Raw genomic sequence first — 60948 nt, 5'->3', positions numbered from 1 at the left:
AGCACTTAAAATCTCCAAATACCCCTACGTCTGCACACTAAGGATACTATGCAGTAGCTAATGTAAATTTTAACATTTTAGCACCTGTCATTTCCTTCCCATCACAGTATCATCCTATAAGGAAATAAGCAGTATAAACATGCTTTTAAAAACATGATCTTGAAAAAAAAAAAAAAAAGAGCTGCATCTAGGGACGATACTAAACTGCTGTAGTCATTATTGTGTGGGCTAGTAGATGCCCAGACAGAGAGATAAGGTCGATTTCGTATCTTTATTGTGCAGTCCAACAACCTAATAAATATAGATTTCTAAATGTAATTTCCCTTAACTCTAGAATCCAAGGTAACGTAGTGTCATGTATTTTACTTGAAATTGTTGAGATACACTGTTATTTTTAACTTTACTTAAACATAAATTTGGTGTGAACACCATGACCATCCAAAAAAGTGGTGCATTTAGTTACAGATAACTCCAGGAAACTTTAAGAGCACAGTGAACTAGCATTAGTGAGAACAAGATAAAAACAAGGGTACTGTTTTCCAACCTGAGGACATTCAATTCAATTCTTGACTCACACAAAATTTTCGTAATAGTAACTTGTGCTAGCCAGAAATGGCTTATTTTCAACATAATCTGTGGGAATTTAAACCAGCTTCAGATAATAATGATTTTGTTGCTGGGTTATGCCAGTCTAAAGTTCTGAGTAACAGAAATGTTGCCATCTCCTCATTTAAGAGGACATGCAATTTGATACAAACACACTAAAAATCTGGAATATTTTATTATTAAAAAAGGCTGTCTCAAGCTGTGTTGAAGTCAACAGTAGGTCTATTTAAGGTTTCTGAATTCACCCTTTCTTTGTTAGCATTCAGATAAAAGATTGAATTTACTGGCTATTATGGAGTTCTGGCTGCAGCTGGTTGGGGGGAGAAGGGGGAGAGAGAGATATTCAGCCACCCAGATCATCAAGGGGTGTAGGCTGGAATTTTTGAGCATTCAGATAAACACTGGTCAATTCTCTGGGAGTTAACATTAAGTTGAAACGAACTTCTCAAGAAATTTAACACTTGGCAAGTCATTTGACTTTCCTTTTAAATGTTCAATTCGTTCAGATCTCACTGAGTTCCTACTTCTAGTTTGAGGTGAGGGGTAAACCACGAGACTCCCCTTGAGAGGGGGGGTTCATGTTTTGTTTTGTTTTGTTTTGTTACTTCGTTGCTGGTTAAATCTTAAGCTCACAGTTGTTGTACCGTAGGCAGCGGTTTGTGCTTGACGGGAAGAAAAAACAGAAACCGTCGTTCAAGAAAACCGCTCGGAGTTCATTCAGATGAGCTCGGTTGTTGCCTGGAGATCTCTTCTGCACCCAGGAGCAGGATGACAGCGGTGCAGCCGCGGAGGCAGCCCCGGTGCAGGGCTGCGGGCGGTGCGGGCTCCCGTCCCTCGCTGTCCCGCGCCCCGCTCTGCTCGGCTGCGCTCCGAGCCAGCCCCTCCGCTCCGCTCGGGGATCCGGCCGGGCCCGTCCTGCGCTGCTCGGGGAGATCGCCCTGGCGGAACAGCCCGGCGCCCGCGCGGGTGTCCGCTCTGTGCGGCGGGCAGCGCGCCTGCGGGTGCGCGCAGGGCTGGGCACGCGTCGCGGGCAGGGACACAGCCCTGAGAAACAGCCGCGGTTCGCCGGCAGCCGTCGGAGCGGGGGTTCCGCCCGTGCCAAGCTCCCGGGGACTTTACCAAGCACCTGGACCCCCCTTCCCTTTCCCTGTCCCGCCGCGATCCCCCTCCCGGGCTGGCTGCGGGGAGTCGGGGAGGCTGCAGAGGGATGGTGCCGGGTGCGGTGTCCCGGTCCCCCTGTCCCCTTCTCCTGGGAGACTTGATCTCCCGTGCAGAGGCGGCTGTGGCAGAGGGGAGGACAGACGAGGCGCAGGGGGACCGAGGCATCCTCCTGCCTTGTTGCTGGTGCGCTCAGCTATCCCGAGGTGCGGAGGGAGCCCTTTCATCTGCGTGCTGGGACTCTTCGACTCAGCTCTGAAAGTCTGCCCAGACGTTTCCTAGGACCCAACTAGTTTTCACCTTCAGTTACAACACGCCTGCATGTCTCGGGATGCCGAGGGGGAGACTGCTGCAAAGATTTGGCTCTGATTTCATTCCACATTTATCCAGTCTCTTTGATTAGATCCTTGAGATGTTTCTCTCTGGGGCAATAGCAAGAGCAAAGACACGCTATTGCTTTAAGTATTATTACTCTAAGTAATTGCGACTCTAAGTGTGGTGTGGACATAACAGTGTCTCAGCTAAGTGCAGTGCGGGTGTCCTCGTGTGCCAGTGGGAACACTGGTGGGACAGCAGCACTCCTAGCAGTGTTTGCAATTACGATAAGGTTCTTCCATCTCTGCAGAGTGTCACAGCTGTGACAGCAGCAGTAGCCAGGCTCACAGCACTGGTTACAGTTATTGGTACTTTCAGTGCATCAGGTTTGTACACTACTGTGCTACCTCACCTAAAATAAAGGAGGGGATCTGGGAGCAAGATCAGCCTAAACAGATTCAGTGCTGTTTGGTAAGAAGGGACTAAGAAATAAAAATAACTAGATTTAGGGAGTTGGATGTGTGTCTGTATCAGGTAGGGATCCTGTTCATCACTGAGCATCACTGCAAGCATTTTCCCTGGCCTTTAGAAACCATCTTCTCTCAGTGAAACAGCCACAGTTTAGCACAGATGCAGTGTTTGAACTCCTGTGTCCAACTTCGTGGGCTGTAGCTGAGAGAATTAGCAGTTACTCAGGGTACAAAACAACCATCCTGGTGCTCTTGGTGTCATCGTGAACCTGTCCTTTATACAGCTCCACACCAGGATTAGCTGTACCCACTCGACCCCACACTGGCCCAGCCAAAAGTGCCTGTTTTAAATGCAGGCAAGGAGTCCAAATTCCATCAAAGCTTAGATGTTTATTTAAAGTTTTTAATGGCAACAAACAGGGCCCGGTGGGCTTGGTCTGCAGACAGTGAGGACATGCTCGAGTCAGTTACACTTGACAATTCTGTAATAGCTGAGGGCAGGTGACACTCCTGAGCCTCCGGGCTCTGCAGGGCTACCAGGGCTTTCAGCCGAGGTGCCAGGGAGCCCAGTGGCATCTGCAATACAAAGGAGGTGGAATGTTGGCAGCAAATGTGCTACTGGGTTCGTTTAATACAGGGAAGAGGTGGCGTTTAGGGCCAAACACGCAGAGGCGAAAACTGAAAGCCTCTCTCTCTTCTCTCTCTCTCTGCCTTTTCTCCCCTTAAACGCCCACATAAACTTCTGGGAAGATGCTTCGTACGAGGCGCTGTACCCGATGACCAGGGTGCCAGTGTGAATCTAGATTCGCACCCACGAGAGTGAGGCGGAAGTTTTCTTCTCTCCCGGGTGTGAGCACTTAAGGGATGCGTCCCCCACCGCTATTCCGGTTCCAGCAGCTCTGGTTCAGGAGCAGCGGGGCCAGGGTGCCCAGAAGGGCCCGGGGCTGGCACAGTTTGGTGAGGAAACAACTTTCTTGCCCCAGCTGGGGCCTGATGGGGTGATGGTGATGCCGGTCCCTGCCGCAGCCCCGAGCCGCCGGTCCCCCAGGGGCCTCAGAGCGCGGAGCTGTGGGGGCAGGCGCTGTGCCTGGGGGGAAGCTGCCGGGCTGACGGAGCGGAGCGAGGAGCCCTCGCTTTTTTGGTTCCTTTCCAACCATTTTTAGCAGAGGAAGGATGTAATAACATGCCACGGGCAATAAATCACAGTCTAGCTACTCCCCCTGGCTCTCCTCCCCCCGCCCCTGGCCCCTCTATAGCGGGAGGGGCGGAGGGGCCGCCAGCAGAGCGCCGCGGCCGCCGGGACGAGCAGAGCAGCGCAGCGCCTGCCCGCGTCCTCCAGCCGCCCCAGCATGGACCTCCGCGCCCTGGCGCTGCTCGCCTTCGCCCTGGCGGTCATCTCCCTCTCGGAGGGTAAGTGAGCTGCGGGGCCGCGCCGCTCGCACCGCTCCTGCCGGGAGCCCGGCCGGCAGCGATGGTCCCGCGGAAATCCCCGCTCTTTCCCCCTCGCCTCGCAGCTACACCGCTCTCCCGGCTCGGGCTCCGGCCGCCGCTCAGATGCGTCAGGCGAGCCCGAGCGATGGCTGTGCTGAGCTGGAAGTAGGCAGGCTCCCATTCCTCCCTCTCCTCCATCCCTGCCTGGCTTTTTTCAAAAAGCTGGCCAAAGCGATCCTCGCTGCCAAACTCGCCCCAGATTGAAGTCGTCTGGGGGAAGACTTTCAACAGCGCTCGGTCTGCAGAGAGGTGGTTTGGCTGCAAAATATGCATATCGACTTTCCCTCTAACAAAAAAACCCCAACTCTAAAAGTTAGAAGAAATTAGAAACAGGCGGTTGTTCGGTTCCTCTTCTGTCCTCTGTCGTGATTTATCTTTCCTCAATCAGGGCAGAGCTGAGCCAAAGCGGTCACTAGGCAGGAATTTACCGCACCCCCGGCGCGGTGCACGGGGAGGTTTCGGGGGCGCAGGGGGCTGCCGTGCCGGGAGGTCTGGGGGATGCGGGCTGGCGGCGTTGGCCGCGCAGTCACTGCAGCATCGTCTCACAGCCCGCCCGCCCCACGCCGGTCCCCGCCGTCCCGCGTGTCGCCCCCGGAGCTCGCTAGCAGCGACAGCTGCCAGGCTTGCTTTGCCAGCTGCGCTCTGTGAAAGCCTCCGCGTTTGGACAGCCCCGGCGACCGCGGCAACCCGCGCTTCTTGCCCCGCATCCCGCGGGGAGCCCGAGGCTCCGGGGAGTGCGCACAGCGCGGGGCAGCCACCCTCCCCACAGCCTCTGGGCATCCTCCGGACGCTCCTCTTGCAGCTGTCTTCTCACCTGGCAGAGACTTGCCACCTCCCGTCCCCTCATCGAAACCACTCTGGCTGGGTAAAGGGCGCCTTTTCAAACCTCCGCTCCCGTCCTATTCTCCCATTCAGGCGAACGAAACTTGGGTGTTCTCCACCAGGGAGAAAGAGGATGCCTTCCAGTGCCCTCCTTGTTTAGCCTGAGAGAGTTAATTTTTCCCGAAAATTTCCCGATGCCTTTCCGCGTAACAACCCTGTCCCGTTGGAACACGGAGCCGGCACTGCCCTGGAGAGACTCCAACGCCCCGGGCAGGTGGCTCCGGCCCCCGCCGCGTTCTCCGTATCCACCACCTCGGGGGCTGCGAGCTGGGAAGCGAGAGCGGCAGGTAGCGAAGACAAACCCGGGGCACCACGGGTGGCAGTGCCAGCTCCGGTCCCTGGCCGCCACCATCACCAGCTTCCGAGCGGCTGGGGCTGCCGGTGCCTGGGTAGCTGAGCGGGCTTCCCTCGTCTCTGCAGGCGAGTGCAGGTCTGGAGGCGCGGGAGGAAGGGACCGGGGCTCAGGGGTTCTCCTCCCCCTTACCTCCCTCTGGCAGCACTTTGCTCAGGGCTGGGAGGCTGGCAGGACTGCCCGGCTGCAGCTCGGTTCACCCCTAGCGCGGCTGCTCTCCTTTGCTGGCAGCAAAGGTGTCTTACGCCTGGATAAGCCTGTGGGGACCTGGCTACCTGAGGAAGGAAACGGCTCACAAGGGCTGGAGAGAAACTAGTATAAAGAAAGTGACTCCACCGTCTCGCGGTGTAAAGATGGAGTTTTTTGCCTTCTTTTCATGTCATGTAGTGCTCTCAGCCCTGATCCAGATGAGGGCTCGCAGGGCTACCTTGTACTGGGGGGCAGGTGAGCTCTGAATTCTTCTTAGTCACCTGGTAAAGCTGTGTCTGTCTATCCCAGCCTTGCTTCCCAGGGAAATGGAGCTGTTCTACAGTTAAAAAAGTTATCAACCATCTCCTGATAATGACAAATGCACCCTAGGCTGAGCAGAAGTAAAATGATGCTTCTATCAAGTGTTTTGTCCGTCCATGTCCAGTCTGGTTGCCTGGATATCGCTTCCCTCTCCGTTCAAGCATCCAGAGCTTCCTAGTCCTCGCAGTAAGTTACTGCTGATAACTTTGCAGCAGAACTGGCAACTCACTTCTTCCCTTAGTGTCCAGTGTGGGTGAAGAGAAGCAGATCCCTGTGGGATGAAATAGGTATTGTCCAACACTGACAAGTGGCCACTCTGTGACAGCATTTTGTGTTTGCTTTGTCTCTAGAGAGAATTCGTCAGCAAAAGTGGGTGTTCAGAGCCAACAAAACTCAGTTTGAGTTAGAAAACGATAAAACTATTTATTGTTAAAAACACCTCAAAACACAAAACCCCCAAACCTTCAAACTCTTCTAGACAAGTCCAAAAGAGATGTTCTCTTTTTGTCTAAGTAAAATTAGGTTGAAGGAATGATATAGAGATGTCATTATCATCAAATTAGCATCTGGCTCTTCTGTAACTTTTGTCTCTATTCATCACCAAATGTGCCAGACAGATAAAAGTCTCAAAAGCTTCATGTTCCATCAGTTATATTTTCATGTGATAAGGTAATTAACAGACAATACTAATTTGCCACACTGAGAGAATGGCTTCAGGTTGTGCTCAGTGTTTTTTAGATGTCTGAGAACTCGCAGTACAAATTGGTAGATTAGTTAACCAGCTAAATCAGCTCTAATGTACATGCAGCAGTATGGTTCAAATTTTGAAATGAGATAAGGAATGAGCAAGACCAGAAATGTTCTCTTCCTAAATTATGGCCTTCAAACGACCCCTTCCCTCTCCTACTTCTGGAAGATAGGGGCTCATGTGTTGGAAGATGCCACATGTACTAGTTTTCCCTGGTTTTCAGCCTTGTTGAGAGCACGGTGAAACAAGGGGCAGCGGCAGGAGTTACTGATTCCTTGTTGGTGATACAGAGAGCTGACCCAGTCGGTGCCTGTGCTGCTGCTCGCTGGTGCTCAGTGCCTGCTCCTGATCACCAAGCAATGATCACCAGGCACACAGAAATACCGAAGGGATTCTTGTGCTGGGAGGGGATTTGTCATTCCACCTTACCTTGATGTGACAGAACACTGAGTACTGGAGCTTCCCCTCTTCCTTGCTGTGCCAGATGCCTTTTCTTGGGCAAGAAACAACTTTGGGACTTACATACAGGTTTAGTCATGGTTAAACTTTCTCTGTTCCTGATTTCAAGTGGTATCGGATTGAAAATCCCACCTCGAATCTGAGAGAGGACAGGGTTGCATTATCAAATCATGGATCTGAACAGTTCATCTCTTGCATGTTGTTTAAGTTAAAGCTGGCTTAAACTTGGTTGAGACAAGCTTGCAGAGACACTATCACTGCAGCTGTGCTGAGTGGTGTTGTATGACTGCATTCAGTTTCAGCCTCCCTTTCCAATACAAACTCACAGATGTGTAGCTATCAGACACAGATTTGCGGTGGGAGATCATAGCGCCTTCCTCACTCCTTTCCACATTAGCACTATCCAGGCTACTCCATGTTCTTGAGGCTCACCCTGTAGCTCTCCTTCCTCCTCCCCCAGCAGATTATTTGTTACCTCATAGGTGGAATCACTGTTTGGACTGCTACAAAGCTGATAGAAATGTCCTTCAATTTTGTTAACTTATAGTCCAGATTCTGGTGTGAATCAGGAGAAGGTCTACTCCCACTGATTAATTCCTCTCCTGTGGGGTCTGATTCTGGCTGATCTCTTGGTAGAGACACCGGAAAAAAGGGGGCTTCCCTCCTCAGGACAGGACAATTTCACCCTGTTGTCTGTGATTATATGTGCTAGAGACAGGCATCAGTAAATGTGCAATATATGTAGATCAGCTGTACTTGAAAACCTGTCTTTCTCACCTTCCTAGACAGCTGTTTAGGAATTCCAAGCCCTTCCCTGCTCTTTAGCTCCCCATATGCCTTTAAAGGGAACTGGTTTTGGATGCCGCAAGTATTCCTGTGTGGCTAAACAAGCAGGATGGAAGATTGCCATGTGGGATCTCAAGCCCTGTCAGATATAGATCTGACCAGCTACAGCATGAGCCAGATTTTAGGGGTTAGGTGTATGAATTTAATTCCTCCCAGAGGCTGAAAACTGTTCCACTGGGAAATTCTTTAAAATTTTAGGCATCTGTTGGACTTCCAGGCAAAGCTTCTGTGTTTGTTCTTTATTGTGCATGGAACTTTCAAACTTACAGTCCTTACTTACAAACTACAGACCTTAGTTACGTGCACTTGATTGCCAGTAATTAAGCAGTCCCATAGAGAAATCGGGTAGCAGAGGCTGTGGTGGGCGCCAGGCTTTTCTCAGCCCTGCATGCATATGCATGGCAGATTTTTAGCCTAGGGGGTTAAACTTAATTCTGTCCCTTGTGATGCCAGTGACAGAACTCTCATCCAGTCTGATGGTCCCTGAATAGTGTATTGAGGACGCTCTGGATGATGACTGTCTCCTCGATTGCCTTACTTACCCTCAGGCTGGAAATTCAAAAAACTCCAAGTGTCTTATGTGAAACCGCCGGGATCTCGCATCTCTGAGTCGCACCTTCTTGTGCGGGTACCGCTGCTGGGAGTCAGGGCTGGCTGCGGTGGGGAAAGGTCAGCTGGGCCCTGGGAACGCCTGCAAAACCAGAGCTTTTCTGTAGCCACTAAGTCCCCTGTGAAAAGCATGCACCTGAGCTGAGCCGTTTTGATCTGAACTCTCTGGAATTCATCGCTTTCTTCTGGCTACCTTCTAATTTGGCCTCGGGTCAAAATCGTTTGACTAGAACAACACCGAGGACAAGTGCCCCCTCTTTTGGCCTTTATCTTGTCTAATTACCAGGAGCATCCCTGCACAATGGAACGGCTCCTTATTCTAATCTCTTCGATTTTACTTATCTCCATTTTCTCTCCCTCTTCTTTTGTCTTCCAAAATCCCACGCACCCTGGTTGAAAGGCTGGGCACTGAGCTGAAGGGATTGTGCTCTGAGCTGTGGGCAAATGCTCTCCCAAAGCTACAGCTTTTCTGCTGCATTTTTATTTTTTCACCTGCATATTCGGAGGGAGTTTCTTTCTGTGAGCCCTGATGCTGTGAGCCCTGATCGGTGGATCTGTGCTGCTGACCGGGAGCAAGAGGTAACATGTCCTTTCCCTCCCTTTGTCCCGCAGAAAAACCCGTCAGCCTGACTTACCGATGTCCCTGTCGATTCTACGAGAGCAACGTGGCAAGAGCCAATATTAAGCACCTCAAAATCCTCTCCACACCCAACTGCTCACTTCAGATTGTGTAAGTCTCTTGCTCTTTTCAGTTGGGTGCAAATCTCGGGTGTCAAAAAGAAGGGTCACAGAGCTGATGCTTGCTCTAGTGGTTGAATTTCAGCCTGTCTCATGCCATGACCCTCAATTCATCTCTTCACCCCATTTGTCAGGTACAGCTGGACCCTGCTTTACCCCGCCTAAAGGAGCCCAGCTGGTTGTTTCCCGGCTGTGTTCTCTGTGGTCTCCCTGTTACTGTGTGATCCCATGTCCTGTTCCCCCGTGTGTATGTGAGCAGGAATGTCAGACAGGCTGTCCATTGCCTTGGATGTGGAGCTTCACACCTTGGGATAAAACTTTACAGCGGTTTGAGTCTCCTAATGGGTCACTTCTCCACAGAGTGAAGCTAAACAAGCAGAAGGAAATCCTGTATTTCATGTATCCTCCACAGGAGGTACAAACCCTAAACACATGATGGCCTAATCTAGGGACGCTTACCAGGCAGGGACTGACTCAATAAATCACAGCAGAACAGAAAGATGGGCTCCCAATGGAAAATAACTTCTTTATTTTTGCTGGAAAAGCAACCCTGATTTTCAGGAAACATTGGGATTTTGTTTGTCTTTGTAGATTCACATGTCTATGTTTTAGGCAGGCCTTTTTTGTTCACTTCTTCATGGGTGACCCACTCCCTCCTCTCCCAAAGTTCAAAACCTTCTGAAGAAAAAGAAAATAGCATTAATCTTTTCATTGCAAGGGAGCCTTACTGCTCTCAGCTTCCCTTAGCCTCTTTAAGAGGGTGTCAGGGACTAGATTTGGTTTCTGTGCAGCGATCCCATTGGTAGTTTTTTCTTTGACCCATATATTGAGCCCTTCCTCTTGCAACTCAAATGCTGTAAAAATCACTTTTTTGTCATCCAAAACATTTTTGTACTCAGAAAACCGATGTGGCTTCGTGAGATCGCTCAGGAATGTACGCGAGTGTGTATCCATTCATGAACCAGTTTTTATTCATACTTTTTTTTTCTCTTTTAAACCACTCTGTGTGGATCATACGCTTTTTATCATGTGCTTCTTCCTTAGGATTTGGAGGAGGACAGTGAGAAAAATGTAAGCTGCAGCTGAGAAATTATTTCCTTTCAAAAAAATGGCAAAACCAGCTGTGACTAACTCCAGTCTCTCCCTATAAACAATTTTGGCAGCAAGCATCCAAAATGCAATAGTGCATGGATTTGTGCTCTGGGACTGTCGGTGGATGTCATAAGGGTCCCAGCGCTAAGGCTTTTTAGAGGATTTGGAATTTTCTGGAGTAGTTTCAAGTAAATGACAGCATTTAAGATAGGATGGAGTATATATTTATCTCTTAATTAACATAGGATTATAGTAATTAGAGATAAATTAGAGCATGAAATGCAGGAACAGAAACAACTCATGTTCTTTCCCATTCCTGACCCAAATGTGTTTGTCTGTGGTACACAGAACATACGAACCTACAGTTCACCCTCTTTTTGTTACTTTGAAAAGCAGGGTACTTAAAAACATCCCTCCAAATACCCTTGAAACAGCACAAGTTCAGACTAGGTCTTTATTGGAACAGAAGGTGAAATCAATCAAAACTAACACATGAATTTCTCATCTTGAATCATTTTAAGCATTAAACAGTGAAGGTGTAAATAAATTAAAAGCTGCCATTTTCAGGAATAGAGAATGTAAGTGAAACATATAATTGCTAGAAGATATTTTGTGGATTTTGTTTCTTGGGGTTTTTTTGTGCAAGTACATTTTCCTTTTTGGTTAAGGGAAGTTGTACCTGGAAAAAAGCATAAGAGCAGGCTTTTGTCTTTCATTCTATTGGAAATCATCTCTCCAAATCCAGTGAGCTCCTCTGTCAACATCTACTTCTACAAAGCCCACACGAAATTCCTTGCTTTTCAGTACAGGGAAATGAGCATTTTTAGCAAGTAGACACATTAACCAGTCCAGGTTAAACACTCCATACAACTGCCTGTGTCTCTTCCATGACTGCACGAGGAGCAGGGGCTGACAGGCTCAGAAATAAATGTCTGAAAAAATCAGTGTCTCAGTATTAGGTGAGAGGTAATATTAGGTGAGAGGAATTGTATTGAATGTGGCTGGAGACTGGTTACGTGTGCTTTTGCTTCTGTACCCTGTGAGGTCAGCTCAAGAACTCCCAGACACTGCTAACATCAGCAAATCCATTCTTACACTCTGTTGGTATCACTTAGCTGGAAATGCTCCAGCTTGGCACTGCTGTAAGGGAAATATGAATTAGGCCCATTCATCTCTTTACTGGCGCAGGGGTTGCAAGACGGATCCTTGATGTGTTTATGTTACAACTGTGTTGTTGCATAACTTCAGAGCAAGGAGCCTTTTTGACCTGTTATTTCTTACGCCATCGTTTTATGTTCTGCAGATTTCATTTTATAAAGTGAGGAACATTATGGCTTCCATCCAGCAAATGTTTAAACAAGTACTGAACTTATTTGTATGGGCACTTCCATGAAATTGCTGTTCTCTGCACTTTCCCAAGGCAGGCAGGCTGTTTAGAGGGAAATTTTGGAGCAACTGGGGCAGAGGCAGGGTGCTGCAGGGAATGTGGGAGATAACAGCTCTCAAGAGGTCCTGAGATCCCTGGAGGGTGAGACCTGATGATGAAAAGCTATTTGTCTTGCTTCTGAATGAAAGATTCGGATAGCCCAAGTGTCAAATTCATGGGGAATTCAAATTAGCTCAACAGTTTGGTGTGGGAAGTGCAGCTTGGACATCCAGGAGAAACCCCTCAGGAGGTTTCGGCCTTTGTTTTCAATGCTGAGTGAATAAAGGAGGGGAAACTTGCCTCAGGCACTATGGCGCTTTCAGTTGTCTTCCTCCCTGCAACCTGTTAATGCAGTCTTGTATAAAACAAAAAGCTAACAAGTGACCACAGCCTTGCTTTCGGAACATCCGGACATCTGAGGGGTGTTGTCCTCAAAACATGTGAAACTTCTCTTTTGGGTTGAATATAAAAGCTGTTCTTAATCAATTCCTTGCAAAAATTACTTATATTTACCATATCAGTATTTCCAAATGAAGTTTTTCTGTTGTTGGCATCAACAACATTAACTCCTTAACAGTCCAGGTGTGAATTGGAAGTCTTAGATTCAAATTCTGTGTCTGTTCCACTCTCACACAATTCCCAGCACAGACCACAAGAGCCTGTCAAAGGAGACAGATGGCTTCCAAACCAGGGATATTTCTAATAGGTGACTCAAGGATGGGAAAAATAATCCATCCTGATCATGGGTTAACCGAGAGCAGCACTGGCACCCAAGGAGAATAAGGCACAGGGGCGGGGGGTGGGTGTGGGATGAGGAGTATTGCACACCAGACTCACTCTGACTTTTCTCCTTTGGCAGTGCAAGGCTCAAGAGCAACAGCAAGCAAGTGTGCATTGATCCCAAGTTAAAGTGGATCCAGGAGTATCTGGAGAAAGCTTTAAACAAGTAAGGCAAGAGACAAATGGACTTAACAGCTAACATCCTGGCTTATTAAAGGGTAGAACATTAAGGGCTGGCTTTTACCATGTGGACAAAGTACTTGTGGAATCAGATATTGTTTCAAAGAAGGGTTTGGAGTTGACCTAATTTGTATTGAAACAACAGTTTCTAATATATCCTAGATGTTAAACTAAGAATTTTGCCAGGGTTTGAGACAAAATTTATGCTAATGAGTATGGTCTGGGGTCCCGAACTCATCCTCTTTTGGAAAAACAGCTGTTCTCCCAAGGAAAATACTTCCTTTGTGCCCCCCCTTTCCCAAACAAAACTACAATTACTTCAGAATCTATACCATTCCGGTGTCCTTGGAGCCCCTTCTCCATGTTACACTGGGTGTCTGCTTGCACAGGCAGCTGAGGCCTAGGGATTCTTGGTGCTAAAAATTGTTTCTCTGCTGCCCAGTGTGGAATGCTGTTAAATGTCGGCCAAGGCGCAATGTGTTACCATGAATAAGCCTTTCCCACAAGACCAGGGGAAAACCAGCCCACCTTGGCAAATTCGGACTTTCTTAATCTATTTTTATTCCCCATGTCTACTTTGAGGTGGACTCAGCCCATCTTTGTCCAATTTTATGCTAAAAAGAGCAGCACAGAGCACAATTTTGTGCTGAACTGCAGGGGAGGGCTCCAGCCTTCCAGCACAGAAGATGGTACATACCAAATGATGTACAAAGCATTCCCTTGCTTGCCCAGAGCCCTGGGCTGCGGTTGATCCAGCAGCAGCATTTTGGCCAGCAAGCCTACCTGTGCACTCAGTATCCCTGCCACCCTTGCCATCACATTCCCACCCCACAGTAACTGCACTGTAACCCTGCTGAACCTTGTCCCTCCTGCATCTGTAGGGTGAAGGCAGGGCTGGAATCCAATCATTTGCAGAAACAGTGTGTTATTGGGGAAGGTATGGCCTCAGGGCAGATGGGAGGCACAGGTACCTGAATGCTCTCCACTGTGTGCTTTGTAAATGCGTCTGCCAAACGAGGTAGAGTTAAAAACAAAAAAAAATTTCTTTACTCCCCTGTGTTTTTACAATAAACAAGGGGAAAAATGCCACCAGAAGTAGAGAGATTCCTCCACATGTCCCTTTTGGGGACTGCACTGGGGCCAGGAGTGAGAAGGAAGAGGGAAGGAAGCCAGTTAACAAAGTCAATGTGATTCCAGCCCTGACAGCTCTTCCCATCTCATCTGATGCTCAGTGCCTTCTTTGCTGCCAGCACTCAGCCCTTTTGTCCTTTGGACAAATTCTCTGCAGAGGTAATCCAGGTTAATGCTGCCAGAATGGCTTTGGGTTTAGGCACCACTGAACCTAAGAGCAGGATGTGGCCCATGCTGGCTATCCTAGGGTTCTGAGCTGCTTTATTTTACAATTTGGAAAAATCCTCAAGGTCCTGCTTAAGTTTCTGTTTGTTATCATCCCCAAACTGAAACTCAGGAAGCATTTTACAAATCTGCAAGGTTGGGCAAACATGATTATGTGCCTATCTGACTTAGGGGAGCAACTCAGCTGGAACATGTTCTGCTCTCACTTCCACTAGTGAAGATCTGAGACCAGCTCTACTGAAACCAGTGAGTCTGCCTGATCTCCAGCCAGATTCTAGGTTTTGTTACCAAATGCTACTACAGAAGCAATTCTGCCAATTTGGTGGATTCATCCTGGTTTACATTGGGTAACAAGAGAGAATTTGGTCCCAGCTCTATGAAATAAGATGACAGCATCTATCTCCATCCCCTAATCCTGTAATCATGGCATTGTGTTCATTTTCCAACTAGTAATGCTAACACCAGTGGCATTTTCATGCTCCACAGACAGTCAGGGCTCTGTCTGTAGCATTTTCACCAGGCATGTTTTTGATATATTTTAGTGCACAGCTTTGACTTCTTCAATGAAATGTACTTTGGAATATATTTATAGCGCATCAAACAATTCATATATTTGAATTGGAGCCATATGAATGTTGGTAGTGTAAAACACCAATATCCCTCTAAACTACTAACAGCTTGTAAAATGAATCTATATAGATCTATAAATGTTAATGTAGCTATCAGTTTCAATCAGCCATATATTATATTTTTTCACTTGTACCGAAATTGTATGAAATGTGACATTACCCTATATGCACTAGCAATAAAATGGCTAATTGTTTCATGTTATGAAAACCCAATTGTACATGGAAATTTATTTTTCTGGAATAAAATCAATACGTTTTGTAGAAAGGGCTCTTGTAATTGCTTAAGTAGAATCCAAACTGTGAAGACATCTTAATCTATACCAGTACTTCAATATGAGAATATCTTTAGTGTCATAATCTGCAGATAAGGGCAAGGAAAACTTCCTAGAATAGTAGTCCAATACAGTTAATTATGAAACCAGAAATGCTTTCTCTAGGGAATTATTTTGCTCACTAATTCTGCTTAGCATTTATTATTGCTTTGTATTCATCACATCTCCATGTAATACACACATGAGACATCAGTAAAACACATTCAGGCTGACAGGAATCCAAATTCCTTAACTGGCTTTAAAAATCATTGTGCAGCTGCTGTGGCCAACATCATTCAATATTCATCCATTTTATAGACATGGGGCAAATCAGTCCTTTCTTGAAATAGCTAACAAATCCTTTACCACTTCCACGCAATCCCAGTCATCATTTACGGTACATTGACTCCCTCTTCCTCCTGCCTTTGTACAAGGATATGCAAAATCAGGCCTCTACAGAGTTAACACAGCCCATTTTCCCTGCTGTCATGTTAATATAGTCCCACTTCAGAACTTCCCTTGCTTCAAGATCCCGGAGTCCATTAAGCTCAGTGGCTACTGCAGACACACAGGAGAGAGCCGATGGATCTGGAGAAGATAACAAAGTCACATGGGAAAAATCTTCCTTAAGCCAGCTGGGAGAAAGGAAAAGAAACTCTGAATGTGTAGGGGCTGGCTGTGTTGGTAGCCAAGCCCTGCTGCGGCCTTCCAAGCCCTGGTGTGGCAGCTCTTCCTAATTTCTCACCTAATTTGTAAATGAGGGTTGAAGTACAAGATACCAGAACAGCAACCTCCCAGTACTCCACCAAGCACGTGCTGGGTGAAGGCCCCACACGAAGGGGGACAATGTGGGTGATTATCTTTACAGCCTTGTTTTAAGGCACCAAATGCCCACAAATCCCTTCGGAGTAGCCACTGGTTCTTGCTGATGTCAGCAGGAATGCTGAGTGGGAAGCCAGAAATGCAGCCCTCCTCTCCTTCCGCTATACCTCAGAGGGAATTCTTTGGATGGTGAGGCTCCTGGCTGAGAAGTTATGGAAGGCATTTGGGGAGGCTTTGGTATTTTGGATAAAAGGGTTGTTCTGGCCTCAGAGTTTGCCAATATTCTTCCACCAGGACACCTTGACTTGTCTAGCATTCCTCTCAGGCAGAGGTTATATGAAAGGGGGTGCTACATTTGCACCCTGCCAGCAAGATATGAAGGGACCATAGGATAAATGTGAATAAGGCCTTTGTATACGGATAATTTATGGCAGTCTTTTTTGTATTTTTCTTTTAATTTAGACCACGTCATCGCACTCATAAAAAAAAGCAACAGAAGAAACGGGGCCCACTCTGCCCTTCCCGTGCAACACCACTAAAGTCTCCAGGGAGAAAGAATGGTAGGAGGCATTAGTTTCTGAGCTGGGATATCTCAGGTTCAAGTCCCTGCTCTTCCACTGACCACCTTATGGGACCTTGGGCAAATATATTAGCCTATCCAGATCTCCATTTCCCTCCATATTTGTTGAGGATATCTCTACCCTTCCTTCAAAGGTGTATTATATAGATGTAACTCTTAAAATGGGGGGAAAATTTAGCTACAACAGATGCGGGAAAATGGACACAGAAAGAGGCCAAAAGAAGCAAAGACAAAGTCGAAAACAGGGTGAAGGTTTGGGAGCCCTATATATTTTAGCTCCAATATCAAACTGACAGAGTTAAACTATAACAGCTGTGAATTTGCCACTGGTGTTTTTTAATGAGAAATGCAGCACCGCATGGTGACAACGTGATGTGGTGCATGGGTGACTGGTTGATGCTTTTCCTATGGGAGGTGCTAGGCAACTCCCAGGGAATGGTGTTATATATGCCAATGCCCTGCATGTCCCATGTTTTTTCCTCACCAGGGTGGTTTGTCTTGCCTTTCTGCACCAAAAGAAATAGGGTTACTGCTGTGGGATATTGGAAAATATATCTTCAGAGGAAAAACTTTCCTCGTGGTTTAGTCATCCTCTTTGTGCCTAGATGAGTTTTCTGAGTTTTCTGAGACTGCCTCTACTGGGAGTCACAGTCTCTGGCTGTGGTCACAGAGCCTTAGCTGTCCAGTAGGCATTGAAAGGGGTGTTTGACAAGATGTGCTGAGACATCAATTTTTGAATACCTGGTGTTTACCCTCTGACGTTTGTAACTCAGCCTTAGTGACCTCTGGGCTGCAAAAGGTGATCAGCCTGGAGCCAGGAGTAAGGGTCGCTTCAGACAAAACCTGGAGGCCACCAGCACAAACTGGTTCCTTGTTCTGAGTGAACCAGACACACGAGACACTTGCACTTTGCTGTGATGCCTAACCCACACTCTCCTGGGTACCATGCTCACACTGAGCATGGGAGACTCCATTTGTCTGCACTCCACCTGAGCTCCTACCTCGGCCCTTCAGGCCTCACACGCTCACTGTGCAGCACCTGCCTGCCCTGCCTGTCACCCCACCTTCTCTGGGCAGCTGGTCACCACTACTCTGATGTGCTCCCCAGCTGCTCACAGCAGGTCAGGTCCCAGGGCAGGGGGGCTCGTGGGTGGCTCCTGGCTGGCAGCACACTGGCTGTCTCTGCTTTGCAGCCACCCCACAGTGGAAGCCGAACAAGAGCAGAGCATGGGCTGCCCTCTACATTCCTCCATCCTCACGGAGACCTTGCAGTCCATGATCTCCATCAGAGCTGTGGGGTAGGGGCAGGTAGAGGAGGCATTCCCAGTGCCACTTGCTCCGCTACTGGGGCTGCTCACAAATGATTAATCTCACCTCTCCCTGCTGTATTTTTTGCCGAGTTTCTTTGCCCACCAATAATTCTCTGCTCTGGCTTTCAAGTCCAGAATAAGCTTTCTAGCCAACCTTCCTCCTATATTAGTTCTGAACACCTTACTAACTGTGATAAGCACAACCTGCCCAAAATAACACCCATTGCTGGGTTTGCCCTGCTGGGTCCCAGTAGCTCCTTGTGGAGAACTTCTCCCAGAATGTTCAGCAGTTACTGGTTGGAGGGGCTGCCTTTGGGTTAGTCCAGACACAGATTTGCTGTTTGACTAGGCCTGATATCAAAGCTTTTGCAACTGAAATAAACTTTAATAGTGTTTCACTTTCTTCTTCATCAACAGGAGGTTCAAGATGTAAGAGGCAAGCATTGTAAGCCGTCTACAGGATTTCTTACTGTAGGACCCAGAGAGCAGATAACCAGTATTAGGGAATGAATACATTTCACTGCTAACATGCAGCACAAAAGCAACGCTTCACGCATTTCCAAAGGTTTTTTTCTTGGTTATTTTTGGTGGGGTTTTATTTTTGTTTGTTTTTTTTTTTCCCCTTGCACAAATTGGCTTGCTTTCACAGTGCTATTTTTATATAGTAAGATGTAACTATTTGAGAAAAATACGAATTTATACAGGTTGGTTTATTACCTAGCACTGGGGGCAGATACCAATTTAAACTAACCCTGTTATTATATAATATTTTATTTCCTTTGTTGTGTAGAGGTCCTGTTTATTTAACTTTCTTTTGGTTCATGCAAGTCTCCTGGAGTTTTAAACCTAGAAGGACATGAACTGTACAGTGCAATGATGTTGTGTAAGTAGTGGTGGAGCTCCTTGTCTCCAGAAGTCATAGAGGCCAAGAACATAGGAAAGCTAAAAAGCATCAGACTGATGAAAGTGGACAACATTAGCCTGAGTGGCATTTACAGATATTTTGGATGAGCGACTAAACTCAGGGCTACAGGGCTAAAGCCCTTTTCTGAAGATCAGAAACCTTGCTGACATCTGTGAGCAGCTGGATCAATGCACATCTGGTGTTGTGAGGTGCTAATACTCAGTTTGTAGTAGTTGTGTGTGTTAGGAGCCACAGCACTGTTCTGATGTCATCTGGCATTTCCTATGTTCCTGTGTTTCTGATGACAAATCTAGCAAAAAAAGGAATGGGCTATTAAAGCCCTAACCACACAGTCGTGTTGCAAGTTGCTGGAGGAGTCAGATACGCTGCCATGCACCAGGGATCTCTTCCCACCCCTCCACAGGAGGTGACTTCAGCTTGCCTGGCTGGCTTTGCACTGAAGTAGGCTGAGATTCATTCACCCTTCACCAACGATGCTGTAGCTCGGCTACTGAACAGTCACACCTGCCTGTGGGCAGTCACATCCCTGATTGCTCTGGAGATACCTGAAGAAGATGTCTGGCCATATCTTGGTGAAAAGAGATGCCTGGGGCAAGAGAGGGTCTGTGCAGTTTGTGGAAGGAGAGGTGTTTCTCGAGTATGGAAATGAAGGCCGACATTCACAGTTCACCAGTGGTCATGGCCCTGTTAGCTGTGAGCAGGATAGCCTCTGGAATTCCCTTTGCAAACCACAGCCTGGGACAGGCACCACTCCTTGCACCAATCCCCTCTCTAAGCCAGAAGTTTCTTTCTCCCGATTCCTTGCTGTATACACAATATCTGCTGTATGGTATGGAAAGACACCTGCAGCACTGCAAGAATCATGTCATGCTGTGCACTGAGATCTGGGGGGAAGCACATTTGTGCCGCACAATGCTTGTGTTTGTGTGTATCTGTGTTTGTATTGTAAACAAAATAATGTTGTAAGATTGTCTTTTTTGAGCTGGTTGCTTCAAAGGAATCTTTCCTCTTCCCTGCAGCCTGTGTCAGGAACACTGAGAGGGGTGTTTCACACTACTTTTTGTGGTAGGCTTCTTTAGTGCCAAAGAGGCACTTTGGCTATCCAGGGACTACATTATTTCCATGTGGATTCAGGTAAAAATTTTCTAAGTATTTTCCTCTCTGCCAAACAGGGCTATTGCAGAGAGTCCTTCAGCTGGGACCACATCACCTCATTTGCTTTAAAGCAGAAACAAACTGCTGTGCCTAAAATATTTGTGTTTGTGATTTTGACATTCCTTGTCTTGTTATCATTACCTGCCTGGTGCTTTAAGTATACTGTGTCTCTGCTTTAAAAGGTCTGGTACCACTGTACTTCATGAGAATTGGAGTTTTGATTTAAAATTAGTAGGATCAGATCCTCTCCTGAAAGGGTAAAGAAAGAAAGAAAGAAATTTTATGAGGAAAACAGTATCTCCTATCTTCCCTGGATTGTATTTTATATCCTAGGGTCCATCCCCTGTGCCACACATGCACCTGCATTTGCCAGTGGTTTGCCAGAGGTGGGCATGTGGGTGTCCAAGCCAAGAATTACTGCAGAAAAAGTCACCCAGGAAAGTGCATTCTTCACACATAATTGGTATCAAAGGACAGCCTGAGCTCTGATTGATTCCCATTGCAGTAAATGCAGAAATAAATAATCCTCTGATTTTGATTCAGCAGCATACCTGGCTCGTGATGCTAGGGGCCATGGCCATTTTGTTTCCAGGGGAAACATTGGCATTCTGGTGAGAAGGTGGGGTGAGTAAATGTGACTGCACAGCCTTGCCAGTGCTCTGGGGCAGTCCTCCTTAACAGGGAGTGCATCTGGGGTCAGCACCAGCAGGGACAGGTCCCTGGGAACATGCCAACCCCACATTACAGCCTGAGCAAACACTGCTGTGACAGGCACTGAGATGGGCAGTGCTGGAGCACCCCGGCCAAACCACTCAGGGCATGGGGCTCCTCTCAGGGGCCAGCACTGTGATCCTCCCTCACCTGGGTAAGGTTGAGCACAGCATGAATGCAGAGGTGGCACAGATGTGGCCAGAGACTTAAGTGAGAACCTGATAAAAGCTTTCTCTTGCTTTGGACCAAAATTCAACCTTGAGTGGGAAGCTTTGCTGTTTGCCTGACATTATTTGCATGATGCACTGGGGAGTGCAGCCACGGCCTTTGCACCAGAGAAATTGGTCACTGGGCTGCCCCAGTGCACCACATGTTGTTTGTCCCGTTCATAGCACGACCAGAGCAGGCTGGGAAGCAGCACTGGCAGCATCTCACTTGGGGACAGCACTTGGTTTTCCCTGCTGCCTTTAACTGTTGACCAAAGACAGAGTGAGGGAAAGGAAGTTTGAGAAGATGGGAGTGAAGTAGGGACCACATGTGAAGAGGAGGGAAAAGAGAACACTGAACCATGCTGAAAAAGCAGCTTCCATAAATGTGAAATCATCATGTGGGTATTTTCAAAGTGCAGCTGTCAAATCCCAAGGTTGGATTATTTTTTAAGAGTAGATGGTATTTATTGCTGTGTCAATTTCTATTTATACTAGCTTTATACTTTTATGTATGAATATCTTATATGAATTCTGCCTGAGGAAGAATGAAGGGTGATTTGATGTGGTTTTGATTAAGGTGTTTGAACAAAGGTGACTGTTTATTTTGCAATGAAAGCTTTTTTCAAAGTTAAGTATACACATTTTATTGAAAATGCAGTTCCTATAGAAGTTTTTGTTGTTTTTCTTTTATTAGCCTCTAGAAGGTCCTTCTTTTCTCTGGAAAATTCTTTTGAGTGATGTGATTTATAGAAGTCAAGGTTTTTTGTGAACTCATCACCTAAAATCTGATTATTTTTTCTTTATCAACATCCCACCAAGATAATCCTTGTCTGAAAACATGAAACTTTGGTGGCCACAGAGAAGAAAACATGTATCATGATGAAAGGACTGCATGAACCTCCCATCTTCCATTCCTTAAGAACTCTGTGTTGTCAAAATGTGGTAAATACTGTACTTTATATTTTTATTAAGTAAAAAGAAGTATCTTCCCAAATAATGTGAAAAGGGTTTTGTAATTGTTTTCCTGTAAGGCAGCTTTTATGGAGGAGTTATATTATGCTTTTGAAATTACTCCTTTCATAGAAAATTTTGAAAATAAACACTTTTATATTGTTGTAATTTCTCACATAAATGTGTATGCACTTAAAATTTTCTTAATAAAAATGTCTGTCTGAATAAAGTTTTTTGCTTGCTTCTGTTATTTTTTTTCTCCTCACAAATGAACAGCTACAATCTCCACTCAGAAACAACATTCAGATGTAGTTTGTGTCCAGTTTCAAGGATGCCTCCATATAGCCCCAATGCTCAGACTGTCTGCAGGGAACCCGAGGTAAAGGGCCCTTTGGTCTGGCAGGGAGCAGCAGCAGCCTAACAGATTGAAATGTGCCATCTTAAAAAGGAGACCCTTAGCCATTTCCTCCAAAAACAGAAACCCAAACTCTATTTTTTTTTTACTTTTTTTCCCCAAACTTGTCTCTTGCAGCAGTTTGGCTTCAGTGGAACTGAGAGCTGTGAGCTGGTTTTGTTCCAGCAGCACGGAACATCTGTGCTGAGGAGGGGAAGAAGGTTTCTCTGAAAAGCATGGGGGGTAACAGGGCATGGATTTGACAAAAGAGCAGATGTGACCAACACTGTCCTTGGGGCTGCTTTTCTCAGGGCACAGCAGGGTCAATCTTCAGGTCGGCAGTTTTGAGATGAAAAAAAATTTAGGGGCTTGTAGAACTGACCTGAGAACCTGCAAGTATAACCCTATTCAAGATTCTTGCTAGTAAATATTTCTTGGCCAAACTGATGCAAGGCAAAAGGCATGCAAAAAAAAAGGGAAAAAGGAAACTCAGATGACTGACAACTCCTTTTCAAATCCATCAATTATTTACTAAGAGATTTATGAAAAACTAGCAGGTAACTGTGAGTGCAGATGGTCAGTGAGAGATTGCCAGGCCACTGCTAAATGCATTGGAAGTAATTAGCTACAAAACTACACATTAATATTAAGCATAGGCCCCATGTTCTGTGGAGCACTTTGCTGTGCCTTTCATCAGGTCTTTTCTCTCAAATGTGAAAGTTTTGGTTCTTACTTGCTCAGCAAAGCATCACGGCAATGTATCTGTGAACTGCCTCGGAACTGGAGGTGAGCCCACCTTATTAGCACATCTGGCTCTCTTCACTGGCAGCTTTCCAATATTAGCAAGCTGAAGGAAATCAGCTGCATTTGTGGCCTCAGCCACCCTGACACTGATTATGGACTGGATTGATTAGGTCCTGGCATGGAGTAGGTCAGAGGACAGCATGGTAAATGCCTCTGTTTCCTAGGACCAGCTGGGGATGTTACCACTGAGGATGTTACTTTGGATGCTACATGAGAAGGGTCACTCCTAGCTTCTAGTGAGCCCTGTTTTATAAAGCTACTTACTCTCAAATTGTCCTAAGAGTCTTTCAGACAAAACAAATATGTAGCTTTGAGACTAGCAAAGACAAAATGAAAAAAACAAAACCCCCAAAGTCTAGAAGCTGAAGCCAGAGAAATTCAAACTGAAAACAGATTTATAAGTGTGGAATTGATTAGCCTTTGGAACACATTCCCCAAGAGAGGGGGAAGAAAAGCCCTGATCCTTCCTATGCCTTCCTAGCAGGGCTGAAGGCTGTTGTGGTGTTAGCCACACGTACCTTGCTGGGCTCTCAGGGGACATGGAGTGAAGATCTCTTGCCTCTGTTACCAGTAGGGTCACACATGGTGAGCTAAAGATCCCTCTGGCCTCAGAAATCCATATTCAGAAAACCCCAGTTCCAGGGGAGCATTCCTCATCCTGTTATTAATAACACGTGCATATCATCAGCCATCCCAGCTCCTTGGACCAAGGCTGAGGATGACTCCTACTATTACACAGGAGACAGATTTGGGGTGAAAGGTTTCTATTTCTGGTCATGGAGGTTGTCCTCCAGCTGCAGGGGCAGAGGCATGGCAGTGAGAAAAGTCTGCAGCCCTGTCCTGGGTCCATGCACCCCCCGACTTTGGGAGGAGAGGTTTGCTCACATAGGTGCCCTCTGGATCACACTGCTCACAGTGGTGATCTTTCTTGTAGGAATTCCCTGAGTTTCTTTCATTGTCCTTTTTCTTACCCTTTCACTCTTATTTGTCCTTTGTTCTCTTCTCTGGCTCTTCTGGGGGCCTTCTCTTTCCTCTCAACCCCAGTTTTCCCAGCTGAAGGGACAAATCTTGGTGATCTAAAGCCATTCTCAGCACCTTCCTCCTGCTTTCTCGTCGCTGTTGGTGCTCCCTGGCTAGGCTCAGCCATCCATTTCTAGTCTCTGAAACAGGTGGAAGGACATTTCCCTTTTGTCCTTTGCAGTCACCGTATCAGAGCAGGATCCAGGGTCCTTTTGGAAAGGAGATGCACGACTGCTGCTGCAAAGCTGTTTGTCTTTTATGCTCTTGGGCTCATTCCCAACTATGAAGTCTGATCTGTCTTCCTTGCCTGCACCAGCAACACCCTTTGGCTCATCAGCAGGTCCTCGGCTCACATGGCTCCCAGCTCGTCCTTCCGCAGCCAGCTGCTCCTCACAGTAGCTGCCAAGGAAAAGTGGTGACCTGTGTCTCTGCCTTCCCACTGCCAGCACACAGAGAGCCAAACCTGGACACACAGGCTTTGTGAGCTGGCAGAACCAACGTACTGCTTTAGGCTTTCAGCAGACCCCACTCAGACCACCATGGCTGGAACAGAAGGTGAAGTCTAGCCCAGTCTGATGAGAGGTGGAAGAGCACAGCCTAAGAACAGGAGGACAGAGGATTAAAATGCTGCTGTAGCTCACTGAAACCTCCAACATGTGTGTGATTCTTCCACCCCAAAGATCCGCAATCAATTCCAGCTGCCTAGCATGCTGCGTGATTTATTGCCGTGCCTGCGAGATTTTGGCTGGGGTGAAGCATGTTTGTACGTTGCTTATAAAACAGCAAATCTGAAGAAAGGACTCTCTGGATGTGGTTCAGAGTGTGTAACAAAACCCAGATCGCCAAGTCCTTCCACACAGTACCACAGCAACACATACAGCCAATACAAGTTTAGTATCTAGCACACTCTATCTGTTTTGCCTCTGAGCACCAGAGAGAGAGACTTAAAACACTGCAGACTGTGCTATTCCTATGCAAAGGGTAGACTACTTAAGGGAGCAAATGCCAAGCCCCATTACATAGCCTAGTGCATCTTTTCTAAATTACAGCCTTTCCACAGGGCAGAGCACTAGCGAAATGGTTCTGCCCAAAATATGTGGAAAAGGAGAAAAAGGAGAGGAAATATTTCTTTCATTCAAAATATAAATACTGTGAATGCAAATAGGAATCCAGCTCTCTATGCCAGATCTACTGCCACAAAAGCAGTTGGATAACTACCATTCATGCTAAGTGTCCATACTCAAAATTAGGGTGCTCAGTAACTTCCAGTGCTTTCTGCAGCCTGGTTGTTCCAACGATTATCCTACTGGCATTATCACCTGCTAAGCAGCCTACCCCAACCCAGTTACTGAGGGATTTGCACCATCCTCCCCACCCCCTGGGACCTCCAGAGCAGACATCTGGTCTTGCTAAGAATGGGGGAGGGAGATTCCAGAGGCATTTCCAGAATACATATGTTGTACAAGCCTGCACATCCGTACCCTTGCATCTCATCTCCCAGTCTGATTTTATTTCAGTGTATCATTATTTTAATTCAGACAAGGTCCTATTATGCAGGAGTTGCACAAACACAGAAGGATAAAGATGGTCCCTACCTGATAGATTTCATGGTCGAAGATCTGCTCTGCCAGGCTCTTATCATGCATACACGTTGCAAGGAATGCAAGTCTCTATCTCTTCGTTGGGTGTTGGAGAAGCATCACACCAGACATGGGATGGCTTGTCAAGCAAGTAAAGAACTACAGATCATCTAATTTCACATTTGCCTCTTTCAACATACACAAGATTTGATGAAAAGAAAGTTTTTCAGTTCCTTGGAGGGGTGGAGTACTGTAAAAAGATAATGGAGAAGTGACAAGGAGAAACAAAGCTTCCCAGTCATTCAGTTACTGGAGATAAAGCCTGGAGAGGGATGCTCTGCAGGCAGGAGATGAGTAGGTCTGAGCTGTGCAACTCACTCCCCACAGTCCCCACGTGCCTTGCTCCCATGTGTGTCTTAGCAGCACTCACCCCGTGTATCACTGCTTTGGGCACCCAGCCATCCTGGCTCCTCCCCTCCTCTCCTTTCTCTTGCCCTCCCTCCTTCCTCATTTCTAACTACTTTAAGATTTCTCTTTCCTGCTGCCATGTTATTTGTTGCTGACTTTGGACATTCTTTATGGCCTTTCATCAGGCTTCCCATCGCTCACACACTCTGCGTTGGTTTGGCCTGCTCTGCCTTTTGTCTCTGCAAAAACAAAAGCTTTATCTGTTGCCCAGAGACCATGGTGACTTCAGGGCTTTCCGAGTGCCAGCACCTAATTGCAAACAAATGGAAGTCCCCAGTTGCCTTGCCAGCAATACTGTGTCTTGGGTGGGAAGGCCTGATCCTGCTCACTCTGCACTGTGGGACTGCTGAAAGGCTCATGATTTACAGCAGTGTATCTCACATTGCCATCTGGCCTTCAGCAATCTAGCTGGCTTGAGAGAGAAGGCATACAAGTCACACGATGCTTGTGACATGAATATCTCTCATGTCTGGTTTTCCTTAATGTCAATGTATAAAGGGGAGTTGACTGCAATGAAAAACCTGGGTACTCCTCAGAAAATCCTCACAGAGCACAGAAGTAAATGGCAAGACATTTCCACTCCATTTCTGCCTCTCTTTGAAACCCACAAAGGGATCATCCCTCCGTGATGTGGACTGCCAAAGAGAGGCACGTGGAGCAGGGCACTGGGCTGGAAGCGTGTGGCTCCCATGCTGTGCCCAGGCATGTGCTGCCCAGTGCCCAGAGCTGCCTCAAAACTGGATTTTCATCCAGAAGAAAGAGGGAGAGATTCCCAATAGTCTCACATTTTTTGTATTCCAAAGCAGGACAGAAGTCTGAATGTCATGTTTTCTAGTGGAATGGACAGTTTGGAAAGGATTCTCTCAGGAAATGACAAAGTAAGTTGTTCTGCTCAAATCGACAGAGAGTTGGCTTTGCCTACATGTCACAGTGACTGATAGGAGTTGGAGTTCCAGCAATCCACCCACCCCTGGCTTTCCTAGGCAGCCTGCATCTCCTCTACTGCACTGCTTCGTGGCCCATCTATGACTTACTGCAACATGACAGCCAAAGGTGTTTCATGGGGTTTATATTTTCTCCACAGCACCATGCTCATAAAAGATGCTGAGAGCATGGAGCAGGGTCTGGGAGCAGGTCAATTTAATCTGATATCTTTCTATTATGATTTGATGCCTAGCAGATTGCATACAAATTTCTGCAAATTTTCCCTGAAAAACTTAAATTTAATGAAAATTATTTTTAATTGCATGAATACTCCAGCAGAAAATTCTCAGTCGCTTCTAAATTTTCTGAAAAGTTACCAATTATCTGCTGTTTATTATTTTGTTTGCACTCTTCAGCATATTTGACATAGCTGGGGAATCATTCTCCGGTACTGATCAGCAGATAAACAATGCCAAATCTTGCCAGCATTATTTCTTCCTCTTGCTCTCAAATGCCTCCTTTCCCTTGGAGGGCTTCTTAATTTTCATGTGAAGTACATACTTCACATGAACAAATCACTCCTGGGCCCTGTTCCACTCCTCCACCTGTGCCCCACAGCACCTGCATGGGCTTATTCTGGGGGTCTGCACAGGCTCATCCCAAACAGCAATCCCACCACCCTGTGGGAGGGCAGGTAGCAGAGAGAGGAGATGAAGGATTACTCTTGCCTGCTCTCTTACAAACAGATCTGGATACAATTTTTTTTTGTCAGGCTGATTTTCTTGGAATCCAAACATTCAATGGGAACATGGCCATGTTGGTTAAACTTCAGTGGGAAAGTCCAAGTGCTCTGAGGTAACTTTTTCATTCTCTCTCAATCGTTCTCGAATGTTTCATTTTCATAATATTGAAACCTGTAGTTCTGATGAGGTAGAATGACTTGTTTTGACTTCACTTTTTCAAATATGATCTAATAATATATCAGAGCAGTGCAACATCAAAAGTAGATGTTTTCATCTTTCAGAAATGAAATATATTCCCAAATCAAATAATTTTTGTGGAAATAATCTTCCTGCAAGAAGTTGTAATGACTGACTTCCCCTGAGTCAATTAGTAATGGAAACAAATGGCAAAACATCTGCAGTACTCAGGAAAAATTATTTCTTGTTTTGATCACTTCTAACAGCCATGGTTTGGGAGAGAGGCACTTTAGAGGAACAGAAGACCAGTTTTTCCCTGCAGTCATAGCAAAGCTCTGAGGGATCCCTGCAGTGCTGCTGGAATCTGTCCCTAGCAGCAGGGAGCCTTCGTGGTTAGAAGGTGAAGGTATGAGAGTGCCCCAAAATGATGCTCTGGCAACATCAGTGCCTGAAAACCATGGAAAGCTATACGGCAGCCAACCTGGATGAGTCTTTCATGTACATTTCCCTTCAGGGGCTGTTCTGTGATGGGTTTGAATTAGGCTCAAGTTATGAATCTATAAATATCGTATTTTTTGTCATTATGCCTGTTTTGTATTAAACTTCTGCAGCTTTTTTCTCCCTTACCTCCCCCCCCACCCCCTTCCTCTCCATGTGTCTCTCTCTCACCATTTTGGCAGTGGTGCACTGCCTTGACAGCATCAGGAAAAAAAGGTAGGAGAGTCGCGAGAATAGGGGAAGGATGAGATGTTCTCCTACCATCACAGTATTTGGGGCCTCAGTGGTGAGTGAACTGAAAGGGTGGAGAGATATTAATTAGAGAAAAAAGGCAAAACCTAAGATTGTAAGTCTCGTCCATCTTAGACATAAGGAAGAGCATCTACAGGCAAAAAGTAGTGGAGATGTGTTCTGATGTCCTGTGGGGAAGGAGCCCGTGTCCAGATGTGCACAGTATGTCTGTGACATCTAGTCCTTGTTGGTCTGTAAAGTCAGGACCCAGACACCACAGGAGCATGTACTGTGCAGGATGGGCACCAGTGGGTGGGGGTTTTCCCATTTCATTACAACCAAAGCTGAAGAGATAGTTTCTAATGCAATTTTATTCCAAACTGAGAAAAGCATATTCTTTTATTTTACCTGTCTCCTGAATCTGGTATATCTGTGAAACTGCTCTGAAAGCACTATATCTGTATAAGAAATGGATCTAATTCTTGGGGTTTTTTAGTGCAGAGAGTTTATCTCTAGAACAACTGTATGTGTTTTCTCATCTTACACACTAGGCTCTATAAAAGCAGAATCAGATCCAAATGCCTGTTAGTCTTTTTGTCCATCTAGAAAAAAAGGCTTAAAAAAAAAAAGAAAATGGCCTAAATACTTTCAGGTATGTGGATTTAATGACATGGAGAACAAAGCCTGTGGACTTATTTTGGATTATACTCTATAACCAAGACCGAACTTGGCCAAGTATCCTCCCCTTGGACTTTTCATCACTTTGTTTTACTCATTACTTAGGACCTGTGGATCCTAACTCTTTGAACACTTGCCTTCAGAGGAGTTAAATTAGATTATTAGTAGCTTTCAACCTGCAGTCCCAGTTGCTCAGACTTTGGCAAATGTCCTTCCACAGAGGAGCAGCCTCTGGGACCTGCAGGGTAAAATGCAGAGAAGGCTGATGAGACAAAGCCCACACTAATTCACCATGATGAGTAACTAAAAAAAAACATTAAAAATGAAAGGTTTGCTGTGTCTCAAGTACAGAGATGTGCCTGGTCTCCAGGGTGGATGGGTGTCATCACCCTTCTCCACAGCACTGGGAGCAGTGCTGGGCACTGAATCATCCTCAGCAGATTGTGCAGCACAATATCCCAGTGCATGGATGTTTGTGACAGGGGAGGTTGTGTGGCTTTGGTGTTTGGTTTTCTGTGGTTTTGTTTTGTTTGTTTGTTTTGGTTACTTATTTATTTATAAGGGAGAGTTTTGTTACAGAAAAGAGGCATTTCCAAGTAGGTGCTGGTGGATTGCAGTTAGGGAAGACTTTCACTTCAGAGAGGCTGGGATTTGCTTAGGTGGATGCTGGGATGTGTAAGAACAGTTTGCTCTCACCCTGCTTCTTTCAGGGGCTGCATCTTCAGCAGACTGTCAGATCAGGTCCCAAAAGTCTCTCTGCATTGCCTCATCACTTCTAATTACCCTTAGTTGCTCTGCTCACAGGAGTTTCTAGGGGAGATGGGATCTGCTTTTCTAATACATTCTCCAAACTTGCATAAGCAAATCACTTAAAGAATTGTTTGAGGAAGTAATTTAGGAAAACTCCCACAGAAATGAAGTGCTGGGTGACTCCTTCAGCGACCAGCACTGCAGGGCAGTGCACCCCCAGTGCTGCAGGGCTGTGGTAGCCTGTGCTCCCTCACAAATATCTTCTCCTGGAAGCTGTCCCAGAAGCAGGTAGGAGCATCCAGGGTTGTCTGGCAAAGGTTTCTTACAATTCTTCACAGCTCTGCAGATATAAATCACCAAAGGTCCCTTTGGTAGAGTCCAAACCATTCTGCTTCAGACAGGATTGCAGCCACAATCCGAGTGACATCTCCCACAGCAGACTTACCCATCAGCTCCTTCTGGACCTCCCCCGCCACCAGAAGGTGATGCTTGCAAACCTGGGATGCTGCAGGAGTGACAGTCAGTTCAGCTGGTTGGAAGGCAAGGTGAGCTGGTCAGACTCCTTGCTTTGCTGAGTCACCACACAGTTGTTAAGCTCTTAAAATCTCCTTTATGTATTTCCAGTGGGCTGAAACACCACCTCTCATTCCCTTTGAAGAACTACCCAAATGCTTATGTTATAAAGAGGCTGTTAAGGTTGATATGAGACAGGAACTAACACACTCAGCATAAACCCTCAGCTGGGGACAGTCCATTTCCTCTTCACTGAAATCCAGGGAATATTTATTATGGCTTCTCTTTTTTTTTTTTTCCCCCCCAAGCAAAACAAAAGGAACATCATCGCAACAGCATGCCTGGTTGTTATAAAATTTATTTAGATGTCACCTGCCTGCAAGTGCTGCCATGCCAGAAAGAGCCCAGATGCAAACCAGTGAGCAAATGAAAGGCAGAGGATTGGGTCCCAGGAACAAAAATGGAGACCAGCCCTTCTCTCTGTTTTCACAAGTGCAAGCATCGGTTCAGGGTGCCTGAACCAAACACTGCAGAGCAAAGGACACAGCAGCCCAAAGAGAGAAGCATTTTAGATATGAAAAAAAGACTTGCACCCAACTTCCAGGTGCTGGTGATTGCCCCTGGTCAGGCCCTCTGTTCCTGTTTCAGCACAGACCCAGGTGTCTCAGTTTTGTGCAACAAGCATCTCCCTTCAAACATCCAGAACTCTCCTTCCATCTCTCCTTCTCCATAGTCACAGCCCATGCAGCAGTGAGACCATGTCAGCCCTGGCCAATGCAGAGCAGAGGCAGAAGTCAGCAGGTGCTGCACCATGAGTGGGAGATGATGAGACAGAGAGGAAGAGCAAGGAGCTGAGCAGGCTGCAGGTAGCACAGGAGCTGAATTTTTGTTTGGCATGTTGGTTTTCAAGTCACCCTGTAGCTTCAGTTTAGTTTGTTCTTGACTCAGCCAACTGCTATCAATATTAAGAAAACAAACCAAATCAAGAAGCAATTCTGAGTTTATTGCTCTGAAATTTGCATGCATATTTATAAATTTTAGCAGGGCCACTGCACAATTCAACACTCACTGCCCACTCAGTTGTAAAGAAAACAGGAAGCCATAATTATACCAAACACTTTTCTAAGTGAAATATGTGTTTAAAAGTCATATGTGTATTGATACATACATAAATGTGCTTGTATATGTATATTTGTATGTATATGTGACATAGAATCCATTTTACATGTATAAAAGATATGTGTAAAAGGCAGCCAGCAACCTAACAAGCCAATAAAATCACACCCTGGGTGTTCCAGCTAGAAAAGATAGGTCATTTTATTAAATCTGTTATTGACCTTGGCATGTAAATCAACCCTTACCCGGTGCTACCCATAATATGAATCAAGAAACGGCACTGTAAAGAAATTTGAGATAGTTCAGTCCTTGTAAGGGACACATGAGAATTATATGAGCCCTTCCAGTGGGAGCATGGAGGACACTGCATACACCCAGGCAGAGCTGTGCTAGAGGTCTCTGGAAATTAAGGGGTTTTCTTGATGGAAAATGGGAGCAGTGTGAAGACCAAAGCCTTTGGAGAAAACAGATTGGCAGCATCTTCCCCTTGGGAAAACTGAAGTGAAATGGCTTGCTTGGAATCATCAGTCATGTCTCATTCGTGGTGGTCATTCAGTGCCTCTCTTTCTTGAGAGACATTGCATCAAGGCTGTGGCCAGAAATTACACTGCAGACTGGGATGGAGAGACTACCTGGGACTGGGTTCAATACAGCAGGACGGGGGAACTGCAAAAAACCACCAGGTTTTGCTGCCGAACAGGCAGAGAGCATTGTGTCAGCCAACAGCAAGCAGCTCCCCATTGCTGAAAAGGGCTCCTCAATTGATTTCTCACTCTCCATCACTGTTTTTCCTCACAGTGATGCATGAAACTGTAGAAAATACCAGAGCTGCCTGAGGGAGATTGCATTTCTCATCTAGGCTCTGGCTGATAAGGCATTTGAAGAACTGTGTTATCCACAATTTTTTAAAAGCTCACTTAGCTTAAAAGTAAACAGATGCAGTAGGAAGCCATTATTTTACAAACCCATATGCACTTAACTGCTAGCAAATGGACTAATTATGCTCTGAGATAGTTTACCTGTGTATAAAGAGCAAGCACCCTCTACTAGCAGAACCCTGTGTGGGCAGAGAACTACTGAGTTATTGCAATATTTTTGCTAAGCTGCACTCAGCTGTTGTTCCTCAGGTTAATCTAATCATCCTCATGAAGTTCACACAGGAGAATTAGATTCAGGCACAGCTTCAGTACAGCCAGGCCAAAGAGGAGTTCACAGACTGTATTCTGCTTCCAGTTCTGGTCTGCCCTGCACATGTGCTAAACAGCATTGCTTCTCAGCTTTTTGTACCATTCCTTTATCCTTCCTCCAATACAGGTTTCCCATAATCGCTGTAAAGGCCCTCAGTGTCCCTGACACTGCCCTCCCATTTTGGACTGCAGACTGCCATTTAGAGAAAGGAAGAGAGGAGCTGTAGATAGACATGCACTTACAAACCTGCTCTTGTACAGATGCTGCCAGCTGGGCTGGGACATGATGTGTGACTGCCAGGGCTCTGCTCTGTCACTCCCAGCCTCTGTCTGCGATTTCTTCTCCTCTGGGGTGAGTATGTGTTCACAGCTGCCACTCCACATCTGTCCCTCAGTGCTGCAGGATGACAGTTGTCCTTTTTTCAATGAACACTACTAAAGCACAGGGGATTGAAATTACCCACACACTTGGCTGAATCCAAGTTTCAGATGAAAAAAAACAAAGCAAGCTTCAAAAGTACTTCAGCACTTCAGGTTGCCATTTTAAAAGCAAAATACTTTCCTTTTTTCCTCTAAAGGAGCCTTGTCTAAAAGGTAATTGAAACAGTAAGATAATTAGAGAAAAAACAAATGGTTCTGTGATGATTATCTTTTTTTTTTTACTGTTCTATTACAGTTCAGCTCAGTCCAAATCAATTATCTCATCCCTTCCTAAGTTTCCTAAATCAACTGCCAAAACCCCAGTCTCTTTCCAGTTACTTTCCATCCATACTCTCAGTGAATATCCTCCTCCTGTTCTCACCACTTACTGTTTATTGAGACTGCATCACTTTGCTCCTCCTGTGGTCTATGTGTCCCCTCACCCCCAACCTTCTCCATTTCCTCAAATGATTGTTTCTGAGGCTGAAGTCTCTTTAGCATCCGTGCTCTAATCTGGATATCAAGCTAAGGCAGAGTGTGTCTTCAGGAATAGTCATTCACATGAAAATCTTTCACTTGTGAGTAGGATAATGGCCATGTCCTCAGCTGCTGTAACCTGGAACAGCCCCAATACCTTCACGTGGGTCTGAGGTGTTTTAAAAGCCTCTGAAGAGGTGGTTCATCCAGAAAGATCACAAGATACTCTACAGGGGGAGAGGTGAGCATTGCCTTGCCTGTGGCTGATGTGTAGCTTTGTTCTGTCTATCAGTTTTATTAGACTTGCTTTCCTCGCAGGCAAACCTCCTGCAAGCCTTCTATTTGGGTAATCTGCTCTTCATCACCCTGCGTATTTCAATCCACATATTTACACGGCTGAGACTATGTGAGAAATTAGATCCACATCACCCCACATCTGTGCTCCCTCTCTGGAAAGTATTTCACTGCTGGGCTGTCAGGAATCATTACAAACCTGAGGAGCAAATACCCTCATATGAATGCCTTCAACTCGCCTCCAGGACCAGAGATGATGTATGAGCTGTGATAGGCTCTCCACTTCCCCTGGTGCTCAGAAACACAACTCCTCTCTCGAAGAAGGATGGTTATTGCTTAAACACATCTGCACTCAAGGATCAGAGAGTGATAAAGCCCTGACCCTCCCATTGCTGTGAGGAGATCCACAGGCTGTGCAACCCAAAGCATTCCAACAGAGGTATAACTGTGTGAATTAGGGAGGAGCAGACACCTGTGAGATACTGCAACAAAACTCCTGGCCCTGGCCTGGCTTGATGGATGGCATCTTGCTTGCAGAGTGACCCTGTGGGCTGGGGGACTGTGCTCACCTGCCACTGCTGCACTGTGGCTGCTGAGTTTATAGGGCGTGGTGCAGTGGTGTCACCAGGCAGTGCCAACAAGTGCCCAGCACACACTCGCTCCACAGCTACTGCTGCACGTCAGGATGCCTGCCAAGGCCTTCCTGCCAGCCTTCTTAGCTCCAGGGTAAAATATGGATGACAGCATGTCCTCACCTCACAAAGGTATTAGGAGGATAAATGTCTTAATGTAAGAATGCTAAAGCGCCTGAGTGTTTCAAACCCACCTCTTTTGAGATGGAGCTAAGCAAGGCATGATAATGTGTGTGTCTTTTAAATGCACAAAATCAGTCCTTAAATTTTTGTTTTTGTTCTTCCAGTAAATTTTGATGGGCAAAATCTATCTCAATAATTTTTTCTTCTGATAATTGTGTTTTCAAGAGAAGTCAATGGAAAAGCATAAGTAGGAGTGAGAGGAAACCCTGCTTGATTAGTCCTCAGTGTCTACTTCTTCAACACAAAGAAATCATGGAAAGGAATTTTAAAAGCAAGCAGTATTTTTAATAGAATTTGAATAATTACTTTCTTGGGAGAAGGGCAAAAATCCATAATAAACATCCATCAAATTGCTTCATCAGAAGATGAGTGCTAGTCACAAGGACTCCTCAGGGGTCCCAGGGCTGCAGTGGCTTCGTGATCTCCCTCAGCCTTGGTGGCCTGGGTGCTTGCCTGGCAAGCCCTGTGGTGGGACAGCCTTGGGTGGGTGGCTGCACAGGCATCCCAGCAAGAGCTGTTCCCTCTCCTGAGCCCCACAGCCCAGCACACCTCTGCCCTGACCCCCTCCCTCCTCCTCACCTGCCTCTGAAAGGAAAGGAAAAGGGGCCTGGGAGTGACACGAGAGGGGTTCATGTACAGTGACTCTTGGTTTACTACCAGCACATGAAATCCCAGCCCTCTTTTTCTGTTACTGCCCTTTTCAGAGTCTCTGTGGTTCATGTTAGCTCAGGGGTGACACAATGTCACATTCAGAATTAATGAGGCCAGTGAGGCCAGGAGAATGTCATTAGACTAAATGCAAGTGCAGTGCTCAGGACTGGCCCAGACTTTTGCGCCAACACCAAATGAATTCAAGGCTAAAACTTGGAGCAAACAGCCCAGGGCATGACCCAGTTATGGTTCACACTAAATCCAGACCTTGAACTTGAGAAAACCTTGTTATTTTTTACTCTTAATTTTCATGCACTACTTATTTTCTGTCTGAATGCCAGATATGAAAGAAGAAATGCAGAAATCCTGCAAAGGAGGTCATTCTTCAGCTCCCACCAGTCAGGTTAGAAGGGAAAGCAGCTAAAAAGTCTGTATGTATTTGAAAAATTTCCAGCATTCATTTGTAGACTCTCCAAATCTGGATCAATTCCCAGTGATCATCCAATCTGCTAGGTCTTTCATGCAAATTGATCCCAGCAAGGTCTACTCCATCACAGAAAAAGACACCCTGCCTCCTAGGGCTGAAAAAAAAGGAATGGAAATAAATATTCACAGACAACCTGTGCACATGGTCTTTATGTGGCTTATTGCCTCTGAAATGAATTCAGAGTTGCCATAGCCTCCAGTCAGACCGCAGGTTCTTGTATTGGGTAGGTGGGCAGAGAGTACATTTAACCTTCGTTCTGAAGTGGAGCAAAAGCCAAAATAAACAAGCCAAAGACAAGAAACAGTAAAAAACAAAGATTAAAGAGGAAGACAGTCCATTGCAGTTTTTCTAGGCATGAAAGTTCCTGGTCACAAACTTTGGTCAAAGGCTTACTTTTTAAAATGTCTGTTAAAAAAAAAAAAAAAAAAGCCGTATCTTCTGTGACCTTTTATTTGCTATAAAAGCATCAGGGTTAAGCTTACTTTTCATTTCCAGTTGGTGATGTCATTTGATTTCTTTCTTTTCCTATTCTTAGGAATCCTGAATACTTTCTATGATGAAATCCTTGTCTTTTCCTTCCCAGTATAATTTCTTTCCTTCCCCACTTGGAGATGTCCATTGCTGACCCAGAGACAAGCATATGTTCCCAGAGCATCCACTACTCCTACTGACTTCATCATCCTCACTGAAACTAAACTGCAAAATCCAGAATTAAAATGAGCTTCAGATTTCAGCTATGCTGTTTGAAAGCTGGACTGACTTTTAGAAGTGTACAAAATGAAGACTGGGCCATAGTGCTCCCAGCTGGTAGATACCAGGCTGTAATAGCTCTGCCTAGCACTGCCCTCCATAAAGAAATCCTGTGTCCTGAGGCCTGTGAAGTGAGCAACTCACTGCACAAGGAACCAGGTTCCCTCTGTGAGCTCTGCATAAAGCTTGCATCTGCACATGTCTTTCTTTTCCTTGGGTCGGTTTTATTCCTGATGGCTCTTTGCCAGTGCAGGGCTTGCTAGTGAAATTCACATGGGACTAGTTTTGAAAGCCTAAAAATCAATCATGAATTTAAGCTTCCCCCATGGCCCCACTCTTTCTGTAGGCGTAACACCCCTTCACCACCCTCCCTTCTCCTCAGTTTGCATTGCTCTGGTAAGTTATTTATCAATAAAAATTCCACAGCCAACACATAATTGGATTTCTGTAAGAGCTTTCAAAACCAAGCTGCATTGAGTTGCAAGAGGCAGACAATTAACTTGACAGAGGAGTTAACACTTCTACCTTGCATCTATTTTTATTGCCTTCTTCTTTCAGTGCAATCATTTTCTCATTTTATTCTGGTTGTGGAAGGAGCAGGTGAAAACAAGCCACAGTTTCTTTAGCAGCCAACTCTGGTGGTTGCCTGATACTCATTGGAGGGCCAGTCAAGTAAAGTGCTGGAAACCTCTTCTGGCAATGGGTTTCAAACTGGTGATTAAAGGCAAAGGGTTCAGGTAAGAACGTACAAGAGGCTGCAGACTTACTTAAGGGTACACCTCATTTGGAAATTCCCGTGTCACAGGTGAGATGGGCAAGGGAATGTGGGAAGCACAAATGGTTTGGGCTTTACCCCCAGCAGTAACACTTATTTGGAGCAGAGTGGCTTCCTTCTGATGAGTGGTGTGAAACTCCACTGCAGAGCACTGCACCCTCCATCTGCCACCACAGACTTTCCCACAGCAGAGGACAGGCATCCAAACTGCTCAAACCAGCTAGGCAGCGAAACCCCCTCAGTCAAGCACCTTATACAGATCTTCTCCAGGTTGCTTTCTACTCCTTTCCTTTGCTCCATTTTTTCAAGCCTTTGTTTTAGAGGGGTGGAGGAGGCTACACTCTTCCCTGAGGCAGGTAAATGATGGAAATGGAGATGGAGATGGAGATGGAGATGGAGATGGAGATGGAGATGGAGATGAGATGGAGATGCAGATAGATGGCACCAGGAGTCTGACTGCTCTCTCCTCCCTCACAGTGCCTCTCACAACATTGTCACGCCTCCCACAGGGCCATGCATAGCCCAAGGGCAGAGTTACCAGGCACATGTATTTTTAGCTGTAAGGAACACAGGCAATCCAGACTGGTGCATGGCTGGTGAAAGGCAGGGTGCCACCAGTGTCACTGGCAGCACTTCTCATCAGCACTGCAGCTGGCAGTGTAACCAGACATTAATGTCACCATCACACAGTGTCCAACAAAAGACCAGGGTCCTGCACTGCTAGGAGCTGCAATGAGCTTCCTGACTTCATTACATGTTTGCAAGAGAGCAGAAGCAAACTGGAAGTTACTTTGTGCCACTAGTAAGGATTTAGCTTGGGCTCACAAGGTGATCTCTCCCTTTACCCACAAGCACAGCTCTCTCACCCAATGCGGTTCCTGAGTGCTGGGCTGGACTCTGTTCCAGAAAGCAATGTCTCCTTTCTCTTGCAGTTTGTTTCATCTCTGCCCCACCGTGTCTGTCAGCTGTTCCCCTCACCAACACCTTTTCCAATAGTTGTTCTTTGTTGATCCAGGAATGAAGGTAACTCACCTCTTCCTTTACTAAGAGCCCTTCCTACATCCTGCAGGCATTCACTTCCCTCTGCCTGTCAGGTGCCATGCTCCCAGATCTTGTCTCTTTCATCTTGCACACAGCAAGCCCATTCATTAAGCCCTGACATCTGGATCTGGATCTGAGTTTGGTTTCCTAGCTGGCACCACAAAGGAGTGGACTGCCTTGGGGCTGCAGGGATGTGCAGGCATTTCTGATGAAGCAGGCAAGGTTACAAATTAGATTCAAGTCTAAACCAAACTTACAACTCCAAACAGTTCTTAAATGAAGCTCAGGACTGAATCTGAGCCTAAAGCTTGGTTTGGTTCCTACTGTGAAAAGGAGCCAGAGCTAAGCACCATGAGCACCTTTGGAGCTGGGCTCTCTTGAACCCTTTAAACGAAACACAGGCTGTATTTTCTGGCTTTCCCGTCTGAGGTCTTAGAGCTGCACTCCAGCAGAGCTTGAGGTGCAGGGTCTGCGAGTTTTGGCCTGGGCCACCCACCTCTGTGTCCTGCTAGCAGTGACCAAGGGGAAGGCCAGTTCTGTTGCAGAAAATGTAATTGCTTTACAATTTGCTTCCTGTTTGAACAAAACCAGCAGACCAAATTACTAAACCATTTTAAAGAGAAAGAATTTAATTAGGGATATGGAAACAGCATTTTTGAGGTATTCTCAACAAAGATTTAAAAAAAGCAAAACTGATGAGAGCAGCTTTTTCCATCTCAACTGAATGTTTTGAAACAAAATAACTCTATTTTGCTCCAAAGCTCAAGTGGAGGCAAGTTTTCTTTTTTGCTTCATTTCATCTCCCTGGAATACTGAAAAACATCTGTCACGATGGGCAGGTCCCTTTTTCCTCCCCACGAATATGACTTTCACTTGAAATCACATTTTCTGATAGAAAAACTTCTCAAGCAAAAATGCAGCCTTTGTGAGAGAGGACACAGAGCTGCCTGAAAATGAGCCATAACTCAGCGCAGCGCCTCCATTCATGGAGAACTTCTGCAGCCATTTGAGTTCCCCTCAGTACACAGGCTTGTAAAGAGAACATAAAGGCCTCCTGCCCCCAACAGCCCCAGCAGATGGAAATAATCTGTGCTGTTTACGTATCATTTTACAACCTGGGGAAATCAAGCAGGTGGTGACACAGTTACCTTTACCCAGACTTTAAAGCAATCGTGGTCCCCACGGTGCCCAAGGGCAGCTTTCCCCTCCGGCAGAGCCAGACAAAGGTAGCAGTGAATGGGTGGGTGATACAGACATTTTCTGCAGCCCCCTGCTCCCATCTGTCCCGCTGATGGAGCCCAGGGCGGGCTGCCCGTGCGGGACCCCCGGCTCCCTGCGCCGCCGGGAAGGAGCCGCCTGGGAAAGCCCTGTCCCAGCGTGTGCCTCGCCCGCCTTCCAGGGACTGGGAACAGCCCTCGCTGGTTATTCACCGTCCACAGCAGAGCTTGGAGACAAGGTTAGAACACAAATGCTGCTCCCAGTCTCTAACTTCATCCTTTTTCTTGCCCGATTTCAGCATGGCAATTCGCAGTCTAGTATTGTTATTTTCCTTACTGCAAAATTCTGCTTGGGTGTAAGACTATTCCTTGTTCCCTTGCAAATGATTTTATTTTACTTATTCATATATTTCTGGCAGGTCACCCTAGACAGCAAGGGTCAAGTTATATAGTGATTTTCAAGTGAGACCACTCAGCTTTGGCAGGGTCTGTGCTCCCCACCCCTGGTCCCTGTGTTTGATGATGTTCAGGTCAGGGATGTCTCGGGGTAGAGATAATGTATGCATGAGGTGATCTGGGACCTGCTTATTCCTTTACTAAATGATCAGAAAAGGTTTCAGAGGTGTCTCATCTCTGACTTGCCTTTGTTTCTGAAATATCCCTTGAGATCTGGGGGGAGAAGTCAATTATGTTTCATAAAAATACCAGCTGGCTTTGTAAAAAAATATTGTAGTCTTCTTATTCTCTTCCATTTTTCAAGAAGATTCATGGAAAGGGAAAGAAAAAAGTGAGTGGGCTTTTAAAAGAGTGTTTTAAATAAAAAGTTCCAAGTTGTATTTAAGTTTTCAAAAAAAACCCCACACCTGAAGCAGTAAAATACTAAAAAAGGAAATATAGGGGAAGAAGGATACAGAGGAGAAGAAAAGGCACATTCATCATTGTCCAAAGACAAGATCTAGTTTGAACAGCAAACATCATACAATCAATCCATCTGCTCATCATTCCCATCCCAAACACATAAAAAAATCAAACCTTTGTTGGCACAGGATTTGTCTACACACAACTATGCTGTTTTAAGGGGACATGGAAATAGTACACCTCTCACACAAATGTTGTACATTGTTTTCCTTGTAGAAATGCACCTCCAAGCTGCATTGTTCATTCCAGGAACCATCTGGGGATATGTTATGCCAAGGTAAGACATCTTTATTTTTATATAATCTCATTCACATTGAAGGTTGCACATCTCATCCATAAGTAACAACCCCCACATTCCTGACCAAAGCTGTTGTGCGGATACAGAGCTGCCTTTAAAACAAATTAGCCTTGCTACAGGAAGAGTCACCCCCTTGTGAGGGTCCAGTTTCCAAGCTCCCCTCCAAGCCCTTCCAACCGTTTCTGAGCACAGCAAGGCTACCAAAGAAGAAAGTGCTCTTTTAGTTTATAATTCTATCAGTGCCAGGGTGTTTGCTGCACTGTCTTCATACTCCTATCTCACATAGCTCCAACAGAAAAGCAATAGGCCAAAGACTATCTCCTTGTAGTGAAAGGAAAGCTGTCAGGCAGAGAGTACCAATGCAGTGCCAAGAATGGGCTGCCTGATGTGCACAGCCTGCAGGGCTGCTCCTTTCAGCACTGGTGATAGGATGGACAATAATCCAGTCAATAGCATAAAGCTATCGCATGTATCAGTGGGGACACTGTCCCAAAAGGAAGCTCTGGAATCAGAAATGTGATTAGAGGCAGGAAGAGAGATTACAGCCTAGGAAAACATGTTGAGCAAGAAGATGCTGAAAATAGTGGGACTTGCTTTACAGCAGAGATAAAAAACTAGGAATGTTATGGAAGTAGACAGGACTATCAGGGCTGTATAGAAGCCAGATCATCACAGAGCTTCTGTTGCTGTGTGTCCTAACACAGGAATATCCTGGATGTGCACAAATACACTGTGGAATTGAATCATAACGTTTGAATGTATCTAGAGGAATGACTTCTCCACATGTTGCATTTGATGCCTAGAGATTAAAGAGGTTCAGAGTAAATAGGATGCTCCTCAAAGCTCTGGGAATATTCACTATTATATTAATGCAGTTTCATAAACAAGAGTTTAGGGACAGTTATAATGTTGGCAGACAACTGCTAATAAAGTAAATTAGTAAGCAGGTTCCCCAGCGGGCAGTTTCCCTCTTCCTTAGGAGCACCTGGTTCTGCATATAACCAGAGTTGGGATATTGGTGCAGATGTCCCAGGCAATTTGGCAAGCCTGAGGTTTTCCCCTTCTGAAATTACTCCTTTAAGTCAACTAAGGTTCAAAATGCTCAGTTTTCTGTCTTCTCTCCTCTGAATTTTCTCAATATCTACTGCTGATTTCCTTACACAGGGCTGGCGTCAGCACACCAGGGTCCTCTAACCTCCATCCATGCCCCTGTAAACTGCAAAGTCTGTGCTTTGTGAGAGTATTTTTATAAAGATTTTTTGTTTCTAGCCAGGACTTGGTTTGCTGCATTTCCAGACCAGTCACAAGCCTCTGGAAGAAGTTTGGGCTTGAGAGATTTGCAGCTTCATTTTGCTCACTGTAGAAGTTGGAATAACTTGGATAAACACTGGTTAATCAGCACAAACCTTGTGCTTATCTGCCACAAACGCAGACTGCCTACTCACTACTATTCCTCCAGCACTAGTTTTCACCAGACATAATCACAAGCATTCCTGTTTCCTGATAACATGCAGAGGAGCAAAGTTGATTCAGAAAAGTTTTCTTGTGCATAAGAGCACAGGCAGCTGGGGCTGCTGCTTGTGCCCACAGCTGATGTTTCAAGGGGCTTGCCAGAGCCAGCTTGAATTCCAGCCCAACTGGGGAGATAGGGAGCTGAGGAAGTGTGACTCCTGAAGAGCAGAGATAGCCTGGGACAAGCGCTTGTAAGCTCCTGAAGTATGTCTCTTGAATTTCTCTTCCCAATAGCACTGTGAAGTGTGTGCATGAGATGGTGACACAAGAGAAATGAAGAACTGACTGGAGAAGTTGCACGCTTCTGAATGAATGCTGGACTGTAGTGGATTTTGGGTGAGACTGGTAAATTCAGCAAATTTTAGGTTTATAGAGGGAGCAGAATTCTTTTAGGAGTTTTCTTCTGCTGAGGGGAAGATCCCTGACCTCTGGTGGGCTTTCCCCACACCATCTGCAGATCCAGGCCTCTGCAGGCGTGGCTGGGCCAGCATTCTCACCTCCCCTTTTCCCCTCCTGCTTACTTCCCTGTCTCTACCTTGAATTGCTTGCAGTGCTATCAGCCCATCCCAACTCCCTGCACTTCTGACCCAGGGACTGGATTTGGGAAGCCCTGGGCTCTCGCAGGCACAAGCTAGAATTCCTGGTGGGCATCCTGGGGTGGTGCTCAGGCTGGCTTGGACAGCACTGGGATCCATCACTAGGTCCCCCTGAGGCTCGGACAGCAGACCTGCCAGCTCCACATCAGATTGTCACCCTAGGAGACAGAGAACACTGGGGAATAAATCCTAGAGTGCAGGAGACAAGATTACATGTTCACACACGTTCATTTACATCCATTTCTAGTTCTCCTAGCTTTTTTAAAGACATTTCTGTTTTTTTATTTTCTCATGTTACCAGTGACATTAATAGTTTAGCAGCAGCTGCTGCCAAAAAGAATGGTCCAGTTTATAGGCCCAGTGAAGAATGACCTTTTACATTATTGGAGATAAATAAATCTTTGTTCCCCAAGAAGAAGAAATTATTTCATTCAGTAAAGTAACTAAGCAAAGAAAGGTCTTCCCTCAAAAGTGTTCAAGAAGTGCTAGTAATGCAGAATGCAATCACCACAACAGATTTATTTAGCCCTTTTCCCTCCATCACTTGTCATATACTTTTAAAAATAAAATGACTCCCGAAGGGACCAATTCACAAGATATTTATACAAAAGTTATGTCCAGCCAAAGCAGATGGAATGCAGATAGTGCAGGATATGACAGGGGAGCAGATGTTTTGTAATCATTCCCGCATCGTTTCTGGTCACTAGCCAGTTGCATTGGGATTACCCAGTCCCCACACACAAGCAGCATGGCTTTGCACTCTGCAGAGACACGTGGTAATCCAGATGCCTGCTTGGGAGAAAAATTAGGAGTCTCAGCACTGGTATTTTTATGATGCCTTGCTGTTGCACGTCATTTAATTGGTAAACAAAGGGAATGAGTAGCAGAAGTTAAATCACACTTTTCACATCCATCTCCAGCACTGGTATGGCTGCTCTGGAGCCCTCTCCACCTCCAGGAGAGGTGAGCAGCCCTTCAGGGCTGTGTGTGGTTCCTTGCTGGCTCCTGGCCATTACATCTCAATCCTGGCCTGAGGTAATATATTTTTTGCATGCTCACTGGCATTTCTAAGTCGCTCTTCGAATTATATCAAAGAATTCTACCTGAACTCTGAGAAAAAAAAAAGCACTTTCATCTTCATTTAAGCAATGGATAAGATCCAAATGGTTTCTAAAGGAGAAAGATTTATTCCAGACAGACCTGCTGTGAAATCTCCCCATTCATTTACATATATACATACATATGTGGAGACAGACACACACAGATGCCCATATACATCATCTGTCTCTACATCTATATACATTCACACGTAATGCACTGCAAAGACATGCAGAGACAGCTCCATGATGCTTTAGCCCATGCTGTCATGGGATCGAACCACAATGACATTTCCTGAGTTAAGGCAGAGCTGCTTTCATTCAAGATGTTATATGGATTAGAAATCCCACTCTCTGTGACCTGCATTTTACTGTATGAAGGTTCCTGTATTTGCAGAAAAGTGGCACCTGAAGTGGGCAAACAGATTTGTGTTTTTTCACAAGGTCCTGGGTAGGTTTGTGCCTCCCGGGCTTAAGGCTGAGTGTTGTGCCTTCCCTACAGCAGTCCCTCACGCAGCTGGTCCCAATTGTGCCTACAGGTATTGCACTCAGACCTCAAGGGTGCAGAGCTGGTACAGGTTTAGGGCTGTAACCAGTTTAGGCACATCTGAGAATAACCCTAAATTCCTTATAGTGCACTCCATACACATTCATCCCTGTGTGTAGGCACAAATATTGTGTAGCTGGTCTACATAGGTTCAACCTTTCCTTTCCACGAGCCAGCAGATAAATTTATGCCTCTAAAATAAATCCAGAAGTTTTTATAAAACTTCATGGGTGAAGGGCTGATTTCAGTGTAGATAAGGACCAGTCTGGGAAGCATCACTGAAAGGGTTGCCTGTATCAGGGATATTGTATGCTGTACAGAAAGGAGCGGATGGCCCTGTGAATGCTTTCATGCTGAGAGATAACAGAGTGCAATTACTTCTTTGGCTTTCTTGTCTTTAGCAGCAAGGGAAGCGTCTAAGTAATGAACATGATTTGTAGGAGACTCTTCATTATCTCCAGGTAGATGGGAATTACAGGGCAAGCAGAGGTGATGGAGAGTCCATCATCCAGCTTGAGGACAGAGAGATAATGGGCTGCTTGGGAAAAAACAGGAAGGCAAAATCGTAATGCTCAGGAGTCCAGTAACGTTATCACTGCTGATAGTGATACACAGATGAACGTCTCAGATCAGCTGGACTTGGTGTGTGAGATCTCATGTTAGCGCTTCATAGGTCTGACAGTTTCCATCCCTTAGCTGGATTTAGCTGACTTGGCTCTCAGTGAGACGTGGTCAACACATGCTCCTTCCCACTGTCCTTCTAGGAAGCAGTGGGACTGGCATGCTCCATTGCCTTGGCCAGACTTGTCTGAGAAATGCTCCTAGAGTGAATGGTGTTTAATTGCCCTCACACACCCAGGGAGGAGAACTGAGATTCCTCTTGGCAGGGGCCGAGTGTGCCTGGAGGTAGATGGAGAATCAGGTTTTTTTACTGCCTTGTGTCAAGCCCTTCCTGGTGTCCAGAGGACTTTTCTCTTCAGATCCCCTCAGCCAAGCCCTGCTCATGAGGGTGCAATTTACAGCAGACTTTGTGTGGGTGGATCAGCTCACAGCAGAGTGATGCTAACCCAAGCACAGAGCCAACAGCTTTGCTTTCCCAAGGATGATGCAAAGATAAAACAAATTATAGCGAAAAAATATTTTTCAATATGAAATCTGGAAGTTGTCAGGAACATGGAATTGCAATTACAATTCTGTCCTGCTCTCAGCCACACCATAAAAAGGAGGTCACCAGGATCCTTCTGTTGATGACAGCAGACATGACTATTGCTCTAGGTACGACAGCTGCAAGAAGGTCATCAGACAGAAGAACTTCTTTACAGAAAATTGTTTCATTTTCCCAACCGGGAAAATATTGCTTTTCTTGAGAGCAGGACCAATCAGGAGGTATAAACTCTGCAAGGTCAATAGACCTAGCTTGAAAAATTCATATCCACACCTGACCTTTCTGTTTTCACTTCTGAAAGATCATTTCCAGGCAATAAATAACCCGGTCATCTGTGAATCCATTGGGCAAACACAGCCCTTTCATGGTCTTCTTGTAAGCTTCAGACATCCACAACAGACGAACATATGCCAGCCTCTGAGTCAGGGGTTACAGTGGGTACAGCAGAGGTCAAATGTAAAGATCTCCTACGTGTTGCCTGTGACTTTAATTCAGCAAAACACTGAAGCACGTGCTTAGCCTGAAATTGTGACACAAGCAACAGTGACTTGTCTCCTTAGAGCTGGGCATGTGGCTAAGTACTTTACTGGCTCGAGGCCAGCATGTACAGCATGATGCTACTGGAGCATCAATCAGCAGTGGGGGCTGAATGCACACACATGTGGAGTGAAGGCACCCCCCTGATCCCCGGACTGAGCTCTGCAGGCAGCCTTTGTGGCACAGGCTGGCACAATAACCCCTAGAAGGAGGCAGCAGAATGACTGCCCAGATTGAGCTTGGCAGTGCTTCCTGGCACAAGGGTGTAATCCCTGTTACACGGGTTGGTACCTTTACCATCAAGGTCATGACGTCCTCCTGCCTCTTTCAGCTGTGTGGCTGTCACATAAGTGAGCACAGAATGGATAGAGAAGAATTCCTGCCAAAACAAGGAGTTCAATATGTAACCTTTGGGTCATGGCCTGAAGAGCAGCTGCAAAGGCAGGGCCACCTATGCACAGGACAGCTTGGAAGGAAACCAGAGCTTTGTCCTGCCATGTTTAGCAAAAGGCATTTTGCTTGTTCTTTGCAAATGTGCAAATTGCAGCAAAAATAGGGACTCACAACAGCTCTGGGCTTCTTTCCCTCCTGCCAGAAATAGAACTCGACACCTTGAGCACTGCTAAACACTCAGGGCAGGGCAGGCTGCAGTAACTTGAACACTTCACATGGGTTGTTTTGCTGTCTCCAGGCAGTCCTCTGAGGTGAGGATGTGCTTGAGGTTGCACTCAGAGTGGTGCATCCCTGCCAAGCTGCCTGGAGGGTTTGCTGTGTCAGGACCCATCCAGCAGCAGTGAAGCCGTGTAAAGTAGAGCTCTTAGCTCTGGGTATCTTGATTTTCACCTGTCCAAAGTGTGGATCCCACTCTGAAATCATGGCAAGCAGTCAAACAAGAGGATTTTTTAATGAAGAATTTATGGTGGGTTTAATTGCTCTACCAGATCAAGTGGCAGAAAAAAAGGTCTTTTGCTAGTTAAGAAAATGAGATTCATTTTCTCCATTTAAACATGTATGAGATTAGACAAACATGCATTCCATTAAAAGTGGTTTTCTTTGAGGAAAATACCTAATGCTGGTGGGGAAAAAAATATCTTAAGGAAGTAACTTCTAGTATTACACTGTGTCGCTCGTGTATTCTTGATGAATGGGTGCCAAAAGCTAGATTTCATTCATTAGAAACCATATACTCTTCGATCTGAGCTTGTGACTGAGCAAGGATCTGGCTTTTGTGTCTTATGGGAAACTCAGATGAGATGTCAGAAACATTTCTATCCTAAAATGAGACACATAAAGACAAATTTGGGACTGCTTAAGCACTATGTATGAAAAGATTCAGAACTTTTCATTTTGCTTTTGATTTGTAAGCCTTGAAATGCTTTTGTATGTTAAAAAAAAAAGACACTCTGAAAATTTATTTTCAAAAAGAAACATGAATCTTTTTCTGAAACGAGTTCATTAAATAGGTGCTGTCAGTACTTTTGAAATGTTTCATTTTGGAGCTTCCCCTGAACAAAATGTTAAAGTCGGCTTCTGTAATTTTTCCATTTGAAAGGAACTACCTTTTCTTAGTCAACAATTCTCTCACAAAGAATATGAAATATCCTCTGAAAAACTGCTTCATGAAAGGTGGGTTTATTTCACAGATCACTGGAAAGCAGTCAACTTTTGCAAGGGCAGTGTGGAGGTTTTCAATGGCTCAGGAATTCGTAATGATTAGACACTTAAGCTAAGATGATTCCCAAAAGGGATTTGGAGTGTGGAGCTCTCGGTAATATTTGGTCATAAATATAATTCAGATTTTAATATCATGCGTGGTAAGCAATAGACTGCAATGAAGTTTAGAAAGGCTGCCTTGTGTGTCTAAAATAGACCTTTATTGCCAAATGCTGTGTCTTAAAAATGTATTTGAGAGTAGCTGTATCTTGGATTTAGCTGAGTGTACTGGGATATATCTTGCCCAACAAAATAAAGATATATTGCATCAAGAGATTTGAAACTGGTCCATTTTTTTTTGTTTGTATGTGCAAATTTCTTTGTGTGGAGAAGTAATATATAAAGCAAAGGTGAAAGAACAGAAAAATGTAAGTTTCCAGAACAAATATTTCAGCTAAATTTGTTGTGATTAATGATATCCAAAAGCAGTCATATATATATATATACAAATGTATATATATGGCTCTCAGATATAAAGTAGTCTTTGTTAGAAAAGTTTCTGACTTAACCCTGATTTTAGGCAGAGGCCTCTTATCTATACAGCACTCAGTAATGGAATAATCTGATTAAAAGTGTTTCAAACACAGGTAATTTTATCAAAAGCACTGAGCTGTTCCAGAGCACGATTACTATCATACTGCTTAATTATATTTTCTTTCTTTAGAAAATGCAGCTATCTGAAAGTGTAATGAAGTGATTGCTGTTTGTGTAGCTGTGAAGAAGGGAAGCTTGCTGGTTCATTAGCAAAGCAAATGATTTGCCTTTGGCATTAGTTAACCCTAAGGGCTAAATTCCACTCTCAAGTACATCAAGAGGAAAATAACAAGGGATAGACTGAATTTGCAGTGCTGTTAGTGGGAGCAAAATTTGGCCCTTACCCTTCAATGGGAAAGCAAATATAATATTCCTGCCTTCCATCCATCATGTCAGATAACTAGATTGGTTGATTAGATTACAAAGCCCACACTAACAATGATGTATATTTGGCTGAATTGAAAAATGCCATTAAAGTGGGATTCCTGGAATTTAGCAGGAAAACAAAATATTTCCTCTCTAAACTCATTATACTTACAGAAAGAAAATTGGATAAGTAAATGAGAAAGCTTCGAGAGACCCTCCTGTCTGTGATTAGAATTAAAAGCATTTAAATATGATCGGGCTTTAAAGTTTTTTCCTGGATTTGTAAAAACATGTTGGATATTTCTGACTTTGTAAATCTTTCATTTTCTAAAACAAGATATTTTTAACATCTTCTCATGTACAGCACAGACAGAGCATAATGCCTATCCCAAATCCGAAAGAGGGAATAGACCTTCAAGCACAGGATTCCTGTTGGGAGAAACATTTTTGACTTTACAATGTGTTGATTTCTCAGTCAAAACTGTATGCACAGCTTTGATTTTGGCACAACTCGGGGACAGTGGAGCATTTGGCAATTTTCTCCCGGCTTATTTTTCTTGGTCGACAGCTGGAGACTCTAGGATTCGGGGGATGCACCTACAACTTGCCTGCAGGCTAGGGGAAACAGGCTTCCAAATTTTAGATGAAAAACAAGGGGACAAAGCTGACCTTGGCACTGGGCAGCCAAAGATCTAAGGATCGGTTTTCACAGCAGCCCAAAGATATGCAAAGGACTTCGCCAGGCTGCATTTGGCTAAAAGCCAGCTCATTCCAGAGGGATTGGTGGGAATGCGGAGTCTGCGAAGGGCTGCCTGTGTAAAACTGGAGGGGAACCGTGGTCCTGTCTGGCTTCGTTTCTGCAATATTAGGTTTGTATTTCTGTAAAAGATCTCGGCAGGGGAAACCAGCGTGGACACGTTTAGCTGTGAACACTGGCAAGGAAAAGTTGTTACAGTGTGGAAAGGGACTGAAAAGGTGAAGCTACATGATGATGGGAGGAATATCGGGAGATTTTTAGTCCTCTGCTTTTCAGGTCAGAAAATCACTTCTGTGCCATCTGGGCAGTATAACATTGGCCACAGGTTTGTGGTGAGCCGTGAAAAACTATCCCCGATTTTTAAAGTTTTCTACTGATCTCTCCTTCTTGAATTAAGTGTCACTTCTGAAAAACCTTGTTATACCCATGTGCCAGGTATCCCCATCATTCCCGTGAACATTTTCCCCTCCTCTTATCCGTACACACACAGCAGGTAGACAGAAATTTGTTATCCAGTGTGATTTTTAAAGGTATACAGGGAAGGATTCCAACATTATTAAGCTTTCTCACATTAAATGGTCTAATTTATTGTTAATAAATTGTAGTTTTTTCTTGGACTTGCAATCCTTTTGTATGTTTTGTTTGAATCCCTTTACTGCCAGAGCAGTAAAAAAAAAATTTAGATGACTGCAGCTAAAAACATTCCTAATAAATAATCTAGAACTCCACTTACTTCCCATTAAAAAGGACTCTGTTTGTAAAATTCTTCTCACATTTAATGGACTTTTCCTTGCATTCAGAATTTCCATCATTTGTAACTGGATCTAGTGCAAAACCTTGTGGAATAAATTCTGATCCCACTGTATAAACTGAGAGTAATTTAAGTGACATTCGAAGAGCTACTCCAGATTTGCACAAGAATAACCCTGAGAAGGGTCTACTGAAAAAGCAGACACATTTGAATTAGTTAAATAAGGCATCACATGTACTGCAAACCTGCAAACACTGAATTCAGGTGCACTTTACAATGTATCTAAAGATGGTGTTTCCCAAGGGCATGCCACTGACTTAGCAATCACTTGATCAAGGCGCTGAAACCAGCCCAGATCCTGAGAGGTATTTGGACTGTGAGATTGCATGGCAAGCCCTTTCCTAGAGGCTTCCAGCTGCTTTTGCCGGAGAGAAAGAAGAGCTGTGAGCCCTGCTGCCTTGCAGGTGGAGCCTTGGGTGCTCAGCAGCAGTGCAAGGGAAGCCGGGTGCCAGGGAATGGGACTGCGGAAGAGGATCCATCATGTAAGGAGCTGCCTAAACTATGGAAAGGAGGAGAGCCTTCCCTGCAGGGAGGCTTGTTTAACTCTGCATCATCAGCAACAGCACAGCTGCGATCATCTCCCCACAGCTGGATACCTAAGCTGGGTTGAGTTTTCCTTCCTCGTGGAAATTTGGCAGGCATTGCAAGCTTTCCCTATCTCACCACCCTCACCCCGTCCAGGCCTGGGGACCTGAATAACAGAAAAATGAAAAATTCAGGTGGGAGACCATTTCCACATGGATGTGGAGCACGGAGGGAGGGGTAACTCAGTCTCCCCAGGCCACAGGGAGCACTCGGGGCTGCCGCCTGCGAGCAGGATCTCTCCACACAGCACTTTCCCCTTGGAAGAAGGCAGATCACCATGGACTGATCAGCCACCTCAGGCAGCTGAGACCTAACAGAGATTCAAAAGGGACATATTTAAAATCAGAATGAATGTGTATGGAGGTAGGAAAGACTGAGAAAGTGTCTGAAGTAATGGGCCATGGAAGAGTGTATCCTAGAAAGTCCATTCCTCCACAAGATTTGGTGGTTCCTCAGTTCTGCCACTTTGACTTCATAATTCTCCTAATACAAAGTTTTTTGCAGGTATTGTAAAAGACACCTCTGTAGCTACAGATAGCTAGATAATGAAGGAAAGTGCAGAAAACTGGTGATGTGTGTTGTTAATAGTAGCCTGTTCCCTGCCTCTGCTAATATCTCCACAGAGAAGTCTTAGGAATGGAATCCTGTCTGTCTGGGTGACTCCCTTTCATCAGTATTTGTAACCAATGCAAAAGAGAAATCAAAGAACAGATCATTACAGTCTGAGCTTGTAAAGGAATAACTTCTGCATGCTTTCCATCCTTAAGAGGTGCACAGTGATCTCTTCTGGTACCTTTTAAAGTCACATTTCTAAGCTTTTCCTTTGCAGTGCAGAGATTGTAGAAAACTCCTCAGAAAAAAAGGTTGCAAGTTGAGTTCTGTGTGGAATCACATAATTTTGGGGACTTGTTTAAGTAATGACAGCAATGTCATCACTTAATGACCTAAGTAATGATGTCAATGACTTAATGACTTAAGGAGCAGGATACATTTACAGACCATCCACAGCTGGATGGAGGATAGTGCTGGCACTTTTGGTGATGCTGGATTTGTGGCAGTGTCACATTTGGAGTGTGGGACTCTTACTGCATCTGTGAGCCACAAGAACAGAGTGTCTTGAGAAGCTCTGTGCTACAAAGGTATGACAATGAAGGACTTAAAAGGTACAAATAGATGGAAACTGACTGTAACTGGACATTACTGCATTTTAAGTGGTCTTGAGTGGGTTTTGTGTGGGAGGATGATTGGTTGACTGATTTCTGATGAAGCTGTTGTGAAGAAGGGGGATTTCACACCAAACAGGAATTTCAAAGCATACCAGTAACTTTATATTTTTGTCCCCAGAAAAGAACTGCAAAATAACATTCATGTTGGCTTTCTTCCTCAATGTCTGTATACAGGGGTAAATAAATCCAAGGTCTTGTCTCAAAGGAGAGGATATCTGCTCACTATTTTACAGTGATTGCAAATCATCTTCCTTTTAATGTCTCTTTTAAAAACAGTGTCCAGCTCTGGCTAGCTTAGGGCCATGAGCCCAATGCACATTTGCCTAAAGTGCATCTCTGTGACTGCTGTGCCATTTCCTTACAGGTACTCAGCAACACAGACTATTGTGATGAGTCAGTGATTGCATTAGCAAACAGCAGATCTTCAAGGTCCTATGGAGGCCAAGAAGACCCTGAAAGAGAGAAAGGGAGAAAATCAAATCCAAATAAGCCTCCTTTAGTCATTACCAGCAAAATGTTAGGTCTTCCCTTTCATTTTTTGGGGCCCTGACAACTTACAAACATGGTGTAAAAGATGAACTGAGATTCCATGTAAAATTTGGCTTGAGGTGTCATCTTGAATACAGTTAGAGATGGTAGCCTAGGCCAGAGTTCCAGGAGCATCAGTTCTAGTGCCTGATGGTGGGATTACATGTAGATGTGGCACTTAGAGACATGACTCAGTGGTAGACTTGGCAGTGTTAGGTTTAAAGTTGGACTCTAGGATCTTAAAGGTCTTTCCCAATCTAAATGATTCTAAGATTCTAAGATAATGTGTGCAAGATTTTCCTGGCAGCCAAGTAGAGAACAAGATTTTACAGAGAGCCGGATCAGGATAATCACTTCCTCTCCAGCCTTTTCCAAACCCCAGAGCTCAGTAGAGAAGGCTAGAAGAGCAACTAGAAGCACGTATGCACAGTTCAAACCCATGTGTGCAGCAGCACATGTGAGGATGCCTGCAGTCTTCAAGGGGTGCTGTTGATGGGGTTCTGTAGCATTATATTTAAGCCACTGGGTGATGTCAAAATTGCCTGATGTGCACAGAGGGTGGAATATGTCCCTTGCACACTAGAGAATATTAGTCTGAAATGCTCTTGATCAGGCTGTGCAGAAGCACTCTTTTATGGGGATGTCTGCCAGATGTCACCATCCTCCTGATCCACAGACAGAGCTCTTTCTGATGCTGCTCCTTACACTGTTTTACTCAAACTGAGCTTGTCCTATTAATGTCCCATGCTCTTAGATAATGGGTACTTCCTAGGCAAGGTCATTCTGCCAGGAATGAGGTGGAGAAGACCCTGCCAAGCAGCTCTGCTGGCATGCCTGAGCACCGGCACGCTGCGAGGTGGTGGTGAGCAGAAGGCTCCCCTGCAGCCCAGCTGTGTGCAGGGCTGTGTGCAGGGAGCACAGCTGGCTGTATGGCACACAGCTGTCACATGGCACACAGCTGTCCCAGGGTTCACATGGCACAGTGTGGCACACAGCTCTGCCTGGGACACATCTGTCCCAGGGTGCTCAGCTCTGCAGGGCACAGGTATCTCAAGGTGCACAGCTATCTCGGGGCACACAGCTGTCTGTGTGGTGCACAGCTGGCTCAGGATACACAGCTGTCTGCAGAACACACAGCTGTCTCGTGGCACACAGCTGTCTGCAGCTGCAGAATTCCAGTAGCATTGTTCTCCCCAAAGTGGATTCACCTTAATGCGGTTTAATTGAGCCTATCCAAATTCATCCCTTTCCTCAGTTCAGCTTGGCTTCGTGGGTTCCCAGCACCTGCCAGAGACATGGCTCTTCCAGCCCTCAAGCCAGGTGGGTGCAGGGGATCCACTTGCTGAGGGCTGCCAGAGAGTGCAGCTGATGTCACCACAGGTACTGCCCTGCCTGTAGGTGCAGAGTGTTGAATTCTTTGCAGAACCCACAATTACCTTTTCCATGAAATCATGCAGGTCAAAATCCTGGAAGGACAGACCCTGAGAAAGGGAATGTGGTATGACAAACTAATGTGACATCTCTCAGAAAGGTTTTAAATGAAGCTTATCTTGACCTGGGCAGGAGAAAAGATTAGATGATCTCTCAAGATCCCTTTCAGCATTGTGAGAGAAAAATGAAATTCCTCATGTGAAGTACAGAATGCTACTGTTATACATCATCATGAACAAAATATTTAATAGTACTGGATAATTAATAGTGCCACCATCAGTTGGGTCAATTATTCACTGGAGGTGGCGAGAGGTGCCAAAAACCTTTTCACCCTACCTGCTTTCCCACCTTCCCTGTGTGTGGCTATAATTCACAGCACAATGGGGGCTGTCTGGCCAGCACAAGGCTAACAACCTTTTTATGGTCTGGTTTGAATTTTTTCAACTCCAAACCATCCCAGGAGGTTGAGTCATCTGGTGAAGAGAGCAGCTGCCTTCCCCGTGCAGGGGAGCAGTAACCCTGTGGCACACAGCACCTTCTGCACACTGATTGACTTCAGACTGCTCTCCATGTAATGACCTGGACTTTATGGACTGGCAGCTAGACTTCCTGCTCCATATCTGGCAGCACCCACTCCTGTGTGTGGCATGGCAGTGCTAGCAGGAGGAAAGGGTCAGAAAGTCTCTGGCAGGGTGTAAAGATTCAAAGAAGGCTGGAGAGCAGGGCCATGGAGCAGGAGATGGCAGCCACAGGGTTCCAGGCTAATGGGGCAGATGGGTCCCAGGAGATGGGGAAGTGGGGTGGGGTGGGACGGGATGGGGTGGGATGGGATGGGATGGGATGGGATGCTGCTCCGTGTTCTGGCTGGGGATATGCCAAGTTGGGACCGAAGGTTATCAACAGGATTTAGCCCCTTCCTGTTGCTAAATGCTTGCAGAGGAGCTGGGAAGCACTGCCAGGCCACTGCTCCATTGCAAGCAGACCCAAGGCTGCAAGAGCCCTCCTGCCATGCCCTGGATGTGCAAACAACATCTCCCACTTCCTGTTCCTCCCTCCATGGGCCAAATCCCCATCACATGGTGCAGTGCAGACCTGCAGAGGGGCCAGGCTGTCCAGGGACAGGGACTGCAATCGGGCATGCTGGGGCTGGAGTGCAATGGAAATCACTCAGTGAGGATGCTGGAGAAGACAGGGGTGTAGGAAAGTGGTGTCTTTTGGGGGGTTAAGCATCCATTGTATGTTCTGGCTATGTTGGGCATGTCCCCACTGCAGAGCCCAAATGCACAGTGAGGACACCTTGTTCAGCATATTCCTGTAAAACAGATTTCATTTGAACTGCATAATTTATAACACCTAGGGCACAAAGAGCTGTTCCTTCTCCTGGGTAAGTTTGCTGCTGAGGAGCAGACGAGCATCAGGGGGGTGCAAGGGAGAGGGAGGGAGCACAGAGGGAACAGAGCAACTGCCCTTTCAGCAGCCAGCCTGCTCAGATTTACTGGATACAATGTGCAGCTGCACTGGGAGGCTTTTCATGCTTTCTGATCCCCATCAAGCAGGCAGCTGTTTCCACAGACCACATAATTAATACAGGATTTCTTTTCTAGGAGTGGCACAAGCTAACTTATGGCCCATTATTTTGTGTGGTGAATTGCAGTTGTTTCTTTTCCAGGAATAATACTTCGTACTTTTTAGCATTGCAACTGCAAATGAAACTCACCTCATTCAGCTTCTCACTGCTCAGTAACCCCTCTCCTCAGGCTGAGAACCCCATAATCCTCAGCACTTATTGTCACCTCTCTTCTTGCCTCTTCCCAAATCATTGCCAGGTCTATCATGAAGATATTTCAGCTCAGGACTGTGATCCTGCCAGGAGCCCTCATCACACAGACCATTGTAGCCAGAACATTGTTGCACTACTGGTATACATGGATGCCTTTTGCAAGGTGAGAGCCTTTACTAGGATAAGAATTAACAAGAAAAGGGAGAAAAAGGGGAAAAACTCTGTAGATTTAGGAATATTAATGAATATCCAGTGGAAATACTGGAGACTGTTGTTGATGTAGAAACATGGTCTCATTCAGACAAAGTTCCTTGTAGTAATTTCTTCTTTGTACCCAGATTTAAGAATGTGACTTTCAAGAAGCTGAAGGAAAAGATCTTATTTACTACATTTCAGAAAAACAAAACAAAATAACAAAACAACAAAACTATGAACAAGGGAAAAGCCATAATATAAGCAAACCCAAAACATCTGGGCTTTTTAGGAAAGTTCTAGGAGATCTCTTTCAGAGAAGTGTCATGTAAACTGGGGGTTTTCAGACAGAAGTTGGTGGTTCAGTGGTCATGTCCACAATCAATTCTACAAGACCGTCCCAGAAAGGTCACACTGGTGGAAGTGGCAGCTTGGGAAATATTTCTGCTATTCTAGGCAAGTTAAGTTTTCTCTTTTAATGAAATTGCAGAGTAAACAGGCATCTTCTGGATCACAGGGGCATAGTTAGTCCCAGAATGTCCCAGTCTTAGATTTAATGGATTAAAGCCATTAACTACTTAATTTACATATTATAGCAATTGACTCAGATCCAGGTGGAATTCATAACTATGGATCAATATTCTGTTCCTCAGGGTTTCCCTAGCAATCACGTAACCTTTATTAAAAGAGCTAGAGGTAGAATAATTCCATCATAATCCCAAAATAGTCACAGGAGCCCCACAATACTGGAATATGGAACCATTCCAGGGGGTATTTCCTTTGCAGTAGGCAAGGTGCTGGTATCTAGTGGGCAGAGAAGGTGATGAAAAGGACTTGACATTTGATGTAAAGGCTTAGAGGATGTTCAGTTCTACTATTTCCTCTTGTAGAAGCAGGCAAGAAAAGTTCTTCTTGTCAAAGTGATGTTTTCCAGTCTTCAAAACTTAAGCTTTCGGGTCTGTCTTTCCATCCCCAGTGTAGGGTCAGACTTGAAACTGAGCGCTTGCTTGAGAAGCAGAGGCCTTGTAACAGGTTGGAGGAGCTTTCCAGGTGCCACTCCTGAGTGACTTTCAGCCACTGCCAGCACTGGTGGAGCAGAGCTGAACCTGAAAAGGATCTGTCCTGTGGTGGGCTAGAGGAGCAAACTTCCTTTCAAAAAGGTGAGGTTGAGCAAATCCCACCTTGATCCCTTAGCTGACACTTCTGCTGGAGCAGGGAACACATTGAGAGCTGTCCTGCACTTTGCAAGCTTAGATAAGAAGGGAGCAGATGGATCTTTTCCTTCTGTTTGCATCCTAGACAAGTACACAACCACTAGGCAGAGCCAATTCTCACTGACCTGTTATCATTCCTGCCAGAGACTACAAGAAGTATTCAGAGCTGTGTTAGTGTGCACAACTATTAATGGGAGACATGTGAAAGCTCTGAATCTCTATCCTATGGGAAATGTAGATATTTTAGCTTCTCCTTTAATCTTAAGGCAAAAATGAAAGGAGTAAAGGAACGAAGAGGAAGGAAAAGTCACAAGAATTAACATTTTTGTGGGATGGGATGTCCCTGGTGATGTAATCTGAACCCTCAAAAATGTTAATTTTCCATGGATAAGGAAGTGCTGATGGCTTTGATGTGACAAAACCTCAAGTTGGAGCAACATTTGGTGTTTCAAAAGGTTGATGTTAGAATGTAGTAGGAACACAGAGCTGATGGAGTCAGATGACTCATCCACTTCACTTTCCTATTATCACAGACATGAGTATTGTAACCTCAGTATTTGCTTGAAAATACTCAACTCAACTTAAAAGTAGATATCTTACCCAATTTTGCTACATTTGGAATGCTTGATCCTGAATACCACTGCTTCACATTTCTGGTGAAAATATAATTAAGTTTATTAGGTCTTGTATCAATATTTCTCTTTGGCTCTTCCTTCTCTGCAGTTTCTGCCCACTGTCACACGGCAGTTTTGGGAAGTGAAACCACACCACCTCTCCTCTGTTTTGCTGAGCTGCACAAGCCAGGCAGGCTGCTTTAGTTCTCTTGCACAGGACAGACTCTCCAGTTTCCTTAGCATCCTTGTAGCTCCTGTTTTACTGGATTATGGATGACCATGTGTGTGCAGACAAGCTCTTATGAGACTGCTGCTTTCTGGCATGAATATTTCCCTCTTCTCTTGGAAATACCTTTCTTCCTATTGCCTGAGAAAAGTTCTGCATTCCTCTGCCAGTGTTGTAGTGGTGACTCTGAGACATCCTGCGTCTAAGAGCTGCAGAGCTTTGTTAGCTCCCACTGATGGTCTGTCTGCCAAAGGGGCAGTTCTTGAGCCTAATCCCTATGCACACAAATTTATGTGAATTGTTTTTGCTCTATTTATCTTGTTCTAGCTCCTGAGACCATCTGATTTTTCCTGTATGCTCTATGATTACGTGAAAACTGGCATCTTCCCATCCCTGCATTCTATTAAACCTCTGTTTCATAAGAAATTTGGAGGAGGCATGTTTCTTATTGTTATGTCTATTAACCAGTTTCCATAATTATTTGCTTTTTTTTTCCTGTTCTTTTTTGACAATATTCTGCCACTGTTTTGGATTAGTGGTTTTGGGCCAGTAACTGGTGTCAGAAAAATTATGTAAATTGACCATAATACCATAAAAACCAAAATGTGTCTTCAGATAAAACTAGAATAACCCTTACCACTGCTGAGGTGATTCCAGGTTAACTGAGATTGGATTCTACTGTAGTGAATCTCCATTGAGATAGCTTATTTGAGTAAAAGGATCAGGACTGTACCTAAAATAGAGAGTATTGCACAATAACAAACCCACCCCTTGGACTGGAGGCTCTCTCTCTGTGGGAGGCTGCCAGCAGAGTCCAGGCAGCCAGCAGAGAGGCAGGGGACATGACCTGGTCTCCTGTTTAAGTCACAGTACCCCTGAGCCGCCACGGGCAAGGCATCAATTGTTTCATGAGGTATTTAAAGGCCTGCACGACTGGGGCCATTAGTTCATCCCTTCAGAGGAGGTGAAGGATCAGACTGTTGCCTGGTAGGACCTGCAAGAAAGCCTCAGCAGGCATCCAAAGCAGGTATAAGTTTTCTGGGAAGGGTGTCTGTAAGGGATTGGAGCTCTCTGAAGAAGAAACACCTTTCCAGTACTAAGGCTGCAGGTCTGATGCCGAGGAAGAAGATGAGAGCTGCATGGCCTCTCCACGGCTGCATCCTGCCCTGAGCTGCATCTAGGAGCTTCCGAAAAATCTCACTAAGCATTTGGATGCATTTTTAGTCTCTAAGTATTTCTGGTACTTTATTCTTCTTCATCAGCATTTGCATTTGTGAAAGGAAAACATTTTCACTTCTCTGCCAGGGTGGCTGCTGGGATTGGCGCATTCATGAGTGCGAAGGGCTGAGATACTGTAACAGAGACAAGAACAGAAGTCCCCGAGACGCTCATCCCTGTGCTCTCAGCATGGGAATGTGCCAGCCTTGTGGCAGGGCTCATTGCTTGGCTTAAGCCTCCAACATTCTTGCAGGAAGAAAACTGTAAACAGAGAATACAAATGTAGCCATTGTTATTTGCAACTCGACTTTCAAACCTCTTGCGAGATTATAAATCTTGACCGCTTGTACCTCTGCCGTTTCTCAGGTCTGAACCAAAAATATTTACCAAGGAAATAATGCTTGTAACAATGATCTCAGACCAGTGCAACTCATTAGCTAGTAATGTGCCTGCAGGCAGTACGAAAGATTCGATCCATCTGGAATTAAATAGCAAGGGATAGCTGGAAGCTGTATTCAATACTGATGGTGGGAAAAGCCTTAAAACTCCTTGATTGCAACACATGAAAGCTGTGAACCATCAATAGCCAAAAAAATATGATGTGCCAACTATAGCAAAAGTAACAGCAGGGCAATGCCATTATTTGAGGTCATTCCACCTTCATCTTGTCAAAAAGGGATAAAGGAAGGGCATGACATAAGCCAGATCTCCAGCATCCCACTCCCTTGTCAGTAGGACATAATTGGCATTAAATACTGAATGTGTCTGGATTTAATATAACTCCGCTGCTCAATTACTTCATCCACTCAAGCAATGGAAAGCTGCCCATTTTAAGAGTTTATAGGGGATAACTTGCTCTAAGTCAGCCATCAGTGACCCAAATGTCCTAATTGATATTTTATTAATAAATTCTCAAAATTATCATAACTTGTTCCAAGCAGGGGAGGTAAACCCACAATTGATTACCAGAGAAGGGTCTCTTTATATAACACATCTTTTTGTAGCTGATTAGAATTTAGGGCAAACACTGCCAATCTGTTTCCATCATTGGCAGCTGGGTCATTGGGAAACATACAAAGCACAACAGGGGAAGGACAAAGTCTTTCTGTGACATCTTTGACTATTGACCCCATTTTTGGGCAAGCAGGTAGCTGAAGGTCCATTGCCTTTTTCTCTATAGCTTCTCTGTTAGCAAGTGGAAGCAGAGTAGGTGGTAGAAGGCTTAATGGCCAAGTAGGACATTGAGCACTTGAGATATACCCCAAGCTCATAGAAAATTGCTTGAGAAGCAGAGGCCAAATGCCAGGAGTAGGGATTTCTGTCTGGATTTGAACTGGGTGGTCAGCTTTGGGTATGGACAGGATGAAAAAGTTACTGAGTGAAAGCAGCATCAAAACTGCTGCCTTGCAGTCCCTCTGGGAGCACCTTTGTCTTTCAAGCCTCTTTGGAGAG

At 45.3% G+C, this 60948-nt stretch overlaps 1 protein-coding gene and 1 long non-coding RNA gene across 4 annotated transcripts; one reads left to right on the top strand and one right to left on the bottom strand.

Moving 5' to 3' along the window:
- Positions 1-3804: 3804 nt before the first annotated feature.
- Positions 3805-21850, top strand: CXCL12 (C-X-C motif chemokine ligand 12). Of its 3 annotated transcripts, XM_042018882.1 has the most exons (5): positions 3805-3959; positions 9059-9176; positions 12562-12648; positions 16243-16340; positions 18088-21850. In XM_042018882.1, exons 1-5 carry the CDS (start codon positions 3899-3901, stop codon positions 18117-18119), a joined length of 396 nt encoding a protein of 131 aa, XP_041874816.1. In that variant the 5' UTR covers positions 3805-3898; the 3' UTR covers positions 18120-21850. The 3 variants fall into 3 exon arrangements, with proteins under 3 accessions (XP_041874816.1, XP_041874817.1, XP_041874818.1); XM_042018883.1 differs by lacking the exons at positions 16243-16340; positions 18088-21850 and adding an exon at positions 14190-14908 and having other exon boundaries at positions 3810-3959; XM_042018884.1 differs by lacking the exon at positions 16243-16340 and having other exon boundaries at positions 3813-3959.
- LOC121660013 lies at positions 21174-25816 on the bottom strand. The gene is made up of 2 exons (XR_006014524.1): positions 25435-25816; positions 21174-24436 (listed from the first exon to the last, which is right to left on the bottom strand). It is a non-coding gene; the product is annotated as an uncharacterized LOC121660013 (long non-coding RNA).
- Between the last annotated feature and the right edge of the window lie 35132 nt (positions 25817-60948).

Source organism: Corvus kubaryi, unplaced genomic scaffold, assembly GCF_017639235.1.
Source record: "Corvus kubaryi isolate FWS band 111438036 unplaced genomic scaffold, C.kubaryi_AGA036_p1.0 138, whole genome shotgun sequence".
Taxonomy (NCBI): Eukaryota; Metazoa; Chordata; class Aves; order Passeriformes; family Corvidae; genus Corvus; species Corvus kubaryi.
Note: the sequence above shows the minus strand (reverse complement) of the source record. Positions and strands in the feature narration are given on the sequence as shown.

Excerpts from the sequence above, each read along its gene's own strand:
- CXCL12 (XM_042018882.1), top strand. The coding sequence starts at position 3,899 with ATGGACCTCCGCGCCCTGGCGCTGCTCGCCTTCGCCCTGGCGGTCATC. Across the intron at positions 3,960-9,058 it reads GGTCATCTCCCTCTCGGAGG|AAAAACCCGTCAGCCTGACT; the intron begins GTAAGTGAGCTG and ends TTTGTCCCGCAG. Across the intron at positions 9,177-12,561 it reads AACTGCTCACTTCAGATTGT|TGCAAGGCTCAAGAGCAACA; the intron begins GTAAGTCTCTTG and ends CTCCTTTGGCAG.